The sequence below is a fragment of the Nuphar pumila genome, chromosome 4 (assembly GCF_984573655.1).
Source record: "Nuphar pumila chromosome 4, dmNupPumi1.hap1.1, whole genome shotgun sequence".
Taxonomy (NCBI): domain Eukaryota; kingdom Viridiplantae; phylum Streptophyta; class Magnoliopsida; order Nymphaeales; family Nymphaeaceae; genus Nuphar; species Nuphar pumila.
Window position 1 is genome coordinate 22,209,984 of NC_143252.1, and position 72,089 is coordinate 22,282,072.

At 38.1% G+C, this 72,089-nt stretch overlaps 2 protein-coding genes across 3 annotated transcripts; one reads left to right on the top strand and one right to left on the bottom strand.

Annotated features, from left to right (window-relative positions):
• The first annotated feature begins 288 nt into the window (after positions 1–288).
• Positions 289–29,994, top strand: LOC149839623 (calcium-dependent protein kinase 13-like). The gene is made up of 8 exons (XM_090002690.1): positions 289–1,143; positions 1,255–1,378; positions 1,496–1,639; positions 1,789–1,941; positions 14,501–14,616; positions 14,692–14,859; positions 29,098–29,325; positions 29,409–29,994. Exons 1-8 carry the CDS (start codon positions 631–633, stop codon positions 29,577–29,579), a joined length of 1,617 nt encoding a protein of 538 aa, XP_089858816.1. The 5' UTR covers positions 289–630; the 3' UTR covers positions 29,580–29,994.
• An 8,009-nt stretch (positions 29,995–38,003) lies between these two features.
• LOC149839624 (protein SMAX1-LIKE 6-like) lies at positions 38,004–48,209 on the bottom strand. 2 transcript variants are annotated; one of them, XM_090002692.1, is made up of 5 exons: positions 46,639–48,197; positions 41,031–41,262; positions 40,525–40,606; positions 39,328–40,443; positions 39,076–39,247 (listed from the first exon to the last, which is right to left on the bottom strand). In XM_090002692.1, the coding sequence occupies exons 1-5, from the start codon at positions 47,793–47,795 to the stop codon at positions 39,225–39,227; spliced, it is 2,610 nt and encodes an 869-aa protein (XP_089858818.1). In that variant the 5' UTR covers positions 47,796–48,197; the 3' UTR covers positions 39,076–39,224. The 2 variants fall into 2 exon arrangements, with proteins under 2 accessions (XP_089858817.1, XP_089858818.1); XM_090002691.1 differs by having other exon boundaries at positions 38,004–40,443; positions 46,639–48,209.
• Positions 48,210–72,089: the final 23,880 nt, after the last annotated feature.

A 72,089-nucleotide genomic window follows, 5' to 3' on the forward strand; every position in this document is an offset into this window, starting at 1 on the left:
TTGCCTTTTTGTTTGGGTAATGGTGGAAAGAGGTTTAATCTCTCTCTCGGACGTTTACTCGTCCCCACACGTCTGTAAGGAGAGCAGATCAGGTGATCTGTCAAATCAGATTAGCATCTTCACCGTCCATTGCTTCATCCCACAAGACCTTGTGTACATTGTCGACGGTGTCACTTGATCTTCTCTAGTCTGGAAGCACGTTTCCTGCTTGCTAGTTACCGTTTTACCGACAAAATTTGCAAGGTGGTAATTGTTAAAAGGAAAAAAAGAAGGGGAAAAAGGGAAGCAGAGTGGAATATCCATCATCATTGTAAACTCCAGGTACTCCATTCCCCTCTTCTTTTACTCTCTCTCTCTCTCTCTCTCTCCAAGATTTTCATTTTCTCGGTAGGAAATGAACTCCCATTTTGATTTCCGGCTCCGTATTCTCCGTATTTCTGTCTCACCATCTTCCCGTTGAGCTACGTCTCCCCACGTCTTCCAGTTCCACCCCGCAAAATGTAAATTTGTAGCCTCTTGTGCTCTTTGCTTCCTGGAGGAAGCTCGTCATCTTCAAGGGTCTCCCCGACACTCCAGGAAATTTGCCGATTTCTTGTGGAGATTGGGGGTGGCTGTAGCTTTGTCGAATTAATGGGTAATTGCTGCCGTTCGCCGGCTGCCGCTGCGAGGGAGGACGTCAATGTGAAGTCGAGCCACCCTCATGACCACAATCACGTTGGTAGCAAGAAGGCTGGTGGCGCTGGCAACAACAAGAAATTCACCGTCTTGAATGGGAATGTGAAAGAAGGGATTGAGGATAAGTACGTCGTCGACCGGGAATTGGGGCGTGGGGAGTTCGGGGTGACCTACCTCTGCATCGATAAGGATACGAGGGATTTGCTCGCCTGCAAGACGATCTCGAAAAGGAAGCTCCGGACGGCTGTGGACATTGAAGATGTGAGGAGGGAGGTGGCGATCATGAATCATCTCCCCAAGGACTCCAACATTGTCAGCTTGAAGGAGGCGCGGGAGGACGACAATGCGGTTCATTTGGTGATGGAGTTGTGTGAGGGAGGGGAGCTCTTCGATCGTATCGTCGCAAGGGGCCACTATACGGAGCGTGCTGCTGCCGCGGTGACGAAGACGATTGTGGAGGTTGTTCAGGTAATCTCGGGGAGTGCTCCTCTTGGTCGTTTCGGCTTTTGAATGGAAAAAATGAGATTGACCTACTAGTTTTTTCCTGATGTTGGGCGTGTCCTTTCATTCTTTCTGCAGCTTTGCCACAAACATGGGGTTATCCACCGAGACCTTAAACCAGAGAATTTCTTATTTGCAAACAAGAAGGAGAATTCCCCTCTGAAGGCAATTGATTTTGGCTTGTCCATATTTTTCAAGCCTGGCAAGTTAATCGTTTAAATTGTTCCATCTGTCTGCCTTGAATCTTTGTTTCTTTGTGTAATTTGCGTTCGTGCCACGGATGGTGTGGAAAAGAAACGGTGTGATCTTTGTTATGTAGGTGAAAGGTTCTCTGAAATTGTTGGTAGTCCATACTACATGGCCCCTGAGGTGCTTAAGCGGAACTACGGGCCGGAGATAGATATTTGGAGTGCGGGAGTTATCCTCTATATATTATTATGTGGTGTTCCACCATTTTGGGCTGGTACATTCTGCTGTTCTGAGTCTTCCATGGAATGGTTTCCTGCAACATGATTGTTTTTGTGTTTTAAAGTATTTCTTGAGCCCTTATCTTTTTTATATGAGCTTATTTTAGATTTATTGTCTCAATTACTTTTTCCTATTCTAATGCAGAGTCGGAACAAGGAGTTGCACAGGCTATACTTCGCGGGCTTATCGATTTTAAAAGGGATCCATGGCCTAGCATATCAGATAATGCAAAGAATTTGGTTCGACAAATGTTGGAACCTGACCCACAGCGTAGATTGACTGCAAAACAAGTTCTTGGTATGCTGATAACATATCCAACTTTTTGCATTTAGCTGTTGCAGCCTTTTCCATCAAGATCCTTGAACATCTTAGTGGAATCAGGGTAAACAGAATAGCTCGACCTGTAGGCCTCACTCATCAGCTTCTTTTGCAGTGCCTTTGAAACCCATCATCTGTCTCCGAACATGATGGTCCCGTCCTTCTCACGGCAAAACTGTGTATCAGGCTTATGGGCACTCATGCACAACTTCTCGAAATTCAGATCGGCTGATTGAAGCTCCTCGATATGATCTATAATCTCAGGTCATGCCTGCATCCCCACACAAAGGATGCGTTTGGAATCGTCTGCAAACGACTGTCATCTGACGAACTCCTCGATCAGATCCGAACTGCCCCTTGTCAAACTGATTGTCGTGACTGATGTCTTCCTGTTGAGCACGTCGACCACCACGTTTGCCTTACGAGGGTGGTAGGCGATAGAGAACTCGTAGTCCTTCAAGAACTCTAACCACTTACCCTGCCTCAAATTTAAATAATGCTATGTGAATATGTACTTAAGGCTCTTGTGATCAGAAAGGACTTCAAACTGTTCCTCATACAAGTAGTGACACCAGATCTTCAGCGCAAAGACAACCGCTGTTAACTCCAAGTCATGCATGGGGTAATTCTTCTCGTGCACCTTCAGATCCGCCGTCCTAGAAGGCAAAGTCAATACTGGGGCCGTGGTCAACCTCTACTTCAGCTCCTGAAAGCTCTCCTCGCACCGAGGTGACCAAACAAGCTTCACCCCCTTCTGTAAAAGCTGAGTCATCAAAGCATTTAAACAAGAGAAGTCCTGTATGAATCGACGGTAGTCGCCCACCAATCCCAAGAAGCTCCTAATCTTTGAAACTGTTTTCGGCTGCTCCCAAGACAAGACTGCCTCTACCTTGACTGGATCAACCTCAACGCCCTTCTCAGAGATCACGTGGCTGAGGAATATCACCCTGTCGAGCCAAAACTCACACTTTGAGAACTTAACATTAAAGCTGATGTTTTCTCAGTGTCTGCAATATAATCCGTAGATGCTCTCGGTGCTCCTCTACGCTCTTGGAGTAGATAAAAATGTCATCGATGAAAACAATGACAAAATAGTTCAGCTACAAACTGAAGACCTGATTCGTCAGGTCCATAAATGTTGCAGGGGCATTGATGAGTCCAAAAAACATCACCAAGAACTCATAATGTCCGTATCTGGACCTGAACGCGGTCTTCGGAACATCCTCCGTCCTGATCCGCAATTGATGATACCCGGAACGAGCGTCTATCTTGAAGAGCACCTATGCCTTCCTCAACTGGTCGAACAGGTCATCAATCCTAGGCAAATGGTACTTGTTTTTTACCGTCACCTGGTTTAGCATGTAGTAATCAATGTAGAGCCACATGGACTCGTCCTTCTTGACAAAGAGAACAGGTGCACCCCAAGGGGACACACTTGGTCTGATGAAGCCCTTGTCAAGAAGTTCCTACAAGTGTTTCTTCAGATCCGCTACCTCTGCAGGTGCCATGCGGTACGGTGCTCGAGAGACTGGTGTCGTGCCAGGCACTAGCTCGATCGATAACTCTATCTCCCTGTGAGGTGGTAAACCCGACAAGTTCTCAGGAAATACGTCTGAAAACTCACGAACCACATCCAACTGCTCCAAAGGTGTCACCTACTTGTCCGTCGCAGATACACTGGCCAAGAACACCATACAACACTGCTTGTGGTACTTGGAGATCTTCAACGCTGAGACAATCTTCACCTCGCTCAGCAGTCTAGTCGCCTGGAACACCAATGCAGACAAATCGGGCCGCTTCAACAAAACCTTCTTTCCTCGACACAGAAGGGTAGCATTGTGTCTGGACAACCAGTCCATACTCAGAATGACATAATAGAAAGTCATGTTCAGTATGATCAGGTCGATAGACAACTCATGTCCCTCGATGATCACTCGGAATACAGGAAAGTATTTCTCGCAAGAAGCGGATGTACCCATCAGAGACATCACATCAAGAGCCTTCTCGAGGCTAGATGAAACCAGATCAAGCAAACTCGCAAACGAAGAAGATATAAAGGAATGGGTAGCACCCGAATCAAACATCACACGAGCATAATGGTCAACAACTACAAAAATACCTTCGATCAGGTCATTCTGATCGCCCTATGTGGCAGCTGTGGCGACATATACTCTCCCATTGGTCCTTCGTTGTGCCTGCTGTTGTTAGCTTATTCGAATAGTAGGTAGCGATATGGCCGGGCTGCTGACGCTGGTAGCAGACCCTTTTAAAGAGTGGACAAGAGCCCTGTGGATGGCTCTTGTTGCACCTTCGACACACGAATAGAGCCTTCTCTTGCTGCTGCCTCTGCTTGGGATCGACCCTGCTGGGCTTCCTGCTGGTGCCCCTGATGTGTCCTCTGCCTCTTACCCCCTTGCGCCTTGCTGCCCACAGGTGGGTTCTTCCTTGCCCCGCCATTGGTGTTGTTTTGTGTACTCCTACCTACTTTGCATTACGCTTGCTTTTAAAGACGCATATTTGTGCATGCTCGCCAAGTATTTAAGGAAAAAGGAAATTTCATGCGAGATTCCAATGTTTGTAATATTCGTTGTTTCAAAAAGCAAAAATGAATATCTGACGATTGCTTATTAGCAACCAAGTCTTACCCTCAACCCTGCGTAGCCCTAAGAGGTACGTACGGTCTTTTGTTTTGATATCCAAAAATGACTCGGATATCCTCGGCCTAGAGCACGGGACGTCGAGATTTTCTAAATAAAGTTGGAGCTTCTTTATGAGAAACTGATACCCCTCTCATCGTAGCAGTACTATTAGATATGCACGTCATGTTAGTACTACGATGATTGGATGAGAGGTTTATGATAACCTCGTGGCATGCAAATGCACAATGATAGAAAGGAAATCACATAAATGGTGATCATCATCTTCACAGGTAAGATGCTCGATTTGGTTTGAAAGATTAAAGCATGCAGAATGGGTCGTCAGTTAAAATAGAACCTGACGTACCCATTCGTCTCTTGGTTCCGTCAAAAGAGAGGATGAGATGGTATAAAAACTTCGATGATTAGGTTGTTAATAACTACACTTCTTGAGTAGCAATCGACTCGGTGTCCCTGGTCATCGGAGTTAGGGGATGGGGCTACAAAAAATTATCCTAGGTGGTAGTTCTCATGGACTTCTGCAGAAGTTAGATGCATCCCTTGCCACGAATGCTTATGGGGAATTCTCTTTCGGTCATTTGCCGCCTCTTTAGGAACGGACTCTGCTAGTTGTTCGGGGTATCAAAATAATAGCATAACAAACCCCCGGGTAGTTTGTTGTTTCTACGTTCTCTCTTGTGCGTACCTTCATGACAGTTTAATATCGAAACAAGATTATCATGTTCATTTTACTTATTTTGAACTTCACATCACGAAATCAATGTTAGTCTTGTTCTCACCATGGTTGCCAGTTGAGGAAGTGGGAGCGGGAAGCGAGGCACTTTCAAAATTTTAGGAAGCGGGAAGCGTGGGACCACTTAGGAGCGAGTCGGGAATCGTCTCAGACGCGACCTAGGAAGTGAGGGGAAGCGAAAAAAATAAAAATAAAAAATAAAAAATACAAAAAAATTGAAAAAATTGGGGACGCGTGGGGAAGCGCGCTTCCCATTAAAAAGGAAGCACGCTTCTCATTTAAAAGTGGCGCTTCCCCGCACGCTTCGGAAGCTTTACGTTTTGCGCTTCTCCTTTTACCTAGGCGCTTCCGGTAACTCTGGTTCTGACACATTTTCAATCTAACCCGTTTCATGGGTACATGTGATGATTATGTCAATACGACAAGCGATGATGTGATGATATCAAGAAGAGATTCTTTCCCTGACTTTTCGCTCCTAAAGACATTTTTTATAATTTGGTATAAGGGTTTCTTTGAAATTTCACTTTTCGTATAAACTTTAAAACCTTGTTTTAGATCAATATGGTTTCAATGTATGTATGAAGTTACAAATCTGTTGTGTAAAAAAAAGTTTCACCTGAAATGCGCCCAAGGTCTGTTGACTTGTTATTTCAAATACCATTTTCCGCTGAAATGCTATTTTAAACTCTGATAAAGGGATGATTACAAAGCTTTCAAAATTTTCCTAAAAAGTTACAAGTTCGAGATCTTGGGGGCGCTACTATCACCATCTTCTTTTTTTGAGGCATAATCATCTTGGTGGTTTTCTCTTCATCATCACTCTCTCATGGAGTAAGAGGTGCTTGAAATATTTTTCCTGCATATGGTTTGGAAAATTTGGACCATTCATAACAAAATAGCCCATTGCAAAGAATCATATAGCATATCGTGGTTCAAGAAGGAGATTTGGGAGTTGTGCTGTCAACTTTTTGTCAATATATTTAACTCTGACTTAGTATCTGTCATAAATCATTTGGAAGAAAGGTGGACCTATAGTTCATTGTTGGATTCCTCCTCCTGAAGGAAGATTACAATCTAGTTTGTTTCATGGGTACTTGTGTCTGGTGTTAAAGTGGGATTTGCAGTTCGTGGTGCTCAAGGGGAGTGTTATGCAAACCACAAACAAATGTGAAGTAAACCATAAGATAAAGAGAAGAAAATGGGAGAAGACATGAGATTTACATGGTTCAACACTCGGGCCTACATCCACCAGTGGAGGAACGAAGATGTGAAGAAATACAATGATGATGTACAAAGCTCTCAAAACCCTAATCCCTAGTACACCCAAAAACTCTCATACCCAATTCCAAAAAAGAGGCGGCAATACATATGATGAAAGGTGCAAAACCCTAGCCGATAAATTACAAAATTAGATAGGCCGGAAGAGGTTTCCAGTGGGCTCTGGGCTTGGGCCTATTGGCGAGGCCTCTGCAACCACCACTAATCTCATTCAAAATTTCCATTATACAATCTCTATAATATTGTTGAATTGGGTCATGGAATGGAGTGGGTCCATAATTCAAGACAGCCACACAACAAATCTTGCTCTTGGCTTGAATTTTCCCAAATCTTCACACGCAATAAATTTTCTCCACCTTCTCCACAAGAGTCCTAAAGGACCTGACCCAATGTAACGCCTCAAAATCCAGGACTTGTAACTTTTTATGAAAAGTTTGAAAGCTTTGAAATCAATCATTTATTAGAGTTTGAAATAGAAGTTCAACGGAAAAATCTTGTTTGAAATAGCAAGTCAATGGATCTTGGGCGCATTGCAACACAAACTTTCTCTTGCATAACGGATTTGCAACACTGCACATTTAAGAAATCAAATAGATTATGAAAATGCAATTTTTATTTAATAGTTTAAGACTTGTGCAAAGAAGAAATTTTAAGAAAAACTTTTATGCAAATTTACCGAAATATCCTTAAGAGCGAAATGTCAAGGAAAGGGTCTCATCTTGAACTCATCACGTCATCATGCCATCGCAAACTGCCTCAACTTGTCCACCATCTGCTCATGAAATGGGTCAGTTTCGCGAAAAACTAGTAGGGGTGCAAAAGACAAAGAAGAACAAAGACTGCAATAAGCTAGATAATTGCTTAACTAAACAGGAGAAACAAAACAGATCTAACCATACATGTTGTCGAGTATGGCAAGCAAAACTCCAGTAAAACAAATAGCTAAATACAAGAGCAGTAAGAAACAAAGTGTTGAACAAGTAAAATATGCATTTATAGCAATCCAACTGATTCTATAGGCAGGGAGTAACTAACTCCACAAAGCAGTCAAGCATAGTAAGCATATAAACTGAATAAGCATTTATAACGAAGCGCACAATGTATACAATTACCACTGAATTCTTTAGTTTACCGACAAGGAACTATATTAATCATAAAGTGCAAGTCATTGCACAACAAGCATAAACTACCCGTGATTAAGCAATCACACGACAACAGTTATATATTAACCACAAGGGGTAAGCAACTTATAAGACAAACAACTACATTGGTTCTAGTTGTAGACAATTCATAGATTACGAGCTGTGAGCAATTACATTCGTCATATAAACAGTTCGTAGATTACGAGCTGTAAGCAGTTACATTTGTCATAAGAGACGCAAGCCAACAAGTACTATATTACAACAAGCACAAAATAATTCAACCAAGTAGCAAGTTACATGCTAATATATCGCAACTAGCATAATGCTATCATCATAAGCATTTGATTAGCACGAGCAACTAATTATTAACAAAGGACTGCGTAACCAGTTCAACCAACTAGAGCAGCGCCACAATAGGCATGCATAGCTCAACGAGTAGTACGCCGAACTACAGGGCAACCAAGCAAGTCACAGCACACACATATCTAAAATGTGAATAGTTTACATTTTGTTCTGATTATTAGTTGGCCATTGTGGGTACACACAAGGCACGAAACATAGAAACAACCGAGATTGATCCGAGGGTTTATTATGCTATGTATTTTATGATACCCTGAATGACTGACCGAGTTCGCTCTCAAGGGGATGGCTAGTGACCAAGAGAGCAAATCCCCAAAGGCATAATTGGCCCATGGATGCATCCAAACTTCTGCAGAAGTGGCCTGAAGGCTATCCTTGTAGCATTTTTCATAACTCCGATGACTGGAGAATCCGAGTCTTTTGCCCGTAACTGCCATTAAAGGACCTGTCCATCGAAGTTTTGTACCATCCATCATCTCTCTTGATGAACCGTGTCGAATGAGCACGACGGGGGTTTCTTAACCGTCATCCCATTCTACATGCTTTGGTCTTTTGACACACTCGAACATCTTGCCTGTGAAGGCGCATAGTCACCATTTATTGAATTATACGTGCCAATGCACGTTTGAGGCAACGACACACCTATCATCCTACTCACCGAAGTACGCAACGTACCTATTCAAAAGTACAACTGCGATGAGAGGGGTCAACTCATAGTGAGGGTAACAACATCACCATTTGTGATCTCAAGCATGTGCTATTGCACGTTCGAGGTAAACATAGACCTCTCATTTTACTCATCGTAGTACGCAAAGTACCTGTTCAAAAGTACAACTACGATGAGAGGGACATAGATTTCTCAAAAGGAAATCCCTACAACAATGCTTTGCCGATAAGATATGGTGTAACCGTTCAAGTTCAAACTTGTCATGCTCAGCTCCTTTAGACCATCACGAGCCTCTTGCCTATTAGGCAAACATCGATATTACATGATTAATAGAAAGTGTCAAAACACGCCTCGAGATTACTACAAACTTCTCATCCTGCTCCTCATAGTTCAAGCATATCATACATGACTAACGGTCCGACTATGAGGAGAGGGGCATGGATTTCTCAGTAGATATCCATCAGTAATCGTCTCACGAAGGAAGGAAAAACGCCAATTATCTTAGTTGGCCAAAAAACCCAATAACTAGGTCTCACACTGGTCTAGTGATGGCGCATGTTCCTCAGTAGAACCTTCACCCATCTTATGCACATGCTTTTAAACATGGTTATCCGAGTTGTATCGGGTACGTGAAGTGAAGTTGTAAACACTTCTCCCAAATGCATCGATTTGGGAGATCCCGCCGTTATCTCGCAGAAGGCTTTCAAAATCTGCTTTATGAAACAATACGTTTCGAAAATAGGTTGGTGCCTAAAAGTTATCCTTTTTGGAGAACCAAGTGCATAAGTGTGCATCATGCCTTTTAAGACAAAAGAATAAGTTGAAATACGCTCGAAGCTGCACTCAATGAGTGTAAGCTAACAAAAGAGTAAGCACGTGCACATTACAGTGTGACGATAAAGTATGATCGATTCCCAAAGTGTAAAACTGTGTGTCGAGCGCAAAACCTCAGAAGCAATACACAAAGTACGAAACTGTACCTCACTAAACAATCGAGCAACTACGTGATTACTGAAAGCAATGCACGAGGTACGAAACTGTACCTTGGCCTATGTCACATGGGTGCGGGAGCGGGAGCGGGTGCGGGTGCGGGTGCGGGTGCGGGTGCGGGGATTCGGCACTTCCAAAAAACCCGGGTGCGGGGGTGCGGCAGGGGAAAAAATGTAAAAAAAAAATTTATATATATATATATATAATTTTGAAGTTTTAATAGTTTAACATTTAACAATAAACATTGTCATAAAAACAGATGGGGGAGGGGCTCGGCCCCTCCAATGTCGACCCAAAGAAAAAAACAGATGGGGGAGGGGCTCGGCCCCTCCCCTGTCGACCCAAAAAAAAAAAAAACAGATGGGGGAGGGGCTCGGCCCCTCCCCTGTCGACCCAAAAAAGAAAAACATAAAAGGGAGGGGCTCGGCCCCCTCCCCTGTCGACCCAATCGACCCAAAAAAAAGAGGTAGATGGGGGAGGGGCGCGGCTCCTCCTGTGCCGAAAAACGAGGGAGCAGGGGAGGCTCAGCCCCTCCCCTGCCGACCCAACAAGAGACCGAGAGAGGGGGGGGGGGCAGCCGACCCAAGAAGAGAGTGAGAGACATACCTGCGAAAGGAGAGGAGGAGCCGAGAGGAGGAGTCTGGGAGGCGGAGCTGGGGCGGCGATGGGAGAGCTCGAGCTCAGGGTGAGAGAGAGAGGAGAGATTAGGGCAAAAATTTTTTTTTGCCCTAATCCTCCTCCTTTTCATCGGGGGGATTTTTTTTTTCGCCCAAAAATGTGGACAAAAATGACCCTGGGTGCGTTGACCGCACCCAGGGTCGTGTTGACCGCACCCGGTGCCGCACCCGCACGCGATCCCGCGTCGCGTCGCGTCGCGTCGACGCGGGTGCGGCATCTGTTTTGCCGAGTCCCTGTGACATAGACCTTGGCCAATCAAACACACAAGCAAGTGACATACCCAAGGCAGTGCACGAGGTACGAAACCATACCTCGGTTAACTAGACATGTAAGCAAGTAATAGTCAAGGCAAACAAACATCAACAACATAAAGAGCAAAGAGAATAAGAGAAAAGCCTTGGCGCATAAAGCGCGGAGCAATAGAAAGGAAAGTACAACAATTAAATACGAAACAGAAGCCTGAGCACATATAGCGCGACGACAAAGTAAAGACAAGTAAAAAGCCATGGCGCATAAAGCGCGGGGCAACAAAAAAGTAAAGTGCAGAAAAGTAAAGGGGACAAGGATCGCGAAACAACGTCGTTGAATTAAAAGACATGAAATGTAAAGACATGAATTAAAAACCTGGGCACATATAGCGTGACAGCAATAACAAAGAAAAATACAAGGAAAGTAAAGAGGACAAGAATCGCGAAACCGCGTCCTTGAGTCAAAAGACATACGTATATATTTTATACGTATACATATATCATCGTCCTCTTTCATTTTTAATTATCTTTTCTTATTTTAGCATTTATTCGTTCATTGTCCTTTACGCAAGAAATCCCCTACCTTGAGGGGTTGCGGGTCCTCGTACGCCTGCAACGTAGGTAAGCACGAGCTCGGCCACAGGGCGTGAGCGGGATCCACTGCTCTACCTGCGATGCTTAGAATGTTAGTGATATGCCATTAAAAGAAGAAACATAATAAGCACAAGCTGAGCCCTAACCCATTATCATAAGATCATAAGGAGGGGCTCAGTTCCTCGCTTGCAAGCAACATAAGCTTCCTGCCTGCAGGCTGCAGAGGCAGAGACTCTGCACCCTGCCTGCAAGGGTGCCAGAGGCAGGGGCCTCACCCCTGCCTGGCAAAAAGCAACAGAGGCAGGGAGCAGGGGCTCCCTGCCTGCCAGAACAGAGAAGGCAGGGGAGGGAGCAAAGGCTCCCTGCTGAACCTGCCACAGCAGGACAGGGGGTGACACCCCCTGTCGGAACACGAAGTTGGACAGGGGGGTGCAATCCCCTGCTGGAAACGAGACAGGCAGGCGGCGGCAAGATCAAGTCAGGGGGGCGAAGCCCCCTGCCAGAAAACAAACGAGATGCAGGGGGCTTCTCTTCCTGTCCGGAAAACCAGAGGCGGCAGGGGAGGCAGAGCCCCCCACCGAAAAATCGAGAGATAGGGGGCAGAGTCTCTCACCGGGAAGAGCACGCAGAGGCAAGCCCCCTGTCGGAAACACCAACAGAGGCAGGGGGGGTCGCCCCTTGCCATGAAACAGGAAGAAGACAGGGGAGGCTTCACCCCCTGCCGGAAAACCAAAGGAGGCAGGGGCTTTGTCCCCTGCCGTGAAAAACAAAAGCAGGGGGAGACTTGCCCCCTGCCGTGAAAAACAAAATCTGGGGGAGACTTGCCCCCTGCTAGCAAACCACAGGAGGCAGGGGGTAGGACCCCTTGCTGGGAAGCAACAGGAGGCAGGGGGCTTCGGCCCCTGCCGAGGAACAACAAAGGGCAGGGGGGCTTTGCCCTCTACCGAGAATATAAAAAGAGGCAAGGGCGCGGAGCCCCTTGCCGAAAAACAGATGAAGGCAGTGGAGCGGAGCCCCTTGCCTGGAACAGGATGGGGGCAGGGGGTGGAACCCCCTGCCGGAAAACCACAGGAGGCAGGGGACATAATCCTCTGCCGAAATACAACAAAAGGCAGGGGGCTTTGTCCCCTGCTGGAAAAATCTGAAAGAGGCAGGGGCTCCGCCCCTGCCAGGAAAACTCACTGGAGGCAGGGGACGGAGCCCTCTGTCGGAAAGTTGAGCCGACACAGGGTGCTCCGCCCCCTGCTGGCGATAAGAAATGGAAAAAGGAGAAGGGGAGAAGGGAAAATACCTGCGAAGATCGGCGAATGTCGGTCGACGGTTGGCGTTGGTCGCCGGCAAACAAAAGAAGAGGACGAAGGAGCGGGAAACAATGGTGGTGGCGTTGTCGCCTGGCGGCGATGCTCGCCGCCGACGACAGGTGGCCCGAGGCGGCAGCAACGGGTGAAGGTCGTCGGCACGATCGCCGACGGCTTCACAGAGAAAGGGGAGGAGACGGGAGTCAGAGTAGAGAGAGAGAGAGAGAGAGAGAGAGAGAGAGAGAGAGAGAGAGAGAGAGAGAGAGAGAGAGAGAGAGAGAAGGGGCGAGGGTTTTGCCCCTCGTCTCACAACCTGCATCTTTAAAAAGGCGCAGGCTCTCGATCCTTCGAGAAGCCGGGTCGAGGGTCCGGTTCAGACTCGGATCCGACACGGTGGAGGGCACGTGTCAGACACTTTTTTTTACAAGCTTTACACCCAAAGAGCAACAAATACCACTCAATTCCAAGCAATGCTTGAACTTGGCAACTGGGAGACTTTGTTAACATGTTGGCTGGATTGTCTACAATACTAATCTTCTTTACAAGAATACACTCTGCGCAATAACACCTCAAATGAAATGGTACATGACATCAATATGTTTCGTTCTCTCATGGTACGTTTGGTCTTTGGTCAAGTGAATAGTACTCTGACTGTCATAGTAAACAATAGTGAACTCTGGACTCAAATTAAGTTCACCAAATAGACCTCTCAACCAAATAGCGTCTTTAATACAGGTGTTTTTTCTTCTGTTTACTAGGTTGTTTTTGTCTTTTGCCTTGCGTATTTTATATTACAAAATTTCATGCACTTTTATTGTAAAGCTAATATAATACATGTTCTTGCACTCTCATTTATGTGCTTGTACTCTAGTTAGCATACTCCTTATGTGTTCTCCTCTGTTTGTTCATGTCTTCCCCATTCTTCCATTGATTAACTAGGCCAGGTCAGCATCCAAAATAGCCTGGAATGAAATGTATGCAACTAGTCAGTTGATGCGTGAAGAATCAGGCTGAGCACTTGTTATGGTGTTGTGACACTTTTCAAAAGCTATTCAAATTGGCAAGGTCAGATGTAGTTGTCTATGCAGGGCCTAAAACTTGTGTAAGAGGACTTCTGTTGTGTCCTATGATGATCTGAAAGTGAAGGAAATAGAAGATTATGCAGAAGTGGCATCTACTGTCATCTTGGTGGTTTGTCTGGCTAGAGAGTGAAACATAGGATAGGTAGATGATTTTTTGCAAGTGGTGGCTATTGTTAGCTTGGTGGCTTGCCTGGCTAGAGTGAAACATAGAAGTTTCAACGATCAATTCTCATGGCTGAATACCATCTTTGTCTAATTCAATTTGATATCTGTTTGCGTGTGCCGTCTGGTTTGTCATGGATTTGGGCCATACAGACCTGACTTTGTTAGTGACTGATGTACTTTTTGGAAACTTCTCGTCACTTAATCATTTTCAGCTAATAATAAATTTTATTTTTATCACATACACAAAAAACTGAATAAACTTGATATGCATGGATCATGTGAATTCACTATCCTTTGATAGATTTAAATTATTGCCATGTTAATCTGCTGAAAACATATGTTAGAAGTTTGCAATTTTTTGAAAATACAAATTGACATCTATTCCAAAAACAAAGTCTTCTAGCATGTGTTCCACATCATAACAAAACTTTATTAGCACTGTTGATACACCAAATAAATCTACTTTTAATAATATTAAAGAACATAGTTCTTCATCAGATCACAGTTTCTTTTATATGTAGCTCCATTTGGAGTCTGTCTTCTATTACTATATACTGATCCAACATGCCAGAGATACATAATAGTCAATGGGTCATGTGTTTACTGCTCTTCATTGGATATATCTTTCATCATGTGACTATTCCAGAACATCCTTGGCTGCAAAATGCTAAAAAGGCACCAAATGTTCCTCTTGGGGATGTCGTCAAGACAAGGCTTAAGCAGTTCTCGATGATGAACAGGTTCAAGAGAAGAGCATTGAGGGTTGGTTGCTAGCTACAATTATTAACACATTTTCTTGTGAATAAAAGTAGCAACTGATTTTTAATTTGTGAATAGGTCATTGCTGATCATTTATCAACCGAAGAAGTAGAAGATGTCAAAGATATGTTCAGGATGATCGATACAGATAATGATGGTGCTGTATCATATGAAGAACTGAAAGCAGGACTTCAGAAATTTGGTTCCCAGCTTGCAGAGTCTGAAGTCCAGATGCTAATGGAAGCTGTATGTGTAATTGTTCACCCTATGTTTGGTTGTAGGTATTCTTAATGTTTGGTGTAGATTTTTCTTTTGTTGCAATCCTGTTCAATTTTAGATGATTGTAATGATATTAAAGCTGCCAATGATGATCCTAACCTCCTTAGTGTTAGGAATATGGTGTTTGACTATATACAGGTCAGAACTGTAATTGTTGCATTTATATGTTGTATATTTGAAATGTTACTGTCATATGAGGGTATTCTGATTAGTTTACCTGGAATCCTAATGTAACTAAAACATCACAAATGCATGTATTCTGATTAGTTTTCTAGATATGAATACCTAGAAAATTTGGGGGGGTGGGGGGTTACGGCTGTTCTCTCTCTCTCTCTCTAAGTCTACATCATAAGGATATTCAAGTTGAAATTTTATAAGGTATTAGAGACAACCAGTTCATATTGAAACGTAAAGGGTTTTAGTCAAAGATGAGGAGATTAAGGAGATGGAAAGATTATTTTGATAAGCTATTTAATGGAAGTCATGCTCAGGATCTTGGAGACTTCTCTATTCCTTTTCATGAGATAAATCGTGACTTCATGCGCAAGATTCAAAAGAAAGAAATTGCAGAGGCTTTGAAGAAAATAAAATCAAGAAGGGCAGTTGGCCCAGATGGTATACCTATCGAGGCTTGAAAATGCTTGGGTGAGAAAAGTTTAGAATGGTTGACAAATCTTTTTAACAAGATTTGGCGGACAAATAAGATGCCTAATCAGTGGATAAAGAGTACTTTGGTGCCTCTATATAAGAATAAGGGTGATATACAAGATTGCACAAACTATCGTGGTATAAAACTCATGAGTCATACTATGAAACTTTGGGAGAGGGTGATTGAGTCTAGGTTGAGGAAGGTTGTCATGATATCGGAGAATCAATTTGGTTTTATGCCTGGAAGATCAACTATGGAAGCTATACATCTTCTTAGACAACTTATTGAGAGAAATAGAGAGAGGAACAAAGATTTGCATATGGTTTTTATTGATTTGGAGAAGGCATACGATAGAGTACCTAGGGACGTTCTTTGATGGACAATGATGAAGAAAGGTGTTTCTCTCAAATACATTAGTATAATTAAGGATATGTATGAAGGAGTAGTAACCAATGTCCGCACCTGTGGAGGGGTAACAACCAATTTTCCTATAATGGTTGGGTTACATCAAGGATCTGCTTTAAGCCCTTTCCTATTTGCTATAGTGATGGATGAGCTTACGAGATCAATTCAAGAAAATGTGCCGTGGTGTATGTTGTTTGCTGATGATATTGTTTTGATTGATGAGTCTAGAGTCGGGGTTAATGCTAAGTTAGAATTATTGAGACAAACATTGAAAGCAAGAGGTTTTAAGTTGTAAGAGTAAGACAGAATATATGGAATGTCGATTTAGTAAGCAACGAAGTAGTGATGGGAGTGTAGTGAAGCATGGTGAGCAAGAAATACCGGTGGATGACTGTATCAAATATTTGGGATCTATCATTCAAAAGTATGGAGAAATTGATGGAGATGTAAATCATAGGATAAAGGTTGGGTGGATGAAATAAAAAAGTACAACTGGAGTGTTGTGCGATCGTAGAATGCCATTGCGGTTGAAGGGAAAGTTTTATAGGACGACAATTAGGCCCGCTTTACTATATGGTACAGAATGTTGGGCTGCCAAGAGACATCATATTCAAAAAATGAGTGTAGCTGAGATGAGTATGCTTAGATGGATGCGTGGAAATACAATAAAAGATAAGATTCGAAATGAGGAGATACGTAAGAAGGTAGGCGTTGCATCCATTGAAAATAAGATGAGAGAGAATCATTTACGGTGGTTTGGACATATTCGGCGAAGGCCTAATGATGCTCCAGTTAGAAGGATGGAGAAATGAGAAAATATATTAGTTAAAAGAGGTCGGGGTATGCCTAAGAAGACTTGGATGGAGATGATAGGAAAGGATATGAATGCTTTGAACCTCACCGAGGACATGACATTGGATAGAAATGATTGGAGAAGAAGGATTCATGTGGAAGACCCAGAACGATTTTCTTTTTTGGTTCATATCGCCGACCGCAATTGTTTTGGGATGAAGGCGTAGTTGTTGTTGTTGTTGTAACATAAATATACATAAGGTATTTTCTTTTCCTTTTTTTTTTCAAGTGTATGCATAACAGGACATGTAACGTCTCTCTTTGGATTAATATACGTACTCAGGCCAGCAACCACTTTATATATATATATATATATATATATATATATATATATATATATATATATATATATATATAATTTTTTTTTGATACTCGCCCAGCCGAACCCCACTTGGCTAGGCCTCTACAAGCACAGCAGGCCTGTCCGGCCAAGCCAGGCCAGCTGAGTTGGTTCAGCTGAGCCTGGCAGGCCTGTCAAGGCACTGCCAGGTCTGGCCAGCCGAGCCCAACTCGGCTGGTCCTGTGACCCGACCCCGAGACCTCCATATATATATATATATTGTTACACTGCTGCCCAGCCGGCTTGGCAGAACCGACCTACTGGGCTCGGTTCTGTCGAGCCAGTAAGACCTGCGTCTAGCCAGCCCAGTCTGGCAGTACCTTACGGGTGCTGCCAGGCTTGGCCGTGCCCAACCAGGCTGCCGATCGCCAAGAACTGTTCTTTTTTTTTTGGAAACACCTAACAAACCAGCCCAACTGACAGGGCTGATCGCCCAACCAGCAATAGGGGGGCTGGGTTTTTAGAAAACCAGTTTTTTTTTTTAACAAAACCCTGCAGACCTATAAATACAGATTCAACTCAGCCATTAAATGTGTACACAAGCAAAACTGCATTATACAGGAAATAGACATATATATATTTTCCGTCAAACTTATGTTGATTCACAATTCCACATGACTATAAAGAAGGCAAACAGTCATACGCATACCTCAATACATGTTATAGAGGATCACAAACAAAACAGATTTTTTTCTTTTTTTTTTTAAGATACAGCAGGCTGCCCAGCTGAGCCCACTCGGCTGGGCCCTGCTGAACCAAGTCAGGCCTGTCATGAACAGGCCTGACGAAGCTGCACCCTTACGGTCCGGATCTGGCCAGCCGAACAGGGCTCGGCTGGTCTGCCGGTCGGACCATTACGCCCAAAGCAAAAACAGCATTCCGCTGTATGTACAATTTTTTTTATAAAAACAGTGTACTCTTGCAACACATTATCATCTAGACATGAACATTAGAAATCCATGGGATCTCATGACTTTACAATACATGTATGAGAAAAGAAAAGGGCGTGAAGTAACAACCAACCCATGTGGGCAACAATCACACATAATCAGATTTTTAAATATGTGCAACAACCTTGATCCAACCTCTTTTATATGTATCTAAACTAATCTGCAACATAATACATCCATTAGACATCGGTTTCCACCAAGAATAGGCTTTAAATAAACATGTGTACTTAAAATTTCTGTTTTAATGCAGAAATAGACGTACAGAATTTTAGTTTAAAATCGCATTAAAAAAACCGTCAATGCACCCATCATGGACTACCCATGAAAACCGATATGCATCATAAAAAAAACATCTAAAGGAGCGTGTCTATATCAATAAAAAAAATTCTGTTTTGAAACTATACAGAAGTTTGTTTTCAAGAAAGCAAATAAAAGTTAAAACCACATCTATGGAAGAGGATCCATAGGTCCTCCTTCATATATGTTTGAGTAGACTTGTAAATCTACTCATTTCCCATGAGTTTCCTTCAAAACCATGCATGAAACCCCCTCTATGCTCAATATCTCACTTGAAATCAAGAGAGGAGACCCGTACCTTAGCTTGAATCATAGGAAAAGAGAAAAATAATGGTGGATTAAGGGGCTGTTGGAGAAGAGGAACCCTCTTCCTCTCTCTTTCTCCTCTTTTCCCTCTCTCTCTCTTTAAGTAATGGGTGGGAGAGGGGGTGATGTTCCCCCTTCTCCAGCCCTCTCTAAGAGTGTCCAAAGGATGGAAACTCTTTCTCTCTTTCCTTTGTTCCCTAATTTTTTGAAACTTTTAAAGAAAGTTGACTTTTCTTTTCTTAAAGCTTTCAACTCTTCTAAAACTCTCTCTTAACCTCTCTTAGGTAAGAATAGGGGCTCTTTTAGAGAGTCCCACTCAGCCCAAAATAAAAATTCGGAATTGATATTATTTATTTATTTATTTAATTATTAAATATTAATTAATTAAAAATATCTAAAAACTTCCAAAAATAACCAAATTAACCCAGAAGGTTCTCTAACCTTATTAAACCTCAAAATAAAGCTTTGTATTCACTTTAAAGCTGGAAAAACGTTGGGCTTGGATTTGGATCTAGATCCAAGATCCAAACCCATACCCAAAACGAAAATGGATTGAGATCTGGATCAAATCCATATTTAAGTAGGACCTAAGTAGAACCCAAATCCATAAAAATTCGGATCCTAGGCCTTGAATCCAATCCGATCTAACCCCGGATTCATTTCGACAAACTGCTCAATTTTTGTAAAAACGCGATTTTCGGGCAAAACGAAACTCGAATTCAGGAAAGTAAAATATTTTCACCCTCAGAATTTTGACACGCATCTAACGATATATTACACAAATACTAAATTTCAAATTTTGCTTGAAAATAATCCGAATTTCGCTTGAATTTAAAGGTCGAATTTACAACTCTTTCCCACGTTTCGATTGGCTCGCCTCGACCTTATCGATGAGACCTGGGTCAAGCCCAGACTCAAAGACTTTAGTCTAAAAATCAAGCCTTAAACGATTTTTCTTCCAGACTTAGCCAAAATTTCGTCAAAATCATAAAATGACTAAGTACTAAAATGCACGATCTTACATGCATGAATCAATGCAACATGCATGAACGACTTTTTAACTTTAATTATCAGTATTGTTTTTGCATGCATGTCCCTACTTAAATGCAACACAATTAAGTTCTCACTTGTATAAAACCTGTGGATACTAAAAACGGGCCAAATTCCTGAGGTTCAAGACAGTTTTCAGTAGTATCTTAACACACAATTTGTATTTTATTTACTGAGAGGTCCTACACATGTTCCTTAACCGATGTTATGAATCAATACCATCAATCGGAACATTAGAAATCAATACTTAATGCTGGGACAACATGATCATTTCAAGGATCATGTATAACATTGAAGCTCGTGCATAGTGTCATCTCTATTATTATTATTGTTATTATTTGTAGTCATTCATAGCATGATTAGAAGCAACATGATCATTTCATGGATTAAGATCACTAGAAGCAACATCAATATCACCTCAAGTATCAAGATTGCAAACCTATCTTGTTTAGGTAATAAATCAATAACAAATGAATAGCGCATATCTTCCTTAAACATACTTCTTTCAAAACCATTTTCTTTTTCAAGAATGGTCACATTTTTAGGAACGTATATCTTGTTATTGTTAAGATCATAACATCTATATCTTTTTTGGTTTTTAGTGTAACCGAGTAAAACATATGGAATAAGTTTAGAAGAAAGTTTCACTCATTTGAAAAGAAGAAACCATTATACTCTCAAGTCTTTTATAATTGGCTGTAACTTTGAAAAGTTTTTCAAAAGGTTTAATGTTTTGCAATGAGAATAAAAACATTCTAATAATGAGATACACAATGGTAAGTGCAGCTTCGGCCTAAAAATGGTTAAAAATCCACTTGAAATAAGCAAAGTTGTTGTTTTAACTATATGGCAGTGTTTTCTTTCTGCTAAACCATTTTTTGGGGGGTTTGAGACATGATTTGTGTTATGTAATACCATCCAAATTTAAGTAATTTTTTAAACTATTTGATAAATATTCTCCCCTTGAATTGGGGCGAAAGTTAATGATATTTGCATTAAATTAGTTTTTGATCAAATTATGAAAGGTTTTAAAACACGAAAAAACTTTGGATTAAGTGTAAGGAAGTATATCCGAGTATATCTAGTAAAATCATTAAGTATAATATAATAAGAGAATCCTTCCTTGGTGGTACTTGGAGCTGGCCCCCATACATCTTACACACAAATGGCTTAGATAAGAGTGCACCAACTCAAATGGCTTCTTACAAACAAAACTTTTAATAACCTTCATTTGTCGATTGATCGTTACCCATAGCAACTGGAATGAAGCCCTGGGGAATGATCGATGCGCCATTTCGAAAGCTTCTTTCTTATTGGAATAAGATCGTTTCGCTTCTCAAAGCTAGGGATTTTATTGAGCATTTTTCTAAGAATACAATCATTACATATAAAATCCGTCATTACAATTTTTTTCCAAACAATCGAAAATGAGGAAGTTTAGATACATTTGGATGCCGTAGTCTCTTATGCCACAACTCTATCATTTTCATGGGCAACATTACAAAAGGATTTTATTGGTAAGCATAAAAAATCCATATAGTGGAGACCTTTTTTCCTATGAACTTTCCCAAATTAACTTCTTTGATTGGTGATCCTATATCCAACAACCATTTGATCAGAGGGAAATGTCACACCTATGGTTCAACATTTGAAAAATAGAAAGAAAGGTTCAAGTTTAAATTAAGTATAAATCTAACTTTTAGGACAAATAAAACCTTGGAGTTTTTGATAAATTTTTCCAAGTTTCTGATTCTTCTAAAGATGAACCATCGATAGTAAAAACATAAGAAGCATACAAAGTTGGTACAACAATCAGATAAGAGAGACTCATTAGCAGTCATATGAAAAGAGGATCTTGAATTAAGTAACGAAGATGAATGATAAGAGATTGAAATCACAACGTTAGAAGTTGAGGGAGATGCCTATAAGAATTGTTGAAGTCCTTCTGCCAATTCAGTAATAGAGATATTCTTTAGATCAGTCTCTTGTTTGATTCATGAGAAGATCCAACCAAGGCAACCTTCTTCTTGAGCTGGAGGCACTCCAATTTGATGTAGTCGAGCTCACTACAGTGATAGCAAATAATTTTTCTACCTCGTTATTTTGCTTCCTGAAATGAGAAGACCTTTAAGTCTTGACAATTGACATTGGTTCTTAGCCTATATATGGCAAGGTTATCATCTAAACTCTTGGCCATATTAAGCCGAGTATCTTCAAGACTCAACTTGGTATGGGTCTCATAGAAGGGCAATGGTGAGATACAACAAAGATGCTCTTATTCAAACTCCAGGCGAAAACTATTAAAGGAATTGGAAGAATTGATCATTCAATTGTTGTTGCCTCATTTCAACACACACCTTCTTGTTTATGTTCAAGTAAAGCCAACTCATCCTACAAAGGAGATAGAGTTGCATAATATTCTCTTACACTCTCGTCTCCTTGCTTTATAGTATATATTTTTTCTTAAAGGTAGTATTTGTCGGCTATATTCCCTTGAATGTAGATGCTCAGAAGGAATCCATGCTTCACTAGCCTTTTTTTGAATTTGTCTAGGTTGGTGCAAACGGATAGCTACACACTATCATAAGCCAAGGTAAAATCTTGGTGTTCTCCATCTCCCATTGATTCATCTTTTTCAGATAGTCTTGAATGACTTTCTCCTTTTCTTTTCCATCAAGAATCTTCTCTTCATGACCTTCCATTTTAGTGAGTTTGAGATGGGGTTTAGGGTTGGCGCCCTTGATATACCCCCTACTCTTAATGTGATTCTCAATTACGGCAGCTCATATCAAGTAGTTTGAATGAATAGAATAATGACAGTTTCTTTGTAGGTAGAAGGAAGAAGGATGAGGAAACATAGAGAGCAACTCCAAGACTGGCACCACAGATGCAAAAGACGAAGCTCTGCTGAAGTTATTACTACAAACACATAGTAAAAGTCACAAGCACTCCAATCACGAGCAAGTGCATCAAGGATCAAGAGCTCAAGGCTTTGACACCGTGTAATGAAATAAGTCCAAAAATACAAAGGCTCTCAAAGCCACAAAAGGCACAATACAGCCACGAAAGGTCAAAGTCATAAACACTCACGATCCTCACATGGAAAGCACACAATTAAGATTTTTTTATTATTCACACTAAATGCATTAGAAAATGCATGTTTAAAAGGGGGTCTAACCCCCATATATGTACACAAAAGGAGAGGGCTGCTAGCCATTAGACTAGCCTAATGGCTAGCTAAGCTAAGCATTAGACTAGTCTTAACAGCTAGCCATGAAAAGACAATAATGCCCTTGAGAATGCATACAAATAAAAAAAGAACAATAAAAATACAAAAAAATAAAAACAACAAAATTACAAGAAAAATCTACATTACATTCTAAATACAAATACATATATATATAATATTATATATAGTAGTTTAACAAGGTTAATGTTTCCCACAATGATTGTATTTACAATCGACATAGCAAATGACATTTTTTTTCTCACATCTAACACCATAGATGTGTTCTTCATGTTTTTGTTAGTGGAAACCAGCTCTTGTATCGCCGGAAGTTGACTTGTATACAGATTTTTCCGACAATCCAAAAATCAATGGCTACGAATGCATTGATTTTCCTGATTCATCAAAACATGTTTTTTATCGGAAAAACATGATCCAAGGGTTGATTCAATACTAAATCGAGCATGCTGAACACATCTATGAGGTTAGATTGAGTTGAAACAACTCGCATCATGAGATTCCAACTCGACAATCGATTGAAGCAAATGTGCATCTTTCTAACATTATTAATGTTTCTTATTAGATTCAGTTGGATTTTCCTTTCCATTGATCAAGAGTAAGTTTGGTGTTTATGTTGTTGACTTTGAAAGTGATGGTGGGGGTGAATACAATTCCATAGAATTTAAAGAGTATGTACAATCCATGAGTATTTCATAGAAAATTTTACCCACTTGTACCAGAAAATAATGATCTAGTAGAAACGACACAATGACATTATGGAGTGCTTTCACACAAGCAATGGATCCTTGAGGTTATAGACTGAGCCATACCATACTAACAATTGCTGACCATGAAGATTTTGGCACCTTATTACATCTTATGTAGGTGTCATCTTCCTTTGATTCGGGAATGTATTTGCTATGTTCATGCCAACAAATCATTGACAAATACTCTCAAAGCCTAAGGATGTGGGTTTATATGGTATGCAGATGCTCACAAAATTTAGGGATCCAATAAAATGATCCATTATGGTCTGTAAACATGTAATTTTGGACAAATAACTTTAGTGTTGCTGAATACCAAAACAGCATAAAAATTGCGAGAGTTGCATAATACAAGATGGGTATGATGGTATGTTTTCATGGTTGGATGCATCTCTTTTACAAGAAGCAGCAGATACATGTAATGAGCAGCATAGGTGGCAGTTGGCCAATATGTTTAGATGGAAATGCAGAAAATTTAGGGCAGCACAGTCAGCTAGTCTTAATGCTGCTGCACCATAATCGCGGAGTGCCATCACAGCAGCACAGTAGTCAACCAATCCAACTAGCAGTTCAGAAAATTCTGAAGATGATACAAATGAGTTGCATAGCAATGTTGGGGAGAAATGAATAATCCAGCATATGACAAACTGTGGGGGCAGGTCTGTCACAAGAGACCTCAAAAGGCGCCTGAATATGAACCCTTACCTGAAAATCATCCATCAAAAACACTTGGATCAATACAAAATACTCACTATCAAAGTAAAAAGAATGTAGTCAGCAGGCTTCAGTTTCATGGATCAAGTAGATAAAGCACCTGATTGATGAGTTGGTCAGCCATGAAGCTTTTAGTTTGAAGTACCATTGTATTCTGCAATTCAAGAATCAAAAGAACCTGTAAATATTTTCCAAGTGAATAAAGATCATACACAGATTGAGACGATGATTAAAGAAATTCATGCTCTCCATATGTGCAACACTTGAGAAATTGTAATTTGCCAAAAGATAAAATTGTAATTGGCTGCAAATGGGTGTACAAAGTAAAACCTAAGGCTGATGCTAACATTAAAAAGTTCATAGTATGACAGAATGAGAGTGAACTCAAGAATATAGATTAGATCATGATGAAAACAGTTCGTTGATTAAACAATCAGGTTGGTTTTTTCACTTGTTGCCATATACAGTTGGTAACATTAGCAAATGGGTGTTAAAAATGCATTCTTACATGCTGGCTTGAAGGAAAAGGTGTATGTTGAACAACTCTCAAGGATATGTAGAGGGCGATCCTATATAAAAGTTATGTAAATTAAAAAGATCTCTTTATTGTTTTAAACAAACATGAAAGCATGGTTCAAAACTTTCTCAGAGACTATTCTTTATTCAAATAATGGAGAACATGGTGTAACCAATTTTCTCCAGTTTCATAGATGACATTGTGTACCTTAGCATGTCATATAGATGAAGTAAATTGTCATCTACAAAGAAAGCTCCAAATGAAAGATTTGGAAGAATTCAAATACTTTTATTAGATCTACAAATGGATCAAAGACTACTAAGGATACTTTTCTTCGATCAAGTAGCGAGGACGTTTTTATCATAACAAAAATATGCTGTTGATCTATTGACGAGATGGAATGAAAAATTGGTGACCCTTTCACTTGTGAATCAAAAGCTTAAGGCAGAAGATGTGTTTTGCTGCAAATCCAAAGGCATATGAAAGCATTATCGGAGCATTGCAATATCTAACATTTACCCATATTGGCATATCATATTTTGTGAATAAAGAAAAACTTGAGGATAATGGACATTGTAGTCTTTCTAATGGATTTCAATCCATTCCAATCATTTAAGAGACAAAATGTAGAACAAAAACCTGTAATGAAACTATCTATTAGCAAAGATGAAAAAATAATTTGGTAGAAAATATGAATTGGACCATGAACTTCATTTGCCCTTTTAACATTGTTGTAACATGTAAAAGACCAAAGCATAACTTGAAAATAATGCTTGGTTTTAAATCAGACTTCATTTACAGGGGATGACACACAATACTCTAGTTGGTTTAGCTTTTTTCATTGATTAAGAATCCCATCAAGTTTTCTCCTAAGGTGAAAGAATCAACTAAAATGGCTAATGAAATCTTCCCTCAAGGGTAATCAGTGTTGTGAAAAGCGTTGAGGCATAGCGAGGCGCTCCACCAAAATCTGAGGCAAGGCGTAAGCCTCGAGGCGTAAAGCGTAAGCCTCAAAGTTTTTTTTTTTTAAACTTAAAAAAACTATAAAAAATATCTAAAATTATAAAAAAATAAAAAAAATCATTATTGATGAAGCAACAACCAACAGGAAATAAAAAATCTCAAAAATAGTGAGTTCATAAAAAATAATAGTGAGTGAGTTCATCAAAAATAAAACTTTAAGCCTTAGGATTTTTCTTCATAAGCTTGAAAATACAACACACATATCTCCAATATTTAAGCCCAAACAAGAATAGTGAGTTCATCAAAAATAAAACTTTAAGCCTTAGGATTTTTCTTCATAAGCTTGAAAATACAACACACATATCTCCAATATTTTCAAACTATCACAATGTTTTAGCAGTATTTTCATGAAACATTATTAAAGTATTTTGTCATCATTTTTTCAAAATAATGAAAATTTGAAGCATGCAATGATATTATCATGAAACATTGTGATATTTCCCCTTCCTAGATTTCTGATTTAACATCTTTTTCTCAATTTCATATTATTTCTATCTATTATCTTTTTTCTATTTTCCATAGTTTGGCATGAAAGACAGCCTATTTCTATTCTGTTTCCTGACTTTTCCATTTTTTCTCTCTATCCACAATTGCTAAGCTTTTCTCATGGAAAATAGGTGTGCTTGAGTTATCTCATCTAATCGACTCACTGAACATTGATAGTGATATCATGACTAGCTCAAAAATTATATCTTAGTCAGTAGGTTATGTATCCCCTTAACTTAAATGTTAAAGTTTAGCATAAACATGCTACAAGATCAACAATAGCACCTCAACCAAGGTGACTGCAATCAATCATGTCAAAAGGCTCATCAGAAGCAGAAGAGCTGTGGCACTCCACAATCATCATCATGACTGATTGGTGACTATGCCCTTAAGTAGCAGAGGCTCTAAAATGAACAAAGTCCTTAACACTGTTAAAAGCTGATAATCCAAAAGCCATTGAAGGAAGGCAAAATGTTAGCCAGCCCTTTCTTTTTAATTTTCCTTTTTTTTATGATATGCAGGCTGGGGTTAGCCTCTCAGGTCTTAAACATGAGACTCTTTGTTGTGACAGTGCTACTTTACAATCCAGCTATCTCATTCTTTTAGGCCTGTCGACATGTCACCTAGCCCATGTCGACAGACCTAAACAGAAATTCCACAGGTTCCCATGTTGATCATCTATGTCACATAGGTGTGGGTGCGTGGTTGCGGCACTTTAAAAAAATTGGGGTGCGTGGTTGCGGGAGGGTATAAATTTGCGCGATGCAGCACCTTTACTAAGGGGCTTATGGTTTTCCACATTAACTGAAAACAAAAAGAATAAATTAGAATAGTTGAATGCATTTTCTGTGCATGAACTACAGCAAAAAGAGGCGTGTACGCCTCAGTCCGAGGTGCACCTCGCCTCAAGGCCTATGAGGTGCACGCTTCATGGGTGTTGCACTTTATACCTGCGCCTCAAGGCACAAAGGCCCTGTTGCACTTTATACCTGCGCCTCAAGGCACAAAGGCCCTCGCCTTGAGGCGAGGCGCGCTTTTTGCGCCTTGAGGCGCGTTTTTAATAACACTGAGGGTAATGAATCATATGACACATTTGGATTGCCTCGTAAAAATTAGATTTTCTCAAGATCTTATGATTGCAAATCACAATCAGTGCACTTTCTCAAGTTTTTACAAGCATGATAAAGGGCAAGTTGTGATTGTGATTCTCACTTGAGGATGCTCCTTTGTTGAAACTTGAGAAAGTTGGTCACAAGACTGACCCCACGGCTACTTTCTCAACTTTGATGGCTCATCCCACCTATGATCAACGCAAACGTGACCGTGAAAATAAGATTGCCTCCAAAACTTTATCAACTTCTTGAACAATCAATACCCTAAAATGCACGTGCTTTAAACTGCTTCTATGCCAAATAATTTGGGTTTCATAGTGAAAGCACACCCAGGAATAAGTTGAGATTATGACAAACGTGTAACCGATTTTGAATTAGAGTTCAAATAACTTTGCTCTGGAACCTGAAACATTAACTTAGGAGTTTGAAACACAATAACCATAAACAAAAAAAGAAAATGTATGGCATGTTTGCTTTGGTCACAGATGGGGATGAACAATCACAGCTGAGAAAGTAGAAGCTGTGATTATTGGTCACAAGGTCAATCTTGTGACCAACTTTCAGAAGATTCAAGGCAAAAATAATCACAGCTGGCAATCACAATCACTTGTACTTTTCTCATGTTTCATCAACCTTGAGAAAGTGTTGTGATTGTGATTTACAATCACAGGATCTTGAGAAAATCCAAGAATCACAGGGCATTGCAAACATATCCATAATTTCTTATGAATGACTAATTGAGTTTCAGCATTGAAAATATGAGTGGTGATTTCTTCTATCATGTTTATTTATTTGGGTAGGTGAGATGCATTGAACTTAGATAGTTACAAGCATTGTGACAAAAGTTATAAATGACATTTTATCGTCAAAGATATTCTTAGTAGATTTTGAAATTTTCTCATGTGTTTATTTAAAGATTTCCACCAAAAATCAACAATCTAGATAAATTTAAAAATATAAATGTCAGTAAAATTAATAAAAATAGTTAAAGTTTACCAGGAGTTTTCCTTTGAAGTGAGTATAACATGGAAAAATTGTGATATGTGTGTTTTTATTGTTGTCGTCCATACATTTTTCAATATATCATGATGTTAGTAGCACTTTTATTATTGGGAAAAATATTATACATTTTCAAAATATTGAATACTTGTTATGGAGGTCATAGGTTCAGAATTTTGAAGAAAAGAAAAATTTCAACGGGATCTCAAACAATTAGGTTGCTTTCTCAAGTATAGTAGTTTGTTTAGGTTTCCCTTGTTTGAAATCATAATAAATTTTTTGTTCTGTTTCTGTAAATAGAATTTGGGAAAATGATAAATTCCAAAGTTTATATTGCAACTGACAGGAAAGGAAAATGTGGAAACTGGCTTCTAGGGAGCATATTATAAGTTGTCAGAATTTATTTTATTGTAAATGCGGCAAATGCATTTGAACTTTTGACAGCAGGTTTTATTAATAAAAGGGGAGCCTTGTCATGCTATGAAGTCTGCTGAATGAATAGCTCATCCTAACAGGTAGATGCAGATGGAAATGGAGCGCTTGATTATGGAGAGTTCATTGCAGTTTCACTTCATCTGCAAAAGATGGCCAATGATGAGCATCTCCGAAAAGCTTTCTCATACTTTGATAAAGATGGAGATGGTTTCATTGGGCTGGAGGAACTCAGAGAGGCCTTAGTTGAGGATGGCACATCTGATTTTGATGTCGCGGTTGATATCCTTCGAGAAGTAGACACCGACAAGGTTGTTGTCTGCATTGCACTTGTAAAGTTCCAATTTTTTTGCTTCTTTTCTTTTTCCCTGATGTTGCTTCTTTTGCAAAATAGGATGGTCGTATTAGCTATGATGAATTTGTGGCTATGATGAAAACTGGAACTGATTGGCGAAAAGCATCACGACACTACTCAAGAGGCAGGTTTAACAGTCTCAGCATCAGGCTGATGAAGGATGGGTCCCTTAATGGTGGAGCTGACTGCCCACAGTTAAATGTTCAATGATAGCTTTTACAATTTTGAGCATGCTGCTGATTAACTGACTACTTTTTAGTGCATGCTGCTTTCTCAGTTTGCTGCTTGAAACCTTGTGTTTATAGACCACTGATGCATTGAACTTTTTACTGTTAGTGAAATGATGTCTTTTGTGTGGCACTGCTACCTTGTAGAGGAGAAAGAACTTGTGATACATTTTATAGCTTAACTGCCCAGCGGCCAAGTATACAGTTGAACTTCCCAAAAGGTTCTGACTAACGATGAATAGCGTTTCTTTCCCACGGTTAAATGTTCAATGATTAGCTTCTACAATTTTGAGAAGGCTGCCGATTAAGGAACTGTTTTTAGTGCCTGCTGCTATCTGAGTTTTGCTGCTTGAAACCTTGTATTTGTAGACTGCAGTGATATGTTAAATTGTTTATTGTTGCTGCGATGATATCCTGTGTCTCTGCTACCTTAAACACAAACTTGTGCCTTCGAGGGGGGAAAAAAACTTATGATATGTGCTTCCCTTGAATTGGTAATCATTTGTATTTCGTAATATCTGTCAAAAATGGACATATCGAGGGAAGAATCTCGACTAAAATTGGAGTACAACTATTTTTGGTTGCAAAATTTCATTGCCGCATGGTGCAAATTTCTTGTAACCTGGTAGCGTGCTGTTTTCTTTTAACCTTGGAAGGGAAGATCCACTTTCTTGATGTTTATTGGCCTGCTGTTCTTGCTGACCAGCAAAAGTTACGGTATTAGTTCATGCCACGTACAAATCCCCATTCATTTTAATCTGGTGGAACATTATTTCTTGAACTGTAATGGAACTCTGCTGCTTATGAGCTTTGTCCTTGTGATTTTGCTGATAATACGTGGTCGGCATCCCTTCTAGTTTCTTTTTTTTTTGTGACAAAGAAGCCCCCACCTAAGACCAGGCGTGTCTGCAGTTTTATCATGGATGGGGGCACGGAAGGCAGGGTGGTCATGTCCTCTTCCGGGATTTTACCTTGCAGTGCTTTTAACTAATATTTGTATGTAGATTTACTTTTGCTTTTCACGTCTGAGATTGGATGCACATTGATTGTTTGATAAACCGAGTACCAGGATGATAGCAAGAATCAAATTAACTGTAACAGTTAAAGTGATTGATGATGTCAAGGATCAAAAGAGATAGAGGCCCACCTTTTACCTGGATATTGCGTGTCAGTTACAACCTCTTCTGAAATTCCTGATCTTGACCAAAGTTTTCCTGACAATGGTCTAATAGGACCTTGTGTTCAGCCCCCTCAAAACAAACATTTGAAAACGTAAGAGGGTGTAAGAATTTTCCCTTACCCACTAAAAACAGTTGATTGCTCTTTGATCCACGCATGCTAATAATCTACTGAAAATGATCGTACTTTGTAAAATGGAGCTATATTGCAAATGCCTCACAATTTGTCGAAATCTTCTCTTGTCCAAAATTTTGATTTTTGACTTTTTAGGATATTTGTTCCCTTCACATAAGTGAACCTATGGATGTTTGTGCAATAAATATATCCACTATTTGAAAGTCGCAACATCTCAATAAAAAGGAGATTTATCTAAACATTTCACGGACCTGATGAAATTCACATAAATTGTTTGCTAACATCGGTAACTTAATCTTAACAAAGGAGATCCACATATCAAATGCATGCATCTTTCGAGGTTCGCAAGCTCGATGTGAATCTTCTAGAATTGAAAAGTTCTAGCTTGAAAGTTCCATACTTTGTGGTAGTCTTGACATTTGCTCATGCAAACATCTTTTAACCAAAAACTCTCTAAAGTCAAGATATCAAATGAATGATTGACATTTACAAATGTCTCTTGTGAATGTCCATACCTTCACATGTTTTTTGATTTGAGGTTGGTAGGTTCACGTCACATATTTGCGAATGTTATGACCTTTGCGTAGCTACCATGCAAACTTCTTTTAACTAAAAACTCACATAAAGTCTGGACGTCTACAAATGTATATTTGACATTCGCAAATATATGTTGCAAATGTCCTTACCTTCGCATATTTTTTTATTACAGATTCACATTATATATTTGCGAATGTCACGACCTTCGCACACATAACATGTGAACCTCCTTTAACTAAAATTGCATAAAGTCAGTATGTCACATATATTATATGCAAAGCTCTTGTTAATGCAATGACATTTTGCAAATGTTCTTACTTTCATATGCTTTCTTATTCATATATAAAGTCATTGCCGTTTTTTTTTTCATTTTTTTGTTTGTTTCTTGTTAGAACCCTAATCCTTTTTCCTTTAGACTCTAACTATTTTTTCTCTGCCTTTGCAGTGATTCCTGTGTAATTCATCTTACAACATTCTGGTGAGGTTGTGTCAGTTTTTTTCTTAACTTTCTCATCTTTCGATCCCTAAAAACTTAGGATAAAAAGTGAGTTCTATATATTTTTTGCATTCTTAAGCTTTTTTGTATATATATATATGTATGTGTGTGTGTGTGCCTTGTAGTATCTGTGTTTGGTTGTTGCCGTTGATGATTTATGTTTGTTTGCTTGTGCTTTACATAATATTTGACATCATGATTGATTATGTTTAAGTTTTTTTATAGATATATATTTGTTAGCCTTATAGTATTTATGTTTAGTTGTTGTCGTTGATGATTTATGTCTGTTTGCTTGTCTTTTATTTAATATTTTGTTGTTTTATTTTGGGGGTAATGGAGTTATGGTTGAATATGCATAAGCATTTAATTGGGGTAATGAGGTTATGATTGAAGTAAATGGTTTTGAGTGTGAGACAACAACTATAGTTGGTGTAGATAATTGCGTTAATTAAATGTATGAAGGCTATGACATTTTCTTACATGATATTTTTATTTAATGAATGATATGTTGTGTGGTAAGTGTAGACAGTTAATGATAGCCTCGAAAAGGGTTAAAGTACACTACTGTCTCATTGATTATCTAATTGAGATTTATAATGGTGTAAAAAAATAATAGCTTTAAGAAATTTATGGCTTTGATGTTTTATAAAACTAGCTATGTCAAAGAGTATTCGAGCCTTCAATATAGTTATTCTACAGACATATAATGCCAACAAAGATTGATAGCCATTTTGGATGATGATGACATAGATTCTATGTTATGTAGTAATGATGTTTATTTAATTATTTTCACTGTACAAGATGACAAAGTTAAACAAATAATTATAAATGATTTTCGAGAAACAATTGATAAACGAAATAGCCACCGAGGAAACAATGCTTCAAATGATAATGAAAAATATGCATTTATCTTAGAAAATATCTGTTAGGACAATCATGAGGTGTACATCTAACTCTCTAAAAAATTAGCAATATTGACGATCGTAATATGCATGCAGAGGACATGCAGTTTCCTCAACCAATTAAGGATATAGATGATGTGCGCACATACAATGAACAACTTGCACCAACAATTAATGTTGTACATGATCAACGGATGCTTGTAGAATGTAGAGGTATGTCAACAAACCAGTGCTATTGATCTTCACTACAATAATGTAGATAACATCAATCCTTTTAGGGCATATAACATTCATCCTTTTAAGGTGAATAGCATAAGTAAGTACAAGTTGTTGGACCATGTAATCTATGCTTGAAATGTATGTGTTATGATGAAGGTGTTATTTATATGATTAATAATGCAATTTGAAAATACAAGAATGATGCATACATGTAAGCAAATGAAGAAATAATTATGATGCATTGTGATTTAATTTGTGCATTCAAACAACCAATTAGTGGTAATAATGATCATATAGATAGCAAAGAATTGAATGATGATGATGACTATACCATGTCAGATAATGGTGACTCTAAAACGATAAGAGAGGACCAAGGCACATATGATGCGACAATTAATAGCAGATGCAAATGATGTAAAAAAATTGAAAATTCAAACTCTTAGTATGTTATATAAGTTATATGAGCATTTATTGGGTTGTAGAATTATTCTTTTTCTACTAATGAGATATGGTTTAATTGGTTCTCGTTCAGTGAATTCTCACACAATGAAGAACAATTGCAAATCATTGAACATAGACATATAAAATGATTGACGAGTTACGTAACAAAAAACTTAATGACAAAGAATCTTTTCAGTAGCTAACAACATACTCAAATAATAGAGACATTACTATTGGCCAAATGTTTAATGATCTAAAGCATTGTCATGAGTTTTTTAAAGATCATGTAATAAGGAAGAGCTATAAAACAAATTTTTTAAGGAGCTACAATAATATAGTGATTATTTTATACATGAAAAAGAACCTACAGACTATGACTGTTTTTTCTTCAAAGAGGCATAGCACAAAGGTGCGCGAAATAATATTCTTTCAAGTAAACATATACGAAAGAGAGTATATATGTGGTACTTCATTGGGCAACCTTCGAGGGGAAAAAGTCTTTTTCGCATAGATTGCAGGTGTTATTTATAAACACTTGCATGATAACCCGAAATATGACTCCAAGAGAAATGATCAATGACATCAGTTGTAAGAAAAGTGTGGAGATTAGTTACAAACAAGCATGACATGATTAGGAACACATGAAAGGTGTGTTATATGATACATATGAAGAGTCCTTCAAGATACTTTTTTTTTATTTAGATCATTTGATGAAGATAAGCTCAAGAACACTAGGGGTCATTGAGATTGATAAGAAATAACTATTTAAGTTTCTTTTTTTTATCCTTCCATCCATGCATCGATGGTTTTTTAAAAGGGCATCCTTAAATTCTAGTCGTAGATAACATATTCCTAAAAGAAAAATACATAGGTATATTGTTGTTGGCACACAATATTGATCCTTCTAGTGAGGCATTTTCTATAGTGTTTGCCGTTGTAGATAAGAAGTTCAAGAAGTCATGGGACATGACTTTTAGACTGTCTAAACCAACTCATATGCTATAACGAGTTTAGAAAAAGAAGACAATTGACAATTATCTCATATAGGTACCTAGGAATCTTGTATGTTATTCTCCACATGTAGCGTAATTGTCATGTTAGATATTGCATGAAGTACTAGACAAAGAATACTGTTAAAAAATTTAGTACACCACTCAGTGCACTTTGGTGGAGTGCAACTCGTGCATCCACACAACAACAATGCACATATTTTTTTAAAAAAATCTAAGAGCAAAATCAAATCACATATAATTATATTGTCACCGATGTGCAACCAAAGTTTTGAGCTACATCTCACTTTCTAAAAGAAAGATATAGGTGTTTAACATCTAATATAACATAGAGCTTCAATTTGTAGATTCTCCCTATACGTGACAAGCTCCTAGTGCCTCTTCTTGAGAGCCTTCATATCGTATTAATGACACTATTAAAAAAAAATATCAGGCAGAAAATGTCAGAAATGATTATGTTTGAGGTAAAAGAAATGGCAGAGGTACTAAAAAAAACACAATTAAGTGTTACATTTGCATGCTTGTTAGGTTTGTGTGTAGATTGATTTAAATCTAACATAAATGTATCACAAATATTGATTATATAGCATTTAGAAATATTCATAACTAGAATTGAACATATCCATACGTGAGATGAGACAAAATAAATAAATTACCAAAGATTATTTACCTTAATATGTGGTTTTCGGTGACTCCTAAAAGCGACAATCATATTTTTCTCTTGGCTCACAAAAACTAACTGCTTAACGCTATTGTTCACAACAAATGATTGCCAAACCCGAAAGGCGATTTGGGGCTCATCATTTTTTGGAGAGCTATAACTTGCAGTTTCTTGGAGAGCTATAACTTGCAGTATCTTTTTACAGAATGTGACAAGGTATCTATCATAGTGTATTGGTTCTCTATTATAATACATACTTATATTTAAATTTCTACACTAGATATGTGTATGCTTATGTATTTAACTCAATTTATGTTCAGATCTTAATTTCTCTTAATTGAAGCAATCAAGACAGGTTTTTGGGCGATGGACATGAAAGCAAGGGAGTTCAGGCTGTATAAATCTACTAAGACCATAACGCATGCAGATAAGGACATTGCAAGTCTAATACAAAGTATTAACTTATTCTATAATATCTTTAGTTTGCTCTCATATTAAGTAGGATTACTATTGGGTTTCAAGTTTATATGAATCTTTAAAGGCTTAAAATAAAGGGTTTAACACGAAAAAAGATGTTTTTAGAAAATATATATGCAAAACTTTAATCAGAATATTAGAAGAATGTGGGGGTTCTTCTTCAAGATCTCTCACTTTTTCTTCTCTATTGAGCAGGGATCAGCCACATAAAGGACTTTCAATCATCATTGTTGGGGGTGAAGCATTGTGAAAGTACATACCTCAGCACAAACCTAAAAAAGAGGCGAATTATCATTGTTGGGGTGAAGCATTGTGAAAGTACGTACCTCGAGCACAAACCTAAAAAAAGGCGAGTTTGGTGGTATGGACCACCAAAACTCGAAAAAGATATGAAAATACTGAAATATACTAACATTAGAACAATCTAAAATTAAAAAAAACAAAATATAACTTAAATAGCACCAAATGTCAGGCTTAGGTAACCCTTTATAAGGGAGTTGAACCCAGCCAAGCTCGAGCAGGCTTAGTTACTTTTTATTTATCTTGTTTTGACTAAATTTGAAAGCTAGTAGCTGAGATGTAAGTTAATGCAGGTCAAACTACCTTGGTGGCGAACGTTTGGAAAGTGGTAGCTAGGATGGGTGTTTATGCATTTGGTATTGGAAGTTATTTTTGTATTTACGCTAAAGAATGAAATTTATAGCTACCACCTGTAAAGGTGGTATCTGCCAGGATTGAGGAGGTGCCACTTTTTCAAATGCATAATCTCCATGGACAGACAGTTTCAAACAAAGTCTTAGTGTTGTGGAGCCTTAGGGCACGTTCGGTTGGATCATTCTGATTTACTTTCTCATTTGAATGAGAAAGTGAATCTGATTTGTATAAGGAGCCGAACATAAAATGTTAAGCTGTGAGAAAGTAAATCTCATTTGCCTTTGCAAACGACAGTTACTTTCTAATTTGCTTGAGATTAAAATCACATGAGTCCCCATGTGATTCTGAATCATGTTAAAGGAGCAGCTGAACGTACCCTTAGTGTTGTCAACAGTGGGTGGCGTTTGGTTGTTCTTAAGCAATTATTTTTTTTTATAGTTATTTTATATATTTAGCTTCTCATTTGGTACTCATAGTCTTATTTTTATTAAAGTTAATAGATAAAATAATATTTTTTTTGTTTTTGAAGAAAACATTAGGGACCAGTTTTTTCTATTTTTGTCTTTATTTGTTTATGAATGAGCTGGTATTTTACATCCCTGACCATCCCATCCACTCAAAATGGGTCACCATCTGGCTATCTTCCCTTCCCGAGTGTCATCGGAACCGCTTTTCCACAAATGCTGATGCACGATGATGGTGGTATGCTGCGTACGAAGCCCAGAATTGCTCAGTTGAATCTCTCTCTCTCTCTCTCAACGTCATCCACGTCAACTTCGTTCCGACGAGACGACGGCATTACTCCAGGCAGAAGAGCGATGGGCTGGTGGAGCATGTACGATTTAGAGTAGTAGACCATATCTTGCAATTCTATTATTTCTAATTGCTAGCATGGAGGATCATGTATCACTCAAGCCTCGTCCTAAAAGGAGTGACAAACACTGTATAATGACTGCAAGTCAGGAATCATTAATTTGTATTCATCAAGAGGATCCGTTTGCCAAAATCATATTTCCATGAATCCTCATTTGATGTTTTGAATTATTTTCGTATTAGCTTGACATTATATGTGGATCAGATGAAAATTACTGTAATTCAGCTCTTAAAATATAACTTTTAAATCCATCTAGACTACGTATTTTGAACATCGGGAGCTCTCTCATTGTCACTCGAGTGTTAGAACCTCTATGCCATCTTTCCTAAAGGCGTGTCCTCAGATTAATATGCATTGTTTTCCAATCATCCTGCCGAAGCCTCACTAGCTGCAGAATTTAGTGGCGGTTTTTTTAAAGGTGTGTCATTCTCTCTGACTGATCATCCTGCCAAAACCTCCCTAACGGCTTCATGTTCGCAAACATGCATCGATCGACACACAATCAATGTGATTGCACACATTTAGTAAGCAAAAATTTCCAGAGCATTTGGAACATTTTGCTTCTGAATAAAAAAGCACACTAAAAGCGTGCAATCACGTTGTACCTGATCCTCCCTCCTCGTCACACAACCCACCCATACCTTACTCTCTCACATGCAAAAAAAAAAAAAGAAACAAAAACCAAAAAACTGTTTAAATATCGTCTTCCTTCTGTGGAGCACTCACCGGAAAAAGGAGATGGTAAAGGAGCAAGCAAATGCATCCACGTCTTTTGCCGACACATGGATGACGGTGATGACACGACATGCAAGACACTGATAATTTCGACTGTAAAGATTATAGAGGATTTCCATTAAAAATCATTTGAGGTTGAGATGCTGGAAGTCAGGTTAATGAAAGCAGCATCTTTTATTAATGATACAAGGGCCAAATGATGTTGCGTACTGTACAGGAATAAGGTTTACATTGGTACATTATACAGCACATTGCACGTACATCTACAACAGTTCTGAGAGAGAAAAAGGCAAAAAAGAACAAAAGGAAAAAAATAAGGTAGCATTTGCAAATACATGACAGAATGCCTCTGTGAATATGCAGGTATTGGAATATGAGATCAGGGCAGAAACGTCTCAAACGAGCGCAGAGAAGGAAATGCATGGAAATTTCAAAAAAAAACCAGTACGATAAGGTGGTGAACATGTGAGGCAAGTGGGAGGGCGTGCATGCAGGCACTAACCCAGAAAAGAGCAGAAAGGGGAGTAGGTAAAGTCAGGTCTAGGAATGAGGTTAAACTGAGCAGGCGACGAATGCAAGAATATCTGCTAATCTAATCTAACCAGAAAAAAAAACAGGGATTGGCAGGATATTAGCAGCTAAGACGTGAATGGTGTAACTAGATCTAAATTACACATCTAAACAAATTACATGAACCCACGACATCTCCAACTTTAATCGAGAATGATTTTAGCAGGAAGGCGGACTCCAGGCGCCTGTTCTCCCAAAAACTGGTTTTGGCACACCGTAAGTTTCACAACCATCTTAGATGAGAGGGCATGTTTATGCTGAACTTCAACAAATCCTTTGCTAAGAACGCTCTCAACCCAATCATCAAATGCACCTTCTCTATCAGAAAGCCACACGGCAGCAAGTATTTGATCCATGGCTCTGGGATCAATTTCCAGCACAGCTTCAGGTCCCAGTATACTTCGAAATCTTTCTGTCATTTGCTTCAATACATCATCTGCAACGTCATCAAAGTTGAAAGGCTTGAAAACTACAGTTTCATCCACCAAATCTACAAAATCATCCATCCATGAATCATTCTCAGATATGGAGTCGTTCGAGTCATTGCCACTATCAACAGGACTGTCTCCTTCCGACTCCTCCAGTGAAACATTCAGGTCGAAAGACATGCTTGGCAATCTATGCAGTCTTTTAGTCGTCTCCAAGGACCCTTGTTTATTCTGTTGGCCAAGATCATTCCATCTACGTTTGCTAACAAGACCTGGAACTTGCAGTTCCTGTTGGATGCATAATTCATCTTTAGCTGCATGTTCCACCAAAATCTGCATTTGCCATGCTTTGGCTTTCAGAATCCTTTGTTCCGAGTATCTAGCACTCCCGGTTTCAAAAACACATTCTTTACCTTTCGCTGCTCTTGCTGTCATGATAACTATAGAATTATTGATCCCAATTTCTCTTCCACGTGAATCTGAAAATTTTCCTGTTCTGATTGCATGTGACAAACCACTTTGAACTGGCAAATCTGCTTTATCCAAGTTCTCCAAGAAAATAATTGACAATGGTTTACTGCGTATTTCTTCTGCAATATAGTCCACTGTTGTTTTCCCTCTGAATCTTATGTCATATCCATCAATCTCTTGACGATCAAAGATTGAATTTGAGTACACACCTTGGGAACTTAGATTTACACAAATGAAGTCCTTTGTACTACCAAATAATGTGTCTGCAAGAGCTGAAGCAACCCTTTTTTTTCCAACATGATCTGGACCAAGAAAACAAAGCCATATATCCCCTCTCAGGCTTGTACCACGGCGACGCCTTTCATTGCCGACTCTACAGTTCACTATAGTATGACAAACAGTGGATATTGCATCATTTTGCCGTGCAACCTTTTCTACAAGATCCCTGCATAGCATCTTAAAATAGCTTGGATCAAATTGTGCAGTCCAATCAACAGGCTTTCGATCTTGCAAATTGGTTGAGCTGTTGACATTTCCAGTAGGACGTTCACTGGCACATGATGCTTTTGTGATGGGTGAACACTTCCATGGTACCTCTCTGGTGATACTATCTATACGATGGAAGTAAGAAGCTTGTGCCAGATCAGATGGACCATCATCAACTTCATGAACTTTGGCCGGAATACAATTAGAGAGATTCAATGAACGCCTTTCATGAACCATAGGAACCCTTTCTTCCACTATATGAGGTGCAAAAAGTGTTCCTAGCGCTAATTCTGTTGTAACTGATGTTCTTGAGGACAGGGGCCCATGATGACCAAGCACCGCATCGTGAAGTCCAGACAAGCAATTTTGCTGAAGCTGGTCAATGCTCCCATCTGTTCCTTGTAGCTTAGGCTGCCGGTTTTCCTCAGAATCAGAATCAGAATGAATGGATGGGATTGGCAGGAAGCAGTTCTGTTTTGGAAGCTTTTCAAGATGAACATTCGGCAACCGGCTTTGATTATGAATTGCCATATTAGTGCAGTGATTCCTAGCATTGGGTAATTCATGCCTACCTGCATCATGCAACGTCACAAGCTCTCAACATGATGAGCCTAAAAAAACACAAGTATCCAAACTGTGAACAAGAGAGCTACCATGAATCTGTTGACATGAATCACTCTGTTTCTTCTGTAGTACATCAACTTCAGCATTCAACACAGCATCATCAGCTTTGGCCTGCACTGGAAAGAGAAGACAATTTTTATATACACATTCAGAAGTCAAACTACACATTGCGGGCTTTGATTTCGCTGTACTTAAACCAAAGCATAAGTAATACATAGCAGTCGATCATAAATCCAGATCAAGCATTGGTGCTTTAAAGTCAAAATTGAAAGCGCTAGAAGCTGTCACATGGATACAGCTATTTTTATGAAATTTTCAATGCAACTAGCATATAAGGGGATAGGGAATGAGAGCAAAAAATGGATTAATATTTATGAACTAACTCGATGATTGCAGAACATATATTTTCCACAAGTAGTATGTTAAGTCATGTAAGATATCTTACACTAAGAAGGTCTTGAGAACATCATAACCATTATCAATTTATCAGTGGAATGTCATTTAATATAGTTGGAATTTCAGCAGTAATACACACCAGTGTTGAATTCAAAACTGTGACGGGATATGCAACTTTTGCTCCTTGCAACCAAGGAGGTAAGCTATCATGATCGGCTTTTGTTGCTGTGGTTCTGTCAGAAAAGTTAGCAACTTCATACTTGTCACATTGCGGCCGACAGATCATTGACTCATAATTGGTAGTGAATGGGGCCTTCAGTTCAGCAGCAGTTGCAAACAAGCCACCGAATGGGACAAATGATTCCATCAAGCTGTAAGGATATCAATAGAACATGAACTGTATGAGGTCCAATTGACACAAAAGATCAGAAGCTTTTGTAAACACACCATAAATAGGTATAAAAATGCCAATCAAAAAATAGTATGATAGATGGCAACATAGCACATAAAGATGAAAGGGCACAAAATAAAGGCCCAAAACCAGTATCAGTCTGGTTGTAGATTTCTTTGGCTGGTAGATATTATATAGACCCTGGTCCTTCATAGTGATAGGTCAACCTTTTCATTCTTAAACTGCATCAAACTTGTAACAAACATGATACAAATCTTCACTTACACAATCAAAAGATATATGTTTGTTTCAATTTGAAGTTGATCTCATTCAAATTAAATAGAAAATGCAATACTCAAAACATCAGATGCAACAACTTATCAATGTATTGACAGACAAAGAACGTCTATAGCATAGTTACCAGGACGCAGGAAACAAAATGGATACGAGAAGCGGGGAGTGAAGCAAAAGCGGGGAAGCGAGTGTTAAAAAGTAGTATGAAGCAGGAAACGGAAAGCAGTTATGAAGTGTGATTATGCAAGTGCATGAAAAATAAAAAGAAAACACATAGAAAACAATATGAAGCACAGATGGAAGCAAATAAGAAGTGACCTAAACACATAAAACGATATAAAACCTAACATATAAGCTTGTTACCAAAAAATCTTAATTTTCTAATATGAAAAATGTAGGAAGTGAGGAGGAAGCGAGTGGAAAGTGACAAGAATCGAGAGGAAAACATTAAGGAAGCACAAGGGAATCGATTTGTGAAACGAAGAGGAAGCGAGCTTCCCACAAAAGGGAATCGAGTTTCCCATATTTTGGAAGCGGGTTTCCCAGAGCTTCCCCTGCTTTTGAGGAAGCGAAGAGTTTCCCGCTTCCAAAGCAAGATTTCGGGGAAGCGAGCTTCCCCATGTAGCAAGAAGCTTCCGGTAACTCTGGTCTATATTATTATGCACACCAGAATGCCAAGTTCTCAATTGTTATCCAAGAAAACATTTCCTGAACTTTCCATTTTTTATTGGAGAGGGGCGGTTTTCAATCCCAAGTCCCAGCAAGTTCACAAAATTGTTGCTATGGTTTGGCTGAAAATATCAGCACTTTCAATCCCAAGTCCCAACAAGTTTACAAAATTGTTGCTATGGTCTGACGTGAACACAAGCAATAAATGATATAAAACCACCATAAAAGCTTGTTATAAAAGAGTTATTTCATTTCAAATATGAAAAATGTAGGAAGTGAGTGGGAAGAGAAAAGAAACAAGAGGAAAATGTTAAGCGAAAGGGAATCAATTAGATTTTTTTTCAATTTTGTTGCACATCTAACCCTCCAGATGTGATCTACAAATTAAGTTTAGTAGAAACTGGCCTTTGGATCATGTTTTTCTGATGTATGTCAGATTTTACAAGGGTTTAATAATCAATGGCTTACAATGAATCAAATTTTTAAATCTCAAAAAAAATATATTTTTACATCAAAAAACTAAAATCTAAGGGTTGATTCCTACTATTTTGACCATGGTGAATACATCCATGAGGTCAGATTTGGTCAAAACAACCTCTCCATGAGTATCAACTAGGGAGTTCCTTACTCACGAGGGTAGCAAATACTATCCCTATATATATAGGTATATATTTAATACAGTCGATTGTAGGTACAATTTAGTTGAAATCTCACGATGCAAGTTGTTTTGACACAATCTAACCTTGTAGATGTGTTCAGCATGCTCAATTTAATGGAAAACGACCCTTGGATCATGTTTTTCAATGAAAAAATATATTTTCTTGAGTTGGAAAAAATTGGTGTAATAGCAATTGTAGATTTTTGCATTGCCAGATAAACCAATACACAAGTTGGATTTTGGTAATTCAAAAGCCAGTTCCCACTAAAAAAACATGTAGATCACATCCATGAGGTCATTTGGACCCCAAAAAAAACAAAAAAGTAAAAAAAAAAAATTAAAGTTTGCTAAGTCGTTTGTACATACAAACAATTGTAGCAAACTTTAACCCATATATATGATTGGGAGTATATGTAGACAGGCTTAGGTTTAAACTGTGTACCCACACTTGCAGCCATACCTACATGAGAAAGGGCTGCACCAAGAACAAGTCAGGACAGAGAGTAGTTAAAATGACCCATTTTCATGACAAGCCTGGTAAGAGGCTCACAATGGCTCAACCTGACCAGGTAAATCACGTGGATATAGAATGATTCAGAGATATATTAAAATGAAAAAGATCATGCACGCAACATATTGAAAAATGTAAAGTACACTGTTTCTTTTCCTTTTTATTAGGATAAACTAAGAGGATAATTCCTAGATCAAAACCACAAAACATACAGCTCTTCACGATGGCTGTTGATTTTCTAATCCGGTGACTTGCAGTCTATAAATGAATCTAAAAATCATATTGTTAGAATGCATCTTGTTTTTTAAGATTAAGATTATTTATGGATGTCGTTGACAAATTTTACCATTTAGGTCTCTTTGTATAGTACAATTTTCTGTCTTTTCTAGTAAATTTCAAGGTAGCAGACAACATTAAGGACCACATGAGCCATATGCCAAAGATTCTTGAATCATAAATACCACCAACTACAAACAAACCCACCTGCACCAACACACACACATGCACATCCTCACATGCAAAGACACACATGCACATGCATGCATGCATGAACACACACATACACATACTCAGATGTGCCAATGTTGTAATTACGGTATTTTACAATACAATACAGAGTATCAACCTATCATCCCACAAGTCGATACAATTCATGCATAAAAATCGTTATAGAAGGGCTATCATTCTTTATCTACCCATATCGTATGATTTGACAACTGATACAACTTAAAGTTCCAATGGTTGGAAAAGTGGCAGCCAGCTACCTTTTTCCAGGAGTGGTAAGTGTAAAAATGGTCATTTTGGCACAATTTTCACATCCACGAGCTCAAAACAAACTTCCTTCTTGCATTTTTTAATCAATTCACCCTAAAAATTGAAAATTTGCCCAAAATGGAGCCCTAAAGAGTAATGTTTGTGCAACTTTATAAAAAACAGAGTAGTAAAAGTAGATTTTGTAAGATATCTACCTTCATCCTTCTTTTGGGTTCTTTAAAGCACAAATCTGTGAGATAAAAGATCCAAAATATGACATTTTAATGTGTTTTTCTCATCTCTCGCATCTGCTTCTTCTTCCTCCTTTTCTCCTGAATGACCTTCATTTTTTTCTAATTCTTTTTTTTGCATTCTGGAAGCCCCTTTCTTGGTGCTGTTAGATCAATGGCCCGAAATAGTGATGACCTAACATCATAATACTGTGAACCATATGACTTTCAACAATGATTACTAAAATGTGGTTTTTGCCAATGTGAACTTCACAATGGATAACATCATTATAAATGCACGTTGTAGGCTGCCGAAGCAGCTTCAGGCTACTATGACCCTATCCTCATATTGCAAACAATATACGTTTTGAGATCCATGCCAGATTACAAGAAGAAGATAGAATAAATCCCTGAGCATGAGTCGTCGCACAACTACCACAAGATGTCATCTCTGACCCGGAACATGAAATGCTCGATGAAGATGATTGATAATTTACAATTTCAAAAGACTAAATTTCTGGCTGTTCTAGCCCTAATGTGTTCTGTAATAAAACTTTCATGTAATTATGAACTTTGATGACATTATAAATGTATCATATTTTTATTTTAGTCATCATAATTATATTTATTTGCTTATTTATTCATGTTAAATTTTTTGTTGTTCATTGTTATATATTTTTTGGTTTGTTAGCTGTTCCTTGCTAGTTACTATTTAATATGTTTTAGTTTTAGTAGTCTATCATTAAGTGTGTTTGATGTGCTAAAATTTCAGTAATTTTAGTGCTTAAAGCCATATATATTTATTTTATTATTTTATTGTTACAATTTTTATGTTTTTTTTTTAATTTTTTTATTTTGAAATTTAAAAAAATCTTTTGAAGGTGTATCATACGATACAATATGATATTGTTCAACAAACACTTATTTTTAGACCCTTCTGATACGCTTTTTACAACATTGGCACACACACATGCGTCACACACCCATCAAAATTTTCACCCATCAGACATCAATTTGGGGGGAAAATTTTGATGTTGTAAGGTTAAAAGAGGAATGGGCATTTTTAATATGCAAAGAAAAAGATTTTAATGTTGAACTAATGCAAACAATCATGAAATGGATAAAGTAGTCATAGCAGATGAATTCAATAAGAATTAACAGTTATCGATTTAAATACTTGATCAATTTTTTATTCAAAGTTAGAAAAATGGCTAGATGTTGGCATGCTTGCCACGAATTTTCCAAATCTAGAAGATAAGTTGTCATTCTTATTAATGGTCCTCCAACAAGGGTAGGGATAATGGGCACACTGATCACCATAATTAGCTTATCATGAAACCCTTTTGGTGAAAGCCGTTGATTCTTCTTTGACCCAAACCAAACTTGGACTGGCAAGACCAAGACAACTACATATGCCAGGCAAAGATCACAATCCCTGGGTTCAGACTTTGGAGGCACCATGATGGGATTGGAGCACACCTGAACCTGAATCTAGAGGGAGAGCCATCAAGGTTGGACTCAAAATACATCAATTTGAACTCAACTCCAGCAGCTAATGGAATTTTAACCTCTCTCTCTCTCTCTCTCTCTCTCTCTCTCTCTCTCTCTCTCTCTCTCTCTCTCTCTCTCTCTCTCTCTCTCTCTCTCTCTCTCACACACACACACACACACACACACACACACATGCGAACAACATCTCCATCACATCCAAGGAACAGCCATTATGTAAAGTAGAAAAAATTTGAGTACCATATGAAATCTGCCTGAGTAGTCAAGAATGGAACTAGAGAAAGAGAATCAGAACTTCCACACCTTCATATATAACAACATTCTTATGACTCATTTTCATAACTAACTGCACTAGAAACTCAAAGGCAAGCAAGCACCAATAGCATCCCGTTTCTTCAAATGATTGATTATCATCGGGTCCATGTATATTGTTTTTCAGGTAGACACCAAACTATACAAAATCTGACCAATGAATAAATTATAAATGCAAGTTCTTGCTTTCCTTTTCCTTTGAGGCCGTTTTTTTTTAATCTGAATTCATACCCAATTAGCCGCTCAAAAATAACACCAGATCCAGAATGAAGAAGAAGAAGAACAAAAGAGTTTTCACAAGAAAAGCCACGACCATGGGAGGATGAAAAAATTTAGCAGCCCCAAACAACAAGATGAACTAAGAACCTTAGACATATCGACCCGGCAATATTGATTGGAAGAAACGAGGCTGATGATTACCTGGACTTGGGAAATAACCGGGGAGGTGGTCTCAGAGAACTAATTGGGAGCGGGTGCAGATCCCAATCATCCTCCATGGAAGGATAGCACGTCTGGCATTGCATAAAGATCTCGTACGTCGCGGTGGCTATCAACCACAGCCGCTTTGAAGCGGACTGGTAGGCTCCCACAAGCCGCGCAATCTCCGAGACCACAAACATGAGGAACGAAGGTGATCCGAACGCAGCACAATCGGCAAAATACTTCAAATCGCCCAGATTCAAGAGGACGCCTGGTCCAGAGCATCCCTCGACCATGTCCCCCACCTCCCCTACCTTCGGCTTCACTGAGTCGGCATCCCTCGCCATCAATTCCTTCTCCAAGGAAGCCACTTTCGTCCCCTTGATCCCCTCGGGGACCTCTCCCTTCTCGAGGGCGATCAAGAAATCGCCGACCAAACCGTCGCCGGAGCCGCCCACCATGCTGAGCAACAGCGGGTTCCTCTTCTTGTCTGCCATCAGGACATCGGCGAGCTTGGCGGAGCAATGGCTGAAACCTTCCTGCGTTGCGGCGGAGGCAGGAGGAAAGGGGGGCTGGTCGATGAGGTTACAGAGGAAGAGGGGCGGGCGATGGAAGAAGCGGGGAGGGGGTTGGGGACGCTCGATGGAGAGCTTGACATCGTTGCTCCGGAAGCCGGCCTCGGCCATGACCCTGCTGACGATGGGGTCGTCGAGGATGGAGAGGATGAGCTGCTGCAGCTCCACCTTGACGGAGGAGAGGGGCTGCTGGTAGCTCTGAAGGGCGGCAGCCGAAGCGGCGCTGGCGGCGGCGATGTCAGCAGAGAAGCGGCGCTGGATGGCCTGCGCGCGCTTGATGGCAGCCATGAGGGAGTTGGAGATGGGGGGATCGTCAGCGTGGGAGGAAGGCAAGCGGTCGAGGGCGAGGCCGAAGCAGAGCTCGAGGGCGCGCGAGTGTAGGCGGTTGCTGGAGTAGATGAAGCGGGAGCGGATGCACGCCTCGCGGAAGCCCGAGGAGGGCAGCGCCAGCAGCGCCGAGACGACGTGCAGGGACGTCGCCTGCGCGTGGTTCCGACGGCGAGCCACCGCCACGGCGTCGTCCAATACCTTGGCGGAGTCGGGTGTCAGGAACTGCTGCACGCTGCTCAATGGCGTCGGCATCCTCCGACCAACATGAGCAGCCAAGAACCCCCGACCACCACGGACTACTAGAAGAAGGTGCTCCTCAATAGTCCAAAAACGCCAGTCAACTGTATTGATATATTGGTTGTTGTTGTTGGGGAGAGAGATCAGGAATGGTCGAGTTTGGTCCTCCTCCCTCCCTTTTTCTTCTTCTTCTTCTCACTCCTTCCTTCTGTCTTTCTCTCTTAGAGAGAGAGAGGGAGAGAAAGGTGGTGGGGAATTTGTAGCGAGAGGAGGGGACCATACAAGAGCATAGAATCTTCTTAGGAAGGAAACCCTCCTATGGGTGATGGGATGGTGGTGGTGGTGGTGGTGGTGGTGGCTGTGTCTTCTCATGGGATGGACGACTCGGTATCGGTCCACCCACTGAAAAAATCCCCCATATCTCTCTCCCTCTCTCTAGAGTGTTGAATGATGTGGTTTGTGGTTTTTGTCCTCTGCAGTCTTTTTTATTTTGGGGAAATTTGAGGGCAGCCCCAAATTCAGTAAAGACCAACAAAAAAGGAATGAATAGTCCTCTCCTTTTTTTCTCGTCCGTCTTTTTTCGAGTTTTTATTTTTATTTTTCCCGTCATGGTGCTTCATAGTTGTTGATGATAATGATGAGGGTAGTGGAAAGACGAATAATTCAATCACCCACCACAAACGTAGACTTCTTTCATATCGTTTCGAATGTGAAAGCTGCCTTTTGTGTATTTTTCTTTCTTTTTTTTTTGGAGGGTGTGGGGGCCCAAAACGTGCTTTTCATAAAATAAGCAATGAGGTTGCTTATTGGAGCACTTGACGTCCTTTAAGATAACTATTAATCCATCCGTTTTTCATATGATGGTGATCTACTGAAACATTGACCTAGTAAAATAATATAACTATTGGTAAGATTGACATTTTTCATTATTAATTTTTTAAAAAGTAAGCCAATAATCAGGGTTTAAACTTGACGTCCTTCAAAATGGTGGTTGCTCTTTCATTATTATTTTTTAAACTTTTAAATGCTTTTATACTTTCTAACTTTACACATGCTTTAAACTTTTTGTATGAGAGGTTTCTTTAAACGTTCGAAATAACCTAGATTTTTCTTAAAAAACATTCAAACGGTACCTACATCGAAAGAACAGATGAATTACGTATTACAATGAGTTAATTCTAAAAAGATCCTACTTTTATCAATAGGGATAACAAATTGCAATTCATTTTTAATCAAACTCGGTTTACAGAAAATCAATAATGCAAGACTTTGAGCTAAGAAAAAACTGTTTTTCCAGAAGTATCTTACTTTAAGACCCATTTAAATAGGTTTGAATTAAGGAATTTTGACATGTGCTTTACAATTTTATGACTTTCAAACTATGGAAAACCATCAGATCTAAGGGAATTTTGACTTCTTTCATGTGTTTTTGTTAATGGGCCCCATTCTTTACACTGTTTTTCTCTTAAAAAAGAAAGAAAGAAAGAAACAGAAAAGAAAACACTTGGGTTTTTTGCTTCCTTTCAGCTTGGATCGGAAGTGATTATTTATTTACATTCTTTTAGTTAATATTTCTCATGCTACCAATGTACTTGTAGAAGAGTCTTGAGAATACTTGCATTTCGATTTTTTCTGGGAAAAGGCAACACATTAGAAAAACCAGGTATCATCATACTACTTAAAGGCAGAGAATCCATCCCATAAACAACACATTAGAAAAAAAAACAACATGAATGCTCTTTTCTTCTTCCTTGATCGTGACTTCTAATTTTGTTTACTCATTGACTAATTAAATTTGTCCAAAATGGGTTTAAAACAAATCATTTTCACTCATTTTTAGATCATAGAGTTGTTGGCAATAAACATTTATTTTAAGAAGGGAACAACCTTAGTAGTTTAGATTTAAACTTCTCTTATAAACTGTATCAACGATGATGAGAGAAAACTAATAAAATGAAGTTTTGCAGTGATAAAATAATAGTCCTCATATAATATTCCCCATTGCCACCTGATTTTCTCTTCAAACTTGAGTTGCCATTCAAGGAAGCTAAAGCCGAAAGTAAAGCACTTCTAAAATTAATTTTATGGAGCAAAAAGCAAAAAATGACTTAGAAGCCAATCAAAAATCGTTTTGGAAGGAAGAAGAGAACCAAAAGGGACATAAGAATCAAATAAGAAGCGAATCAGGATTTGAAGAAAAAACGAAGAGGGAAGTGATAATAGGAATGCACACAGTACACAGTACTACACATTACCAAATTTGTTGGATTTTTTCTTAAAATGCAAAAAAATTTAACAAAAGGAAAAAACAAGAAAAATAACATACATACAACTAGAAAACAAGAAAAATAACAAAAGGAAAAAAAAGAAAAGATAAACGATCCATACAACTAAATATTTTCTTATGATTCAAAGCACAAGCAGAACTAAGAAAGAAAGAGTGCATCATTACCTAGCAGAAACTAGACCAACCACTTTAACCAAATTAAACAAAAAGAAAAAGAAAACTGGAGAGAGAGAGAGAGAGAGAGAGAAAGAGAGAGAGAGCATACAATGAGAGAGACCGAACAAGAGAGAGTGAGACATAGTGCGAGGGAGAGGGAGAGAGAAATACCTGAAGCCCATGGTAGCTGCTGGAGGTCGTCAGAAGGAGAGTGAGCAAGCGAGAGAGAGAGAGAGAGAGAGGAGAGAGAGATGGTAGGGTTTGGGAATCGAACCCCCAACCCTCATTTTTTGTTTTATATTTCTAATTATCATTCCACCCTTCTAAAAAATAACTCTTTGATTTTTAGTAAAAACAAGTATCCAAGGTTAAACTTTTTTTTTCTAAAACAATGAAAGCAGCTTCTCGTTAATGAGGAATTGTGCTTCCCAATTAACAGAAAGCACGCTTCCCATGCAAAACAAGTGCTTCCCTGCGTGCTTCTTCGCATTTTTGAATCGCATTCCGGAGAAGCGTGCTTCCCAAGCCCTTGGGCAATTCTGGTAACCTGCTTCAACCATTTCAGTGGACATCTTTTTCAATTTGTTAATTTTCTATTTAGAACTATTAAACTACAATCCTTCACTATGATCGCATGCATTTTCAATTTTTTTAGTTGCAAAGCTTTATTCATCAAACTTATGAATCACAAACTTAGAACTATAGAAAGCCAATCTTAAAGAGTGCTTCATAAGTGCCAACATGGAAGCAAAACAGATCACATAGATGTATGGATTTAGTACCAATTGCACTAGATGTGATAGTTGACGCAAAAATCATAAAAAGAAATGGTGAAACAATAGACAAATATGTACAACATTTGTATAGTTTTTTCTCAGTCTATGTTCATGAAGCAGCCAAAAAGAGAAGAAAAAAGAAACTTCATTAAATCAAAGAAAAGGCAACATTTTACAAGTCACATCCAAAGCCCTTAACTTCAAGAGGAGGCATAATGACTATAAACTTTTCAATTTAAAGTGAAGAATCTAACATTCTCCATCGTTGCAAGAGAAAAACCCTATCTCACGGCTACCTAACTCTTTCTTTCTCTCACAGGGAACACCCCAGAAAAGGGTGCCTCTTTTATTTTTTGCTTTTACTTGCTTTAATTTAAAAGGTTCACATTGTGTGGCAGGAGCAGTTACTGCACATCACCTTGTGTTGGGACGTTGCAAGTTCGAATCCCCATGGTATAGTTGTATATAAGTGGTAGGGTTTGCCTAACCTAAGCTTTCCGTCGAGTGTTCATGTGGTAAATTTGTTGAAGTAAACGACGTTTTTACTATATGAATTTGAAAGAGAGAGGGAAAGAGAAAAAAACTTCACCTAAAACCAGCCACTTGGCAGTTCCCCCCTGCGAGTCAAACCATGACCACTCTATCTTATGTGTCCCACCTTCGAAAGCTACCAACATACCATACCCGTGTACCAACGGAGTTTGATCCAACGCCTTCATCTCAATACCTTCAAGGGAGTTTGATCCAACGCCTTCATCTCAATACCTTCACAGCCACCCTGCTCACCACTCGAGAAAAAACTACAATTGACTGTAATTATAGTTACCATGGTTAAAAGAAAATTTGAGCAAATAGTTTGAGAAGGTGTTAAACAACTAAGGAGAAAATGGAGAGAATTAAGAAGATATGTGCCTTTTAAAATATCAAACTATTTTGGTTGAAGTTAAAACAAAAATGTAGAGAATTAGGAAGATATGTGTCAAATCTATTACTATGTATTAAGAAGGGGTCACCAGTCCCAAAACTAGCAAGCCTTGAAGATGCACTATATATTACCTTGTTGGCTGTGACAATGGGGTTGCGTTAAACTTGAACTTCTGCCATGTAAAAATCATGGCACTTTGATTGCATAGATAGGCTTTAATCATGTGTTCATTTCCATGTGTCCAATTTGTAGTCACTCTAAACGGGATTTAAGTTTTCACTCACGTAAAACCCTTGTAATTTTCCAACTACACCTGTCTAAACATGCAGTTGCTTGCCCACATGCTACGTGCACCATGGCTAAACCTACCACTCTGCTTCATTTAATTTCTTAACGCAATCTTTCTTCTCTCTCTTAGAAAATAAATTAATTAAAAATTAAGAAAAAAAGAATACACAAAATCTAAAAATAAAATATCTCAATTATCATGTATATTATAAATAAAATAATATTTTGGTCATTTGTCAAACTAAATGTTTTCATTCAATAAAAAAAAATGAGAACCACCACAATTTGTAGCTGATTTTATTACTTATCATAACTTAATATGAATAACTACTGTTTATTGACAAACGAAATGAATTTACTTATACATACATTTCGTTGGTAGAATATTTAAAGGCAGTCTAGGCACTGCTTGGATAGGAGTGAAGGAGTAACAAATTTTTAAAACCATGTTAGGGGAAAAATGAATTTAGTGATTCTTACTATATTTTTGAAGTATTATGCCATTTAAAAAGAATTGAACCACATGTTTTTTTATTGAATACCCCTATATTTGCCTTTATATAAGATAAGATATAGAACGCATGACACTACTACAAGGTTTGAACAAACCACAACAATAGAGAAATCAGTAGAAGCATGTTAAGGAAATAAGACTTGTAAACCATGCTTAAATTAAGACGATGACGTTAAATAACATGACAGGAGCTCTTCAACAAATTCTCTTGCTAGGTTTGGCACTCGACACCAACGGGGGCTCCGGTTGTCTGGTAGGAGCAGCTAGTGCAAGTCACCTTGTGTTGGGTAGGTGCATGTTCAAAACCCAATGGTATAGTTGTTTAACTAGTAGGGGTCTGCCTAACTCCAGCTTGCCTTTCAAAAAAAAAAAAAGGTTTGGCACTTAACTGAGCCCATAGTTATAACCTAAATCGAGTCAAATAAAAACTTTTGACAAGTGGTCACACGAGCCTTTACGAGATAATTATGCATTTCCCTGTATAAAATTAATGAGCTAAACCAGTTTTTTATTTGATACGGGCTGCTATGTTTGCCTCTCAATGGAGAACATCTATGTTGGAAGGTACATACCATACCACGACCTAGATAGAATAAGAGGAAAAATATGGTATTAGAGTAGCGAAGAGCCGCGTGGCTGGAGTCAATTTGTTACTAGATCGGACAAATTGAGAGCTTTTGTTTAACGGGACAGGGTTGGTACTTTCTCTAAAAGAGTAGACATGTTTGATTAGGGATGGCAGTGGACCGGGAGAAAGCGGGGCCCCGCCTCGCCCCGTTTGGACCGGGGATGAAGGGTATGAAACGGGGATGGAGGCGGGGACGAAGGTTAAAATCCATCCCCGTCCGGGGGTGGAGGCGGGGATGGACTGGCACGTTCCCCCGCCCCATCCCCGCCCCGGCCCATCCCCGTCCCGACCCTGCCCCGCCCCATCCCCGCCCCATCCCCGCCCCCAACCCTTTATATTTTTACTGTTTACTAACCCTAACTCCCTTCCCTAATTTCCTAACCTTGGAGCCGCCGAGCCGGGCCGTCGCCTCTTCCCCTTCCCCATCCGCATTATCATTGTAGTCGGGCCGTCGCCGACCACCGTTGGCCGTCGCAGGGGGAGGCCTCCACCGTTGGCCGTCGCAGGGCCGTCGCCGATCTCCGACTCGTCCTCGGCGACGCTTGGGTGCGAATGCACACCAAGAAGCTTCGACAGTAGGTCGCTAACTACGAGCGCATGGTGTGGAGCGAGGTCGTGGCGGCCATGGCAGAGATGCCGGTGGTGATCGATGTCGAAAGCGCAAGGCGGGCTTTCAGGCGGTTCAACTCTGCCTTCGAGGAGGCATACAGGGCGCAGACTGCGTCGATCGTGGTGGAGGACATGAAATAGGGATGAAGGCGGAAATAGGGACGGAGCGGGGACGAGGACGGGGACTGGGACGGGGACGGGGACGGAGCGGGGGTGGAGGACATGAAACGGGGATGAAGGCGGGGGTGGAGGATAAAATTTTGAGGCGGGGCGGGGGTGGAAACCTTGTCCCCCGCCCCGCCCCACTACCATCCCTATGTTTGATTGCGCCTCCTGCTGGACGAGCTCTCAAGCAAACGCCGGATGCAGTGGACACGTGAAACACCTCTCTGCCATGTCCCAAGAATGTTGTTTCATCGTTCTCTCCCCCACCCCCACCCCATATTATGCTTGGAATAGGGATGAGAGGAATGACGTTAAAGAAAAAAAAAGGCCGGGCAGAACGGGGTGGGGGGGGTATACCCTCACTCTCTCCTCATTTATCTCTCTCACCTTGTGGGATGACACCATTGCTCTCTCTCTCTCTTCTTTTTCTTCTCTCTGGTTAGGTTTTGAATTAGAGATTTTTGAAAATAGGGCTTTTTGATTTAGGGTTTTAAATTAAGGCTTTTCGATTTATGGTTTGAATATTAGTTTCTGAATTTTCAAAACAATACTTTGTCCAAATTTCATGAATGATTATTATTTTTTTTTGTAATAAAATTTATAAAAGACTTTAACAGCAAAAATAGATGATAGTTAGTTGTCAATTTTAGAAGATCCCAAATGGGTCATAGGTATCTAGTCAATCACTCATTGTGCACCAAAATATTTTATTTAAGCAAACCAAAATGAATTATTTATTATAAAAAATATTGCTTAGTAAAACAATACTAGATAAATTGAGTTTGTAAATAAAATGTTTAATGAAGTCTAAAGAAAACCAGGTTCTTGATGCCGCCTTACTTTACATTTCACATCGTAGGTTCAGTACATGTATTCCCCATAAAACAGAGTCATAATCATTCCTGATCTAGTATAAAAGCATTCTAATTTTAACAAGTATAATATGTTGAAGACATAAAGACTCACTCCAAGGTTGTAGTTAAAAACATCATAGCTCAAGTCTTCACGACTTAGCTTATAGGTATCTCATGGACCGAAGCAGGAGCTCCCCGAGCCTAGCTTAGCCATACAGATACAATTTAGGTCCTTCACCCGATCGGTCCAACAGTGTAACGAGATCATTACCTTATATAAGGTGATGCATGTGTAATACTAACATACATTCATCCATTCATTAGTGTACCAATGATTAATGCATTGTTTAAATAATTATAAGTTCACCCTTGATACGTGAGAGAACTTAATTTCGACATCAAACGAAGTCATCTGGATGTTTTTTTGTTATGTATTTTGTGCTCATGTGCCTGAATGATCTTGTCCATAGCGGAGAAATAGATTTTTGTCAAACGAACCCTCACCAAGGCAAGGCAGTTTGGATGCATCCTACTACTATAGTAGCGGGGTCAAACCCTAAGTCTTAGGGATAACCCGATCTCCTAACCTCCGAGTGACTGGAAGACTGCATAAACTCGTTGGTTCATAAGATAAAGTATGTCACTCGAGGTGGTACCATTATCGTCTTTCTCGATAAACATAAGTCCTGAAGTGGTTCAACAATATAATCTTTATTATTATAATGTCGAGTACCACATAAGCAAACAATGCATTACACACAAAGAAAAATATGAACCCAACCTCAACCAATTTTTTGAAGCACATGCCAGTTTTTGTGTGGATAAGAACTATCATTATCTTTGTTTATATGCATGCAGACATCGCTCTTGGTGCCTACGACCTTCACGAGTGCTTCACCCCTTGCGAATGAATAACCAACTCTTACACAACGGTACATACAAGTACTATTCTTGTAACAGTAGTTTACAAAGGTATGCATAATCAATGATTATTTTTGATTGACTGCTCTAGCATATTTAACTACAACGAGCATCAACCTAAAAAAACGCAATAACTACTCTAGCACAACGACCCTTACAAGTACGATGTCTTTGAAGGCAAAAATAGAATGAGTCATACTGGCAATGTTCCAATAATGAGGGCATTATCATGACATCCATACTAGCTTAAGTGAGTATTTTGCCAGAATTTTTTACAGCATCTCTCCTTTTAATGAAAAACACTATATTTGTTCGAGGATACAAACATGCCATTTAGGTTTCAGGTAATAATTTGCCAAAAATATTGGCAGCATCTCTCCTATTTAACAGAAAAAATGTTACGTTTTTTTTAGCTTAGAGAGCATCTTGTAAAAATTTTTGGCAGCATCTCATCTTTTTAATGAAAAAAATGCTACCTTCGTTATTGGATAGATACGCACCGTTGTGCGTATATTGCATATCCCATGGTTTATCGAAAATCTAAGCCTTAATTAGGCCTTATGCCGGTGACTTGGATGTTTATGTAAATACAGTTTTGCATAAATCTAAAACATTTTCAATAAGGTTTTTTTGCCAAACAATATTTTGAACGCGACAAGGCTTTTAAATCGCTTTGAATGATAGAGATCAGTCGCCATTTGTATGCTTATTATATCATAATTATATTTATTAAAAGCAGGAGCCTATGTACATAACAATGCAACGATAAAGTAAATAACGTAAAGTAGAAGCCTACACACATAATAACACAATGACAAAATAAATAGCGTAAAGTAAGAGTTTGTACATTTAACAACACGATAACAAAGTAAATAGCATAAAGCAAGTGCCTATGCGCATAACAACGCAATGACAAAGTAAAGTGCGTAAAATAAAGCCTTTGCATGAAACCGTGCATCGGGCTAAGTAACTTGTATAAAAAATTGTATATATATATAGTAAATAGGAAAGTAGCAGCAAAGATATACACATGAAAACCCAAGCAAGCTTGTGGTGGCCTAAAAGGCATTCACCAAGAACTAGGATCCTATGACACATAATTCATTTTAAAAATCAAGTAGTCGCAAGGATACACACATGAATATTAAAGCAAGCTTATAGTGGCTTAGAAGGTATGCACCAAAGACTAGGACCCGATATTGTTCAGAAAGCTATATGATAAGGAAAATCTCAGTGTACATGACAATTATTTCAATAAATATAACTTGAAATAAGGAATGATGTGTAAGCCTACCAAAAATCCAATAGAGGTGACTTAGTGCAAAGGTAGAGGATCTCCTAAGTCGTAGCCGACACGTCCTTACATCTGGTACAATCAAAACCAAGAACGTCCTATGTAGAACCCGTTAGAGTGAAGAAACATGAAAAAAATCTAGTGAGCTCTCTTTTTTAGAGAGAGAACTCTTTTCTAGAGACAGAGAGATCTTCTAGAGAGCGATATCTTTTCTAGAGAAAAAGTCCTCTTCTAGAGAGAAGTGAGAGAAATTAGAGAGACAGAGGAGAGAGAAACTAGAGAGAGATAAAACTCCAAAATCTTGAATGTTAAAAGGGAGCTCCCTCTCCATTGTTTATAGGCCACTAAGTGAGTCTTGGATCTTGGTAGGGGTTGGATTTGATCCAGATTATCTGATTCAGATCCAGATCCAAACTTAAAGAGGAAGTAATAAAATAATATGTATATCCCTATAGGACCCACTAGATATTTTCATGGGATATTTATGTGGAGGCCACAAGATATTTTTATGAGATATTTATGTGGGGTTTGCATATTTTTAGGGCTTCGCTGATATTTTTTGTGAAAAAAGTAAGTACATTTTCTTTGTCTTGACGAGAGAAAGTGGATTTTCTCTGTGAAATTCTCTCATTTTGTCAAATGAGCATGATATGGTTTCCTGAATATTTTATATCCCCAAGGATATATGCATCCTAAGTATAATTGGCTTTGTAAAATCTCTTTATTTCACGCTTTAGGTTAATACGATGAAATTATGTAAAAATACCTCATATTTTTATTCAGAAGTTTACTAAAAATTTATGGATCTTACATTATTACCTCCTTAAAAGAATTTCATCCTCAAAATTTCATTGTGGGTACTACGTGAATAGCTCAGGATATTTCTTCAATTTATTAGATTCAGGCCCCAGGTATAATTGTCTATTCCATGATGTTGTCATCTTCCTTTAACAAGTAGGATGACCTTCGATCCAAGCACCTATTTTCGATGGTCCATGATCTTTATAGGTCTTTCTTCCACAGTCATGTCTTTTCTAATATCTATGTTCTCATGTTGAATGATGTAAGAAGGGTCATGAACATATTTTAAGCATTAACACATGAAATACATTGTGTATTTGAGCATATTGGGGTGATAATGCTATCTGGTATGTTGTCTTTTCGATTCTTCTCAAGATCTCAAAGGGATCGACAAATTTGGGACTCAGTTTTTCCTTCTTTCTAAAGCAAAAAAAACTTTTGGTTGAAAAAACTTTAACAAAAACCTTGTCTCAAACATAAAAAGTGAGTTTTCTACACCGTTGATCTGGATAGCTTTTCTGTTGGTTCTGAGTGTTGAGCAATTTCTCTCAAATCATGCACACTTGCTAAGTGTAATGCTGAAATATGATGGGTGAGTCCAAAGTTCACTCACTAACTTCATTAAAGCACACATCAAGCTAAGTAACTTGCGTACAATATATATATTGGAAAGTAGTCACAATGATATACACGTGAATACTAAGCAAACTTATGGTGACCTTGAGGGCATGAACCAAAGACTGGGACTCTATAATACATAATTTACCATAAATATCAAGAAGTAGTTGCAATGATACACACATGAATAAGAGAGTGTGAACCAAGGACTAGGACCCGATATCATTTAGAAATGTGTACGATAAAAAAAATCCCACTATACACGACTGTTATTTCAATAAATATAACTTGAAATAGGAAATGACATACAAACCTACCAAAAATCTGGTAGAGGTAGCTTAGCGCAAGCGTAGAGTCACTCTTAGGTCGTGGTTAGCACGTCCTTACGTTCGATATGGTCACAACCAAGCGCATCTCATGTAGAACTCGTCAGAACAAAGAAACAAAAAAAAAATCTAGAGAGATAACTCTCTTCTAGAGAGATAACTCTCTTCTAGAGAGAGTCCTCTTCTAGAGAGAGAAAAAAACTAGAGAGAGAAGTAAGAGAGAGAGAAAGCCCCAAAATTGTGAATGCTAAAAGGGAGTCCCATCTCCTCTATTTATAGGCTACTAAGTGAGTTTGGGATCTAGGTAGGGGTTGGATCTGATCCAGATCAATATTCAAACTTAAGGAGGAAGTAACAAAATAACATGTATGTCCTTGTGGGGCCCACTAGATATTTCTATTGGATATTTATGTGGGGCCCACAAGATATTTTTATGAGATTTTTATGTGAGGCCCACAAGATATTTATGTTGGGCCTACATATTTTTGAGGTTTTCAGTGATATTTTTTGCCAAAAAAATGAGTACGCCATTCTCTTCATCTCAACGAGATGAAGAAGATTTTCTTTGCAAAATTATCTTATTTTGCCAAATGAGAGCAATATAGCTCTCCAAATGTTTTGAGCATATATCCCTGAGGATATACGGGTCCTAAGTATAATTGGTTTTGTGAAATCTCTTTGTTTCGCACTTTAGGTCAATACAATGAAATTACATAAAAATACCATATATTTTTATTTAGAAGTTTACTAAAAATTTGTGGATCTTACAAATAGTTTTTCGATTTAGGATTTTGAATTAAGGATTTACAAATTAGGGTTTGATTTGATTAGGGCTTTATATAATTGAAATTTTTAAATAAAAAAATATGAATTCCTATTTGAGTCAAAACAAACGGAACATGTTATAGAACAATTGTTACAAAACATATAGAACATGTGGTTTGTTCTACTTAGACAAGCAATCAAACATACCCTTAAATTGATGGCTACTATTCTGGTTGCCCCTTGCTTTAGGCTAAGGCTTTTTAAGAGATGGTAATTGAGTGGATTTGATGAAAATGAGTTTGATAGGAAGGGAAAGAAATGGATATGAAAAGAATTGAAAGATTTCGTCATGTTTGACACTACTTTCATTTAGGGATTCAAGCATTGTCTTGGTTGAAAACAATTTCATGTTCATATAAATGGGAAGGATGGTAATATATATATATATATATATATATATATATATATAGATATATATATATATATATATTTGCTACTAATGAAGGTAAAGAACTAATGAGCTAGAAATCATAGATGCAAGTTGTATCGACTTAATCTAACCACATAGATGTGTTCAACATTGTTTGTTTGCTAAGGATCAAGCTTTAGATTGTGCTTTTTTTATGTAAAAATATGATCTTTTGAGTTATGAAATTTTGGCACATTGTGGCCATTGATTTTTGGACCCCCTTAAAAAACCAAATTACTTATCATAGTCACATGATTCAAATGTAGATCACATCTGCAACATGTGATTTACAAAAATTGAAAATTTGTGAAGAGTGACTTCTACTCATTAGTTCCTTAGTATCATTAGTAGCCAATATATATATATATATATATATATAGAGAGAGAGAGAGAGAGAGACTCCACGCACTTGATGGACGTCATACATTTTTTGTCGTTAAAACAATGTTTAGCGACAATTAGTGACTGTTAAAGCACACTTTTGTGCGCGTGGGGCAACCCAACGCGGGACATCATCCACAATGAACGGCCCTGGTGCTTTGGCTAGTATATGCACCTAAGGGATATATATATATATATAAAAGGCAAGATGAGTGTTGGAAAATAACAATTACTTACGGGAAGTTCCATTTCGGCCGAATCCTTTATGGATAAGGATTTGCCAAAACATTCCTATATGTGACGGAAACCATAATAGGACAAGAAGAGAAAATGATGGATGTGGAATGCATGCTTACTTTTAGAAAATTTGTCCGTTTCGTTCCCAAACAAGTTAAATAGCACTTCATGTCAACCATTCTCTTCATTTCTATCTGATTACCAATTTTCAGATAGTCCCCAAGAGCCATTGACTTCTTTTACACACAATCATTTTTTTATGGAATAAGGGTGAAATATAAATATACTCGACATGATTGTAGCGTAGGAGAAACCCTCACTCCATGTCAAGAGACACAACACGACATGGCAGAAAGGACATTATTGTGCAAATTTTCATTATGAATAATATTTAAAAGGACACGACACGAATACATTAGAGTATCCCTGTGACACATGCTAAACGCACAGCAGATCACAAGCATATGAGCACTTGGAAGTTTCGAAGGTAGTAACTTTGCCCCTTGGGGGTTTAGTCTACGTGGTCAATCCCCTGGACTCCCCCCTCCGCCAAGAGAGAAAAAAAAAAAAAACAGAAAAAATACCAAAACATGCAAGAGGACCTTTCTTTTCATCTTCAAAGTCATATTTTCTGTGATGCTGACTTATCAAACCACGTAATTCACTTCCTCTAAATATCTTGCTTTTGGAAAAGGTAAAGTAGCTCCAATTAAGTCCTCTAGTCTATACTAAAGGTTTTTTCGTTTCCTTGTTTGTTGGTTTCCTCTTTGTGGGAGTGTGCACCCGCACCTATATGGAACTTGTTTCCTATGGACTAACTCAAAATGAAAAAGAACATGAATATAAGTAGCGGTGTCAACGGGTCGGGTTTACCTGGACCAAACTTTATAGCATCGCAAATAACAAAACCTGATTAAGATCCGGGTTCGGACTCAAAGGTCTGATTAATAATACATGGGCCCGGGTATAGTTTATGAAATTTTATACCAAACCCTGGTCCAACCCTAGTTCGGATTGAGACCCATAAATTTTCAATGTAAAAATGATAAAAAATATTATTGTACCGGGTATGATCAGGGTCTGGTTCATGTAGTTCTTATCGAGTCCAAGTATGATTTATTTTATAGTAAACCTGATTAGACCCGGGTTTGGACCCCGATACATATCCAAAAATCTGATCCAAAGTCTAGTTCCAGCTGAATCGGAAACAAACGCTACCCGTTGATACAAGCAGTTGGCGTGTGTTACTGTTTGCTGCGAATATTAAATTAGAGTGCGCACCAGGTCAGATGCAGCTCTGACGGAGCTGTCTTAGATGCCGTTCATCCATGTGACCAAGAATGGTGAAAAGAATGATCGACTATAAAACAAGAATGGTGTTCTGGCTGCTGTTCATCACATGGATGATCGGCATCCAAGGCAGATCTGACGGTTTACTGTCAGAGCTGCATCTGACCTTGTGCGCTCTCATTAAATTAGATGAAGCCTAGAAAGCAGCTACTCAAAGATTATGAGAAGGGATACCCGAGTAATTTTTTTTCCTTGGAAAATTTCTTGATTTAGAGTAACCTTTTACCTGGTACTTGGATGTCAGCTACAACCTTTCCTAAAGACTTTATGTTTCTCAAAAAATGTCAAACACGACCTTGTGTTAGCCTCTTTCAAATAAAATGGTAACTTTTAAATTTATTTGTCAGGTGTGGAAAAAAAGGTAGGAAACCGTTGTGTTAACCTCTTTCACGAATTGCTAGGGCTTCGGTTATAATCTTCCAGTTCTCCTTAGCCAGCCGAAGGTGATCATGCTGAAGCTGTTTAGTATTTGCCTCAAAATTATAGGGAATTAGTCAATTTTGTGCGGTTAACCTAGTCATAACATGCCCAACGTCCTTGCATGCGTCCGTTACTGTTGGATCATCATAATTGGATCAAGAAACATGATTTTTTATGCTTTAATATTTATGAAAGTTCTAAGTCATTAATTTTCAACCTTATACATCATAATTGAATGATCCCCTAGTCGGTTTCTATAAAACCAAATGTCTAGATCACATCCATATTGTGAAATTTTCAAAAAAAAAAACTATAACAATCTTGGCTATGCCAATAAACATATTTGGTTGGTAAACATATTTCAGTTAGTGTGATTTAGATCACATCCCTATGGTAAAATTTTCGAAAAAAGTAAAAACAACCTATAAAAATCTTGGTTCATACAAGTAAACATATTTCAGTTACCCTATATATATAAAATCACTAGAACATGAGAACTAGAAATATGGGCATTTTCAATAATTTTTTTGTAAATCCAACTATGTGGATGTGCTTGGCATGATCAATTTGCTAGGAACCAAGTGTTGGATCATGTATTTTTGAAAAAAATACAAATTTTGAATGCTTGAATATTTATGATGATTATGAGTCATTGATTTTTAAGCCTTAAAAAAATCTCATTTATGCATCAAAATAGGATAGTTCAGGAGCAGGTTCTTATAAAATCAAGCATTTAGATCACATCCATACGGTAAGATTCAATAGAAAAGAATAAAAAAAATCATGAAAATCATGGTTTACACATTATTTCTCATATTCTAGTATATATATATATATATAAAGAGAGAGAGAGAGAGAGAGAGCTGAACATATTAGGCCCACTTTTCTTGTTCTGCCTCATTAGGCCCCATAGTTTGATGTGTTTTATGATAGATCTGAACCATTAGATGTGTTTAGCATGCTCGATTTAGTGGAAATCGACTTTTGGATCATGTTTTTTCGGTGAACAAATGTGATTTTATGAGTCAAGAAAAATTGATGCCTTCATGTAGCCATTGATTTTGGATCACCAAAAACCTGGTCAGATTTTGGTATGGTGTTAAATGTTAGAAAAATTACAAACAAATACAATTTTTAAATGGGCTTAATGGGGGGCAGAACTAGAAAAGGGGCAACACCAATGCATTACTCTTTCTCTCTATATATATATATATCTATCTCTATATATATATATGCTAAATCAGAGCTAAAGTGCATTACTCTTTCTCTCTCTATATATATATATATATCTATCTCTATATATATATATGCTAAATCAGAGCTAAAGTGCATTGACCATCAATCACATGCATTGATGGATGGTTAGTGTAAAATATCAGGTCAAAAAAAAGATTTTTGGCCAATAAGACTTTTACTGGCGCACTAAAGTTGAGCGTATTTTTTTGAAAAAAGTCTTTAGTGGCATACTAAAAGTGTCGGTACAGGTCCCAGACCTTTGATGGATCTGGATCAGTAAAGGGTTTTCATCATGATTTTTTTTGTCGTCCATCAACATGCGCGATGAACGGCCATCGCGCTTTAACTCACACATATATATATATATATATATATATATATATATATATATATATATATATATATATATATATATATAAAGTGGTACCTACACACACTACTAGTGGGATGACGCTAAGCGCTCATTGCGTGATGGACGCTCAGTGCCAATTTCCAGAAAAGACCTTTACTGGCACACTAAAAGTGTGCGCGCCAGTAAAGTTGTCGGGTGTCTGCAAAAGGTTCCAAAAAGGTTTTTTTGCAAAAATTGATGTTGAGCGTCCATTGTGCTGCACGATAGACACTCAACGCCTGCTGGCATTCCCCTCCTTGATTGCACAACTATGCATTTTATATATATATGAAAAAGTGATAGCTGTCAATTACTTTTTTGCCTCAGCCTACCGCGAGTGAACAGATGGGTTTAACATGATTGATTTGCCAGAGGTAAATACTTTGATCATGCATTTTGGATAAAGAAAATGGTATTTAGAGCCTCAAAAATTTACAACCATTGTAAGCCATTGATTTTTGAAACTTTATAAAGACTTATCCATGCATGAGAAAACAACATATAAATCACATCTGTGCAGTCAGAATTTTGAATAAACCCCAAAAATCCAATAACATGTTTAATTTAGCACCCTGTCATATTTAGCACATGGTTTCTCTTTTTATATATATAAGATAGAAAAGGGAGATTCATTTTTAAAAATCATAATTAGAGACATTTTCCAGCATATCTAACTATATAAATGTGATCTAAACCTACAAATGGTCTATTGAATCAATTTTTTTGGTGTATAGGTAAGATTTTATATCATAAATTTTTTTAGAAAATTTTAAACTGTTGGTTTTTAGATTCTTGTAAAATCTCTTAATGTTGATAACCATTAAACCATTTTTTTCCAATGCGTATGTTGGATTTTCTAGTGTTTGAAATATCAAAGGCATTCAATGTATTAGATATTCAACCCTCAAAAGACTATATTTTTTTGTCAGAAAATACAATATAAGAATATATTGTTGTTATTCTGAGAATGTTGGATACATCATAAGGTCAGATTTGGTCAAAAAAAGATTCACCTATGAGTTTCGACTAGAGAGCTTTGTAACCAATGTAGGTAACTATTATTTTTAGAGTTTTTTGTAAATTGGTGTCTGCCTTATAGCCAATTTACAAAATTGTCCATGTCTTATGCCAATATATTAATCAATCATTTTCTTTCTAACTCTGATATTGCAAACTAGTCCTGTCAATAGCTGTTTGTTTGACCACAGTCAAACACTGACCATGTTGATCACCAAAATGCCCTTCGTCAAATAGTTGCCTTATTCACATTTTGCAAACTGGTCCTCCTGTAAGTGTAGAGCAAAAAAAAAAAAACAGAAGGCAGGAATAACATACGATAGGGATCATTTGGCAAATTTGCTATAAGGCAGGGACAAATTTGCAAAGAAATGATGTTTGGTACTCACGGGTTCAGTGAAAAAACTTTATTTTTTTAATACATCTTATATTCTAAATATAATATACATATTTGGTTTAACAAAAAAATAGCTCTTTGATAATGTTATTTGTGTTTGATAGATTTTTAAGGTTTAACCATTCAACAGCAGACAGTGTACCAAAATTTCAACCCTTAAGAAACAACCAGTTAGCCGGATTACCACCTGGTTAGCCAATACTATCATGTCATTCGTATTACCATTTAACAATATAGAAAGTAGGCGAAGTGATGGGCGTAACGTAATATCATCTTCCTCTATCCTTTTAATTGATGTGACAGTAATAGTGTCACATCAACTCCCAGTGGGGGCATCAGAAATTACATGGCTATAATTAAAGAGAGTTATCTCATTTTAAACACTTTGTCCGTCGCTAAATTTTGGAAAGTTGGGAATTCATTTTGGCTCTTTTGTTTCATGCTCTTTTTAATGAAGGAGACTCATAGGAAATATGCCCTCTTTCATGCAAAGAGTGAAACAAGCATGTAAAAATATATGGCGAGACTCACGTTATAAAAAAAAAAAAAAAACAGATGTCTTTTTCAACGAGTGGGTTCATACCTTCCTTCCGCACTGAAAAAACACTTTTCTTCACTGAAAAAGCACTTTTCTTCAAAAAAAAAGTTTTGTTTTTTTTTAAAGAAAGATGCTCCCCTTTAATGAGAGTGTAACAAACGCCCCCCCCCAAGCTCTCAACCAGTGCATCCTAATTAGGGGTATCAACGGATCAGTTTTACTCGAACTCGACCCAGACCAAACCCTATATAGTCCGGGTATGGTATAGTCTGGGTATGGTGACAAATAAGAAGACTCGATTAAGACGTGGGTCTGAATCCGAAGGTCTCATTAATACATGGACCCGGGTATAGTTTGTAAAATTTTATACAAGACCCGTAACCGACCCAAGTTCCGATTAGGACCCATAAATGTTTAATGTAAAAATGATAAAAAATATTATTTTACCGGGTATGATTCAGGTCTGGTTCATGTAGTTTTTTATGGGGTCTGGGTATGGTTTCTCTTATAGTAGACCTGATTAGATCCGTGTCTGGACTCGATACTATACCCAAAAATCTGGTGCAAGTCTGGTTTCACCTGGTCCGAACCAAACCCAACCCGTTGACACCCCTTAATCTTAACAAATGAATTTTTCTTAAACTTAGAGTCTCAAGCATGAGTTAGAGCTAGATCCAAATTGACTTTTTCTTAATTAGGGTTTTGCTCAGACTGGACCATATTACAGGTCTGGTTTCCTCTTGATTGTTGGTCTCCAAGTACTTGAATACTGCCAACTATATAATGTTTGGATACAAACATTTCAGGATCTAAACTTTGAGGGCCCGTTTGTTTCATTGGTGAAGATGACTCATTTTTTTTGTAGAAAGTAGGCCTTTTCTCACCATGAATGAAACAAATACACATAAATGGTCCCCCATCGTTTGGTTGAAAAAGCCTCCTCTTATGAAACCCGCTTCCCACCTTCCTGACTGTGAGAAAAGGTGTTTCCTGCAATAATATCACTATGGTAGAAAAATATCGGATGGTGTGTGCCTTTCAGGTGGGTTCTTATACGCTTTTTTAATGCAACTTAGCCAGGACTGCTTTACGCTATCTACCAGTAAAATCATCTCCAACGAAATTTCATGACCATCTGGGTGACCGATTACTCCTTATAATTGTTTTTACCTCTAAAGTATGTCCCTCGTGTATCTCACAAAAAAAAGCTAAGGACTAAAGTTGCTATCGGATGCTTTAGAATCCACTTTTTAATGGGAAGATAAGTCAGAAACGTAATGACGTGTGTTGTCTCACGAGAAAGATCCAAAGGAGGGAGTAACATCATGGATACTTTTTGGGGGTCACATCCAACTTGTGTTGGATTGCAATATTAAATGCTTAGTCTTTGGGATTATTGAAAGAAAACCACCCTTCTAGGGCATGAAAATACTTTCTCACATGGGATTTTTTTTTGTTGCTTATTGAACTAATGCTTTCAAACATCCCACAGTTAAGAATATGCTGATTGGATGGTGAAATCTTGATTCACTAGGGCACTAACTCGCATTTACCGAATCGATAATATAAAAAATACCACCAACGGTGGCTCCGGTTGTCTGGTAGGAGCAGCTAGTGCCACTGATCAGACCCTATAGATATGATGTATAAGCATTATTTAGTAGAAAACAAGTTTTTAGATCATGTGATTATAGCTTGCATGCATGTTTTTTAAGACCTTTAAAAATCAAGGGCTCACAATGTATCAAAACTTCATAACTTAAAAAATCCCATTTTTATGTTCGGAAAACATGATTCAAAGCACGATTCCTATCAAATAAACTATGTTGACTCCACCATAAAGTTTAATTGAGAAGATACAACCTACAAGATTTCTAGTATGCGGGAGTAGGTATTCTTGGAGCACCGTGGCATTACTAATACATAAATGGTAATGATAAGATGCTCCCGGGGTACCTACTCCCACCTAGTAAAGAAATAAATCATGTACAAAAACATAAAAATTTATATGGTTTGACAATATGTTTATAAAAAAATAAATCATGCCCAAAACACTACAAGGATGCAAGTCAATAGCATCGATTTTTCTTGCTGCTATTCTATTTCTCGCTATTATGGGCCTATAACAACGAGAATTCGTATTGACAAGTCACCAAAAAAATAGCCTCTGTTGAGTAATAACAACGACATTTATAACTTACCATTAAAAGGTGGTTCAACACCGGTGATGAATCTTGTCAGAATTGAAAACACCAATAGCATGTGACAATCTTTAACGATGAGATTGTTTTAACGATGAGATAGAATAAACAGAGAGATTCCTAGCTCATCGCTATAACAACGGGATCTCTATCTCGTCGTTATAGGTTATAACGTGGATAATTGACTCACCGTTATAGGCTATAATGGCAAGACAAGGATCTCACCTATAATGGCGAGACAGGGATATCACCGTTATAGGTAATAAACCTGAAAAAAAAACAACAAAAATAATGAATGATATAAAGAGAACAAGTAAGCTTCTCTTGTAAAAAATGATATTTCTAAAGTTGTTAGAAGTAAACCTATCAAGGTTGAGTGACTTCAATGAAGTCCATGACGATACATATAACTAGCTCGAGTGACCTCAATAAAGTCCATGATGATACATATAACTGAGAGCATTCAACCATTGAGAACACACAATATACTCTACTTCATTCATCTATGTAGAAAAACAATACAGTGCAACCATTTATTGGAATGACCTCTACCACTTTAATCGATCATGGTGAAAAGGAATCAACCCAAAATTCTATAACCTGCACTACCTATAAGGCTTAAAATCTCTACTAACCAGAAGAGGGATCACTTAATAGCAAGACATCGAACATGTATATATATATATATACGCATTTGATGACTAGTATCTCATTACACATGAACTTCTAAGTATATATAATTCCTTTCTATCAAAAACATTGATGCCAAATATTTACAAAAAGAAGAATTCTTGACAGACTTGTCAGAATCCATAAACCATCATAAAAACCAAATAATGTATACAATATGCAAAAATATCTACCTTCTCCAGATATTCAGGTTTCTGATGGCCCCATGGATTTCTTCAACTTCCATAGTTGGGAAGATTCAATGCTACAATTACCCAAACAATGCAGATTTAATATTTCATAGAGCAGACAAAGTTAGAAATATTTTACAAGACAAATAAACTTGATATATACTTCAAGCAAATAAGAATGTACAATGCTTCAACTTCGTATCCTAATCAATTGAATGTTACTATAGGAAACCAGCTATGACAATCTAGGATGACAAATGAAGGCCTATTAATTAAATGTTAAAACTTTATAAAATAACATTTCTAACACCATAATTTCCTGACAACAGAGCAGATATTCATGATTCAAGAAGCATTATATCAAATAATAAACGTACTTAACATAAACCTACTTAAGATGGCATGAAATCTGACCATATCAAGGTTGGACAGACAAAAGACACCAATAACTTTCTGATATGGTCATGTTAGCAAAATCAGGAAAATGGAGATCTAGGCTACCAATAACTTTTTGGCAGTAAAAACAAAAAACAAAATATATAAGTAAATTAAAAAGTAGAAAGCATACTCATCAGGCTTGGCAGCATTTTCTTTTGATACAACATCTGTCTACACTAGTGCTGCCTTTTCTGCAGCATGAACACTCTCACCATGTTCCTTAAAAAAATGGTAGAATGATTCTAACTTGGGTAGAAGCAAACATGCCCTAATTGAGGGTTAGTAGTTCATACTAAATGTATATTGCCAATACATGTCATGCAATGATAGTTTCAAAACACAGAAGTCAATGAACACATTTTGCAATGCCCCAAAATTTTATCCTGAAAATCATGAGATTTTTTTTTTCAAATAATTTAGAAATCACAGCGAAAATCATTTATAACAAAATAAGATAAAGAGATTGGGTGGGTTACAAATCTATCAAACCATTTATCATATCAAATTGAATTTAACAATCATATAATTAATTTAATTCAATTTCACAGTTTGAAAATAATATCAGAGTCATAAATGTCTAATAGACAAATGAATGTCCAAAATACAAAACTTCACAGAAAAACGAAAGACTTAGCTTTGGTCTCGCCGCAACGTCTTGCCATCGTAAGGATCCTCTACTCAGTACCTATAATATATATATTGGGGTTAGACTCGTCAAGTCTCTACTAGAAGATACTATTCAACATAAGTAAATCAAAACTAGTATCCATGAATATATTCCAATAATTTCACACAATTATTCATTTAAAGTATTATAACATTGAAATGCATAACAAGAATATCATTCATAAATATTTAGAATCTTATGTATGAGTAGGTAAATAATGTATGCACTTATCAATATTGAACATATAACCTTTTCATGTATGAGTGACTTGCAATTACTTTTATTTACTTTTATTTTTATGTGATGCATGATATGCTTAACTAAATGCATAAACAATTGTGGTTTTCACTTCTTAACCTTAACCCTATGGGTACTAAAGAGGCTTAACATGGATTAAGACCATAACTTAGAAGAGGTATATTCAAACAATTTGTAGCTTAACCCTAACCAGACATCTTTCACCAATCTTGGATGAGAGACAACACAATCGAGAGAGAGCTCCTAACACCACTATCCTGATGCATCAAACTTCCACTCATAAGTTTCACGACCTACCACTCTACTGCTAATGTGGAGGCCTTCCTTTGTCTTCGTAGTTGAGGAGGTGTAATACCTGCAAATTTGTTTTATTTTAACCTTTAAATTTAAGCAAAATTCAGGTTAAAATCAAGTTAAATTCTGGCAAAAATCAAGTGCTTAAGTTAAACTAGGACTCTAGTTAGGCCCATTATAAGTCGTAGATCTCGTAGAAGATCAAATTTGGTAATTTCGGTTATGGGTTTGTTCAAAAAATATAATTTTTAAAACTGATCGGCCTCTATTTTAAGCTTTCCAACTTGGATAAGGTTCAGAATTTGGTTGTCTTAAATTGACCAGGTTATGTTTTAAACTCAAACTAGGTTTCTTATGACACCCAGACGGTTGCGCCTAACTTAATGGGGTGTCAGGTGCCTACGTAGTGGCTTACAAGGGTTTAGGGGTGGCCAATGGCTTTTATGAATCTTGAATGAGTCATATTCAGATCCAAACCTTAATATTTGGATCCAATATTGATTTGGACCTCATTTATGGATATGGATATTTAATTTTAGTGTTGATTCTAAAATTGATGTTTGGTACCTGGAACCAATCCAACCTGGATTAGATTTGGTCCAGAGTTTTGAATCTGGATCATATGAATTGGACCCAAGTGGGGTGCCACCTAGGTAGGGCCTACTTGATATTCTAGAGACCTCATGAAAGAGAATCTCTAACCATATGAGAGGGTTCTAAAGAGAGTGAGATGCCCCCCTAGTGGACCCCACATCTAATTAAAAATTAGTACTTTATTCTAGAAAAATATTTAAGAGACTTAGTGTTTTAAAAGACTTTTAGAAAGGAAATTTCAATATGGTTTAAAGCCTTACTATAGAGCTTTCTAGGTGGGATGCCCCCCTAGTGGGGCCCACCAAAGGTTGTTAAAGATAGAGTCTATCTCTAGAAGCTTGGAAAGAAACCCAATAGGAGGGGACCCCCCATGTAAGCTACTTCTTTTAGTTGAGGTGCATCTCTTTATTCTTCTTTCTCACATCTCCTTCTTCCTCCCAACCTTTGAGGTAGTCAAGACCTTCATTAAAGACCTGAAACTACCTTTGTGAAGGTTTAAATCAGCTCGAAAGGATGTACACGTGGAGGAAAAAATGATGATTTTCTTGTGGGAAAAAAATTTTCGGTAGGAAATTTCTACTTACATGGTGTTCAATTTTGGGTGCATTAGCATGCCCTCTTTTTTATCCAGAGC

What these genes read in the sequence shown, in the direction of transcription:
- LOC149839624 (XM_090002691.1), bottom strand. Translation starts at nt 47,795, where the DNA reads ATGCCGACGCCATTGAGCAGCGTGCAGCAGTTCCTGACACCCGACTCC. An exon ending in CGGTTATTTCCCAAGTCCAG is followed by an intron (nt 41,263 to 46,638) that starts GTAATCATCAGC and finishes ATATCCTTACAG; the next exon opens with CTTGATGGAATCATTTGTCC. An exon ending in CAGTTTTGAATTCAACACTG is followed by an intron (nt 40,607 to 41,030) that starts GTGTGTATTACT and finishes TTTCCAGTGCAG; the next exon opens with GCCAAAGCTGATGATGCTGT.
- LOC149839623 (XM_090002690.1), top strand. Translation starts at nt 631, where the DNA reads ATGGGTAATTGCTGCCGTTCGCCGGCTGCCGCTGCGAGGGAGGACGTC. An exon ending in TGTTCCACCATTTTGGGCTG is followed by an intron (nt 1,640 to 1,788) that starts GTACATTCTGCT and finishes ATTCTAATGCAG; the next exon opens with AGTCGGAACAAGGAGTTGCA. An exon ending in TCCAGATGCTAATGGAAGCT is followed by an intron (nt 14,860 to 29,097) that starts GTATGTGTAATT and finishes TCATCCTAACAG; the next exon opens with GTAGATGCAGATGGAAATGG.